The 64,566-nt window shown below is 39.8% G+C and overlaps 1 long non-coding RNA gene across 6 annotated transcripts; it reads left to right on the top strand.

The window, feature by feature from the left end:
- Positions 1 to 3,893: 3,893 nt before the first annotated feature.
- Positions 3,894 to 40,319, top strand: LOC115519292. Of its 6 annotated transcripts, XR_003970458.1 has the most exons (5): positions 3,894 to 3,981; positions 18,599 to 18,651; positions 38,580 to 38,668; positions 39,037 to 39,094; positions 39,865 to 40,319. It is a non-coding gene; the product is annotated as an uncharacterized LOC115519292 (long non-coding RNA). The 6 variants fall into 6 exon arrangements; XR_003970459.1 differs by lacking the exon at positions 18,599 to 18,651 and having other exon boundaries at positions 38,591 to 38,668; XR_003970462.1 differs by lacking the exon at positions 18,599 to 18,651.
- The last annotated feature ends 24,247 nt before the right edge of the window (positions 40,320 to 64,566 follow it).

The following is a 64,566-nucleotide window of genomic DNA, read 5'->3' as shown; positions in this document are numbered from 1 at the left end:
AAAACCTTTGAGTTGGGTTTTTTAATCTCTGCTTTTAGGGTAGGAAACAGATTGAGGGGGATTAAGTAAAAAATATGGGATCACAGTGTCAGTCCTGAGTCAAGGCCAGGTCTCTCTTTCTGAGGGGCTCTTGGTCTCCCCACCGGGCTATGCTGCTGTGGTAATAAAGACAGTGATGAGGTGATGAAGGGTGGTTTAAATGGGGGGAAACTACCAAAGGAAATTCTGGTGGTTGCTTTACCCAGATGAAAAAGAAAAAACAGGGTCCTACCCAAGTGTATATCAGGGGGAATAGATTATTTTGGCTTAAGGTAAATATATTTGAGAAAATAATTATTTAGTGGGATTCTGATAAAAAGTGGTAAAAGTCTGATAAAAGTTTAACAGCAGCAAAAGCAGTCTTCTGAGGGCATTTATCTCTCAGTGCCCTGCTCTAGCTGATCCTGTCTTTTTTCTTTTTAAATTATATCCTTTGCTTTTTTTAAAGACAGACTTTAACATCACCAATGTGCTTATACATTTCCTTCCTGCTTCTCAGTAGACCTCAGAACCACAACGTTTTTCACTAGAATCCCTTTCCCCTTCTAACTATCTCTATCTAAATTCTTCAGCGGCTTGTCATGTCCTTAATGCCTAAGAAAGCATGTCAAAGGATCATGTTAGCCAAGGGAGGGAAATTACATTTAAAATATATTTGGCCTGAAAAATTCTGTCTGCTTCACCAGCCTGCCTGAATGTGCCTGCATCTACCAAAGATGTGAGCCAGCCCAGCCTCCTCCCGCTTGCGATGACATAAGAATCATAAATACATAAACTTAAAAACAAGATGACACAATAATCTTTCTAGATAATTACACATTTATAATTGCTTCATAAAAGGAGACATCCTCAAAACAAACGAACGAACGAACAAACAATCAAACAAAAGGCAAAGAATAACTGACCAATAGCAAAGAGAAGAAAAGTATTTAAAATATCTTGGCTGCTATTGGGTATATTCCCAAAAGAATTCAAAGCAGGGACTAGAACAGATATTTATTATACCCATGTTCAAAGCAGCATTATTCGCAATGGCTGAGATGAAAACAAACCAAGTGTCCATCAATAGAAGAATGGATAAGCAAAATGTGGCGTATACATACAATGGAATATTATTCAACCTTAGAAAGGAAGGGAATTCTGACATTTGCTACAACATGGGTGAATCTTGAGGACAGTACACTAGGAGAAATAAGCTAGCCACAAAAGGAGAAATGCTGTGTGATTCCACATATATGGCTGCTCCCTAGAGACAGAAAGTAGCATGGTGGTTGCCAGGGGCTGGGATGTAATGGGGTGGTAGTTTTTAATGGGTACAGGGTTTCAGTGTGGGAAGATGAAATGTTTTGGAAATGGATGCTGGTGATGGCTGCGGAATAAGGTAACTGAACTTAATGCCACAAAACGGTACACTTAAAGGTGGTTAAATTGGCCAATTTGGGGTTACGTGTATTTTGCCATAATGCAAAAACGTGTCGGTGAAGAACTTGGGCTCTGAGTGAGAAAGCCTCGGTTTAAATTCTGACTCAGTACCTTATTAGCTGTGAGAACCTGCTCTATTTCCACATCTTAAGTTTGAGTTTCTTTACCTAAAAATTGGAATAAGAATAGAGACTTGTGAGAATTAAATAAAACAATCCATTTCAAAGCCTTTGCACGTCACCTTGCACATAGTCAGTACTCAATAAATGTTAGCCACTATGATTTTCTTATCGTTTAGTTACATCTGGACTCACTTTTAGAGGCTAGATTGGCAGATTTTTCTGATGAGTTTTTAGGAATTTTGCACAGATTTACATGTCTTAATGATGTGATTCCTGAGGGTGATGTCGCTCACTACCTACATCAGCAACAAAGGTAGCTGATCCAGAGACATTGATGGAAGGGATGAAGTTCCAATGAGCTTGTGAAGTTTGGTGGAAAGAACGAAGGTATTGGAATAATTATAAAAGTACCCCGTCGTGTTTGGGAGGTGCGATTTTCAGCCATTTTCTTTCAAAGGTTCGATAATAAGAAGCAAGGCAAATGATATTGATTTATGAATATTCTGAAACTTTAGCTAGGTTTTAATATTTTTTTTTTCAACGTTTATTTTTATTTTTGGGACAGAGAGAGACAGAGCATGAACGGGGGAGGGGCAGAGAGAGAGGGAGACACAGAATCGGAAACAGGCTCCAGGCTCCGAGCCATCAGCCCAGAGCCTGACGCGGGGCTCGAACTCACGGACCGCGAGATCGTGACCTGGCTGAAGTCGGACGCTTAACCGACTGCGCCACCCAGGCGCCCCTTTAGCTAGGTTTTAAAACTTGTCTGGTAATATCTGCAGCATAATCTGAGAGAAGCTCTCCAAGTTGCGACTATAGGAAACTTTCCTCTGGCCTAGATCGTGTCCTTCTTTCTGGCACTGAGTGTGCATCTACTGACTTGACGAATTATAGGACCATGATTGTGAAATGTCTCAATTCTACACTCAGAGGTATGATCCTTTCGTGTGTGTGTGTGTGTGTGTGTGTGTGTGTGAGAGAGAGAGAGAGAGAGAGAGAGAGAAACAATAGAGCTGTGGAGTCGCTGTTTTTGAAAAGGATAAACCTGAACGATATGGGGGAGACAGTGTTCCTGGTGTTTTACAAATCAATCCTCAACCCTCCAATGTTGCTACTGTCATCAACTGTATTTTAAAGAAGAGGAAACAGGTTCAGAACTTGCCTCTGTGTGTGTGTGTGTGTGTGTGTGTGTGTGTATTACTGAGCTGTAGTTTGAATACAGGTTGATTTGGCTCCAATGTCCATGCTCTTTATCTCAAACCATAGGCCCCAAGCCCCAACATCTTGTCATGTGTTGCTGTCACGAGGGCTGGCGTCACTTTGGGAGTTGCCGCTGCCGGTTGTGAAGTCACAACCACTATCACTGGTGGAATAGAGTGGTGGCTCTTTGCTCTCCAGCCTGCCCTCTGCGAAGAGGGAAGGAGCCACTGCCCAGGGAAAGCAGAGGGAGTGGGAACAGTACAGCCCCCGTTGCCCTCAAATATTGCTTCTCTTCCCTTTCCTGACCTCAAGCGGCCACGGCCACGATCAAAGCCACTCAGTTTGGAAAACAACGTGCCATTGTCTTCAGAAATCTCCTGTGACAGTAGCCACGGGCTACCTGGGAGTAGGAAGAAGGGACAGGGTTTCTTTCACACTCTCTCTCAGAGAAGCTATTTGTCTCCTGGAAAGCCTAGAAAGACTATCTCAGCCTCAACAAAGACACACTTGACAAGTGTCACTAGTGCTCAGGGAGGGCCCAGTGAGGCCAGCAGGCGTGGGCAGGGGTCATGAAACCCACGTAATGATGGGGCAGCCTGGGGACCCTGGACAGACATGGCTGCCTGTAGTAGTGACTGTCTGTTGGTTGCAAGTAACAGAAAACAACCTGAGCTACCTTAAGCAGAAAGGGGACAGTATTAGAAGAATACAGAGGTATCTCAGGGAACTATGGAATTATAGAACAGCCAGGCCTCAGGAAGGGAAGAGTCAAGGAAAGTCCTGGGACTGCAGCGGCAGTTGATGGAGGTCCCGGCCCATAGCAATCCAGTGACTTGACGTGGCTCTCAGTTTCAATATTTCTTCAGGCTCAAGAGAGTGAGAGTAGGATATGCTAGGCTCAGATTATTCTTTGCAGTTGGCTTAATCAGCAATGGCTGAACATGGGGAGGGGAAGGGATTGGTGCAGCGGGAAGTTCACACAACAGAAACAGGAACCCTCTGTGGGCAGAGATGAGGGGCGGGGATGACACCAGATTAGACACCCACCCCCCCACCCCCCCCAGACCGATTTTACGTGGAGAGTCATTCTGCAGGGAAGTTGCTCACAGGCAGTATGGTATAGCAGTTGGGAGTTCAGGCTTTGGAGCTAGATTGCCTGACCTCAAAGCCCAGCTCGGCCACCTCCCAGGCAACTTACGTAAGTATCCTGTGTGTCTGTTTCTTCCCCTCTAGAGTGGGAATAGTAACAGTACTTACTACATGAAAGCGTTAGGATTCAATGAGTTAATAATACCAGCAAAGTGCTTAAAACAGTGCCTGGCACACAGTAAGCCCTTGATAAATTACTATTATTATCTGGCTTTTGAGGCATCATCATATTTATTGAAATTGTCAGATGGGTCCACCTCACTTTAAAAATACCCACTGGGGCGCTTTTTAACATGCAATTTTATGAAAGAAAGAGGAGAGCGATCAGATAAAGGCTCTGTTATGAAAACAAGCACGACAACTTATGTTTAACTTAGACATAAATACAGATGCAACAAATTAAAAAAATATATGGATACCAAAACATTAAGAAAAGAAGTAAAACAAAGAAAATAAAAAAGAAAAATACAGATGCAACACCAAAAGCACAGTCTATAAAAGAAAAAAAATTGATAAGCCAGACTTTATCAAAATTAAAAAAAATTGCTCTTCCAAAAGTGCCATTAAGAGAATGAACAGATAAGCCACAGACTAGGAGATAATATTTGTAAATCATATATCTGATGAAGGGCTTGTGTCCAGAAAAACAACCCTGCTTACAGTTCAATTAAAACTACCTAACTAAAAAATGGGCAGAAGATTTGAAAGACATTTCACCAAGAAGCTACCTAAGTGGCTAATAAACACAGGGAAAGATGTTTGACATCCTGGGTTTGGGAAACGCAAATTAAAAATCACAATGAGTTTCCACTATAAGCTCACTAGAATGCCTCTGATCCAAAAGACTGATTTATCAGGGCTTCTGGGTGACTCAGTCGGTTAAGCATCTGACTTTGGCTTAGATCGTGATCTCACACTCTGTGAGTTCGAGCCCTGTGTCGGGCTCTGTGCTGACAGCTCAGAGCCTGGAGCCTGCTTTGGATTCTGTGTCTCTTTCCCTCTCTCTCTCAAAAATAAGTAAGCATTAAAAATATTTAAAAAACCCCAGAAGACTGGTTTATCAAGTATGGAGGACACAGAACATATTCTTTGCTGGTGAGACTGTAAAATGGTGCATCCACTTTGGCAAATTGTTTGGCAATGTCTTAAACATAAATTTAGCCTATGACCCACCAATTCTTTTCCTAGGTATATACCTAAGAGAAATAAATAACATATGTTTACAGAAAGACTTGTATAAAAATGCTCATAGAACCATTGTTTACAATTACTAAAAAAAGGCAAAATTCAAATGACCATTAAACAAAACGTAGCATTATACAATGAAATACTAACCAGTCATAAAACCCCTCAGATTATTGCTATATGGACAACATAGGTGAACCTCAAAATCATCATGCAAAGTGGAGAAGACAGAAACAAGACTGTATCTTGCATGTTTCTGTTTATATGACGTTTCTGAAAATGGCAAATCTTTAAAGACAGAAAAGCAGAACAGTAATTACCTGGGCTAGGCATGGGAGTGGCCATTGACTGCAAGCAGCAATGACAGAAATGTTGACGGTGATAGAAATGTTCTAAAACTAGATTGCAGTAATGTTCGTACAATTGCACGAACTTATTAAAATCGTTGGAATGTATACTTGTTAGCAGGTGAATTTTATGGTATGTAAATTATACCTCAATAAAGCAGATTCTGTCCCATACTCACAAATCCTGACTGAGTTACCAGTAAAAACCATAGCTGACAATAATTAAGAAAGAAGAAATCTTTTAGTCCAACACTACTTGCAGAGCCTCTTTGGGTTTCATAATGTTTTATGCCCAGTCCCGTCCCATCTCCCCACTGATCCACTGCAGAGTGGTGACGTTTTATGATCAGGATTGAGAAATCGTGTAGAGACAATGGAGTCTAAGAGTACCCTGCCCTGAATCTTTTAGGTGGGGGTTCTTTATGAACTGTACTTAAAAAGCTCTAGCTATTCCCATTCCTATTTGCTATTCAAGCTTTCCTGGAGTGTAGGAAACCATCCTCCAAGGAAAATTCTCCAATGCTGATTTCTGTAGCTTGTTTGCTATTACCCAGGAATTTCTTTTCTTTCTCATCAATGTATCATAGTGCCCTGACCTTGACAGGAAGAAAACAACTTTCAGGTTGACTGCTACATCATAAAGCCTTCTCCTGTTACTAAAAAAAACTTCATTTGCTTGGTAGTTATTTCCTGTGTCAAACTATCAAATGTTTCTCCTGACTGCAGCCATCTGGGGGTTTGTTTTTTTCACACCAACATGTTAACATAAGCCACCCAGAGGGAACAGTATTCATTCATTTATCCATCCATCCATCCATCCATCCATCTTTCCATCTTTCCATTCTTCCACCCATCATCTGTACATTCAACAATGATTTCTTGAGTCCCAGTTAGGGACCATACACTGTACTAGATATTAGGGATGGAAAAATGAGTAAGAAAGTCATTGTCTCCACGCTCTCAGAGCTCAGAGTCTTTCTTGGATGACAGTACAAGACTGGCACTGAAGCCATGTTTTTTCCACTTTCCAGGTTTTCTTGGGCTGGTCTTTGCCTCTCTAGAGGCTGCACTGGTGGCATCTCAGGTGATCTGGTGTCTATGTTGTAGCTGTAATGGTGGGGGCAAGGAGCTCCTGGCTCCTGGGGAAGGTTTTGATCCACAGGCAGTGGTCACTTTGGTAGGCTCCAGAGGGACAGGCTTTGAAGCAGCTCTCTCCCTCCTTTTTTAAGATTTTACTTTTAAGTAATCTCTACACCCAACATGGGGCTCAAACCTATAACCGCAGAATCAAGAGTAATATCCTCTACCAACTGAGCCAGCCAAGCGCCCTGAAGCAGCCCCTTCTTCAATGGCAAGTGCAAAAGTTGTAAGGGTAGCCACAAGAACTTTGGTGGTGGTAGCTGCAGCTTTGCCATTGTCTCAGGTGACTCCAGCACGTCTGCAAATTAAATAGACGTCAGACGCAAGGAATGGGTCCTGTTGCCTGGGAGCATATCAGATCTGTAAGGTAGAGATGAGAATTCATTTGTTTCTCAAATATTTCGTATTTCTGGGAATACACGGTAAATCAAGGTTGCTTTCCAACTCTTGCAGTATTTTCAGCTCAGTGGTATGTGGTAGCTAGGCAATAATATTAGACAACATTGTTTTAAGAAAAGAGGAATTAAAAATAATGTGTCTAGTTGGGACTCTACAGAGAAAAAAAGACAGTAAGTAATCAGTCAATTGATAGCTAGAACCAAAAGGTAGAGTTTTACACTTTATTTTTTCTTTAAGTTTACTTATTTATTTTTGAGAGAAGACAGATTGAGAGAGAGAGAGAGAGTGAGAGAGAGAGAATGCCAAACAGGCTTGGCCCGATGCGGGGATTGAACTCACGAACCGTGAGATCATGACCTGAGCTGAAATCAAGCGTCGGATACTTAACCAACTGAGTCACCCAGGTGCCCCCACACTTTACTTTTGAACAAAGCAATAAAAAGTGTGTACAAATGGAGCAGCGCTTTCGACAACCTGAGTTAAAAACTCATAAGAACATTGTATTTGCTGGATAGTGTTTCTGTTGTAAACTGACCCTGCATATGATAAAGTTTGAAGCTTCTTGAGTCAGATATTTTGCAGAATGTCCTAGAGTCTGATCTACTTAACTGTATCAGTCACGTCCATCAGCTGCGGCAGTCCCCTTCCTCCTGCCTCTCTGGAGATTCCGACCATTAAAAACACTTCCTGTGAGGTCAGGGAAGACAGATAGATACATGGCAGACATGCCCATGCCCAGAGCACCAACTCTATTTTAGCCCTCTTCACCACTGAGTCCAGAAATGGCTTCAGCATCCCTATCAGCTCAGCATCCCAGGCTCCACTACCGATCAATTGGAATTAACACATGGCGATGAAACTTACCTGTCATCCTTGGGTTAGAGAATGAAAACAAGGGCGTTAACTTTATAAGGCTGTAGTGAGATGAAAATATATTTCTTGGCAAGAAAGAAGTTGCCTTGACCAAGAGTAAGAACTCTTTTTCAAAGTTAACCCCTGGTTCTGAAGAATCAGGGGAGAGAGAAAGAGAGAGAGACAGAGAGACAGAGAGACAGAGAAGACAAGAATGTCACCCTGAGGGGCAGCAGGTAGGGCCAGGGAGATAGCACAGAGAAGTGTAGGCGAGGAGAGAAGAGCCAAAAGTGGCTTATTTCACAATTCCCTGGGGTTGGGATGCTCCAGCTTGGTCTTTTCTTAGCACTATCCTGAGGAATTTGGTGGAGAATGACTCAGAGTGTGGGCCACTAGAAGTGACTCACCTGCCGCTCCCTGCATTACCTGGACTTGGAAGCCATCCACCAAATACTGGTTGGGGCAGCCCAGCCCCATCCACTCTGTGACAACTGACATTTTGCTTTGAGGCAAATCTGAGTAAATAGACTTGAACGTCCCTGTGCTGATCATTCCAGTGAAAATGGAGATAAAGCTTTTAGTGACCTCAAAGGCTGTGAGGTTTGTGGCTTTACAAAGAATGGCCTGAAGTCATGTGAGGGTGGCCAAGCAAGTCTGGGAACTTCCATTTCAAGTTGTCTGATACAATAACTTAGTGACGGGGATAATTTTACTGGCCCATTTAATAGAATGATAAAGACCACAAAGCCATCTCTGAGACTCTGGGCAAGTCTTGGTATTTCTCCATTTCCGTATCTATAAAGTAGGGTAATTCCTCCTGTAGAAAGAAAAAAATGATAGCAAAATATATTGAGTTTATACCGTCTGCAAGACACTGAGATCGGTCCTGGGGAGTAATAAAAGAGGAATAAGCATAGACAGCGCTCTCAAGGAATTCAAGACATAAGAAAGGAGAATACAGACATCTAGAACAATAACAACACAAGGCAGACAAGGAGATGGGTCTGAAGAGCAATGTAAGAATTGAAGTCTTGGAGGATGGCTCACTGACCACTTCTCGGCCATCTGACTTATTCTGGATGGAAAGGTGTTGGGCAAAGTCTGGTATAGATGTTTTTCATTTTTATTTTTGTTTTTGCTGGTGAAGAAATAAAAGGCTGATTCTATATGTTTTATTCTCTTCTGCATTATTCATGGAAGAAAAAAAAACAGTGAGCCATAAATAGTTTGAAATTAATATATATGAGGCTGTGCCTTATGTTTTAATATTATAAAGAGCTCAACTGTAATATATTAACACCGGGGAAGGTAAAACTTCCTTCCACGTAGACCAGAGGCTTGGGAGCTTGTTATGGTGCAGAATGAGGAACAAGACATAGGTCTGACGTCTTCAAAGCAAACTCCTGGTTCATGAGAAGGAAGCTGCCAGTGTCAAAGAAACTTGAACCTTTTGTTACCTTAAGACACTTTTACTCTTCTTTTGGCTCTGAGCTGAGAGAAGTGCTGAAGAATTTTGTAGCAACAAGCTAAAAATAAACTAATCTATGGCCCTCCTCCTTCTCTTTCTTTCAGCAGGAGGATTCTAACCCAATTAACAAACTGATTTAAATGAAAATAAAATTGTGATCAGTTTGGTTGCTTTCTCCTCCTCCCCGCTGTTGAATCCCACTGTAATTAGCATTTCAATTTTTTCATATCTAGCTTTAGTCAAGGAAACAAAATTGAGGATGTAGGCTGTGTAATTTGCTAGAACTTTTATTCATTCTTGCTTAATACACCCCCCATCCAACAGACTTTATGTTTCCACAATTTTACATACATTTTTTTCTAGAACATGAAGAATAGCCCCAAGAGAAGAGACCCATTAGCAAAAATTTTCTATCTACATCTCTTATCTGCCTCTAACATGGAGCAAACTATCATATGTGAAATATGCATGTTTAACCTCAAGTCACCTTAAATACATTGAAAACAAACTAAGTCAAATAGAAATGGGAAATTTTGTTACTGATATTTCATTCAAACTGCATTTCTAAATTAAGAGTTTCAAGCACACCATGGAGCCTAATTGTGATTGTACTATCATTTCTAATGCGTTAAAAGAGTTAAATAATTTATTGTAAACCACATAGTAACTTACATGAAAGAGAACCCAGAACTGGTGATTTCTAACCAGAAGGGGCACTTCTGCCCTACTACATATGATATCATGTCACATCACTTGTCTGTTGTCCATATCCCCAAGCTCATGGACTCTCTTCCCAATGATTACTTACTACTAAGTAAAACATTTTATTTCCAATGAAACTACTTTTCTCATTTGTAGGACTAGATTCATTCTCTTGTTATCAGAGCTACAGAATATATACCTGAATTTTTCTATACATAATAAATGTATGGACAATTGTGTTCTTGTCTCTGTAGGGTGTTTCATTTATTGTTATCTTTAAAGTACTTGATGGAAATTTACATTTCTTTATCTTTTTAATTTATTTTTGAAATATTTTCCTATTGACTTGGATGACTGTGGCTATATCCCTTTGCCTCAGCTTGAGGATTCCTTTCTTTCTTTCTTTCTTTCTTTCTTTCTTTCTTTCTTTCTTTCTTTCTTTCTTCTTTCTTTCTTTCTTTCTTCCTTCCTTCTTTTTTTCCTGTGTGGGATTTGTATGATTTGATTTAGAAATCAACTAACAAAAAATTAGAAATCTAATAAGGGTCTTAGATGTCTAAATATTTTCCTGTAAAGTGTGACTAATCTTGATTCATATTGTGTTCAAGCTCAAGGGTCAAGTTCAGACGAAACTATTTGGTATCAAACACAAAGACAATAGCAAAAGTCTACCAAATGTCAGAAGAACGTATCAGTGGGTGAGATGCCCTTTCTCTCTCTCTCTGTCTCTCTCTCTCTTTCTCTGTCACACGCACACACACACACATTGGTTCACTTGATAAATGGTTGGTAATTTTTTGTGGTGAATACTCTAGGGCGTGCTATTTAAAATAGACCTTAATTTAAAGCTGCTTTGCTTGAAGTAGGTCATTCTATACTTTCCAACAGTCAGATACAATATTCTCTATAAAATCTAGGACTTCTAAGGCTAGGAGTTAAATTCACTCCATCAAATAATGTGTTGACCAGTTCCTTACTATAAATCTCTTTAAATATTTACAGGGGTGAAAGAAACATATCTTTCCTGAGTTTCTCTTCTATGTCAGGCACCTTTCTTCAAGTCCGGGTCCTGAAGATAGACTTCTTTGATTGAAATCTGGGCCCTGCCACTCTCGACCTGCAGGACTTGGGCAAATTCTTTAATCTTGCTGTATCAGTTTTGTCATCTATCAAATGGGGATGACAGGACTCAGTTCATATATAGTTAAGAGGATTAATTAGATGGTACAACAAAATATTTATCACAGTACCTGGTCCTTAATCAGCAATTCCTTCTTGCTGTTGTAACTACCTTCACGTACATCAGCACCTTCTGTCCTTACTATTACTCTGGGAGGCAGGCATTACTGTATCTATTTCACAGATGAGCAACCTCATAACCAGTGAAGTTTAGTAATTGACCTCAAGTTACAGAGCTTTTCCTCAGCAGAGCTAGTATCGGAACTTCATCTAGTTAGTTCTAAAGCCTGTGTACTTCACTGCACTAAGTTCTCTGCATATAGATTATAAATCATTATAGGACATTTTCTACATGATTTTTGACTTTTGGCATGAGTCAGTCAATTTGCATTTATCAGTATTCCAACAACCAATTAATTCTGGTAATAGGCACACTTGTAGCCATTCTGCATTTTTATTTGATGAGAAAGACACTGATGATAAAAAGTCAATTTATAGGGAAATTTAGCTGAAGAAGAAGGAGGAGAAGGAGACAGGGGGATTGTGGGGGAGGAGGAAAAAAAAACCACACACACAAATTCCAAGGTGTATTTCAAATTTGGGACCAACTCAAACCAATCTCTTACCCCATTTACATTATGCAAAATTATTTTGGAGGCATCACGTTGTGGCTTGAAGAACACAGATTTTGGAATCTTATAGAGCCCAATTATGTGAATTCCAGCTCTGCTGACTTTGGGATCCTGAGCCTCAGGCTTCTTACCTCTAAAATAAGGTCAACAGTATGTACTTCACAGGTTTGTTAAGAAGATTAAATGAACCACTGTGTGGGAAATGCCTGGGACAGTGCCCAGGACAGATATAATGCTCGGTGAATGGCAGGATATCACAACATATATCTTCTATAAGAAATGTTTCAGGCTGCACAAGGTTCTAAAAAGTCTCCTTAATAATGTTAAAGGATGTTCAATATTAGTATAATCACAACACTGTGGAATTTTAGAGATGGATGGTAAATTAGAGAGCTTTCTAGTTCAATTACTTCATTTGATGGTTGAGGAAATTGAGACTCAAAGAGACTAAGGGAATTGCCCAAAATCACACAGCTAATTATAATCAGAGTTGGGACTAAAACCTGGCCTCTTAATTAATAGTTCTCCTAATATTTTTAAAGTCATGAGTCAATGATCATACCACTTGAGCAATAAAGTGTGAAATATAAGTATTTGTGAACAGAGTTTAGAATTCCAATCAAATAACACTTATAATGATGTTAGACATATATTTAATGATAGCCATAATAATTATTGTGCTGCACAATAACAAGGAAAAAACTATAGGTTCATTTTAATGTGTCATTGTAATTATTTTGTACAACCAAGCCAAGAAAGGGAAAAATGAAAAGAAGAGCAAGAAACTCCTCTGAGGGCCTCTTCGAAGGCTCTTGAGTCTGTTACTCAAGGGCCTTCATAGCTGTGTTTTTCTGCTGAAAGACAAGGGGCTGAGAAGTGGTTTTGAAAGGAGGGGAGACAAGAGGTTCCATTGAATTCTTCTCTGGGGAGGAGGGATAAGGGCTCACATCTTTCCCTGCTGATGGAGAAATCAGCTGGTATCTCCTTCTCTTTCTCCATCAGCTACTTGCTTGGATCTGGACATTTCAGCTACCCCAGAATCCAATTCGTAGTAAATAATGCCAGAGTCAACACCCAAAGCAGAGTGTTGGAATAGTTTTGCTTTTAGCAAAACTATGGCTTGTTTTCTATTCTCACTGCGTTCTGATTCCCAGCACTTTGTTGTCATTGCACAGATCCATTTGAGGGCCTCAAAGATCACCTTGGTCATGGAGCACTCCCCACCCCAGATGAGTGGGAAGGCTTGGCTGCATAATTACCCTGTGGTCATTGGAGAAAACTCTAGGTTTTCTAATTCCTTCTTACTCCCAAGAGGAGCGGGTGAGACCTCCCTTTTCCCACTCTTCTACTAGGACTCTCTCAAAGATGTGCTTGAGGAAAAGTCTTTCGGCTCAAAGACATTTTCTCTACGGTGCTCACATGGTTCCTATCAGACATTCATCTACAGGGTTCCCCAAAGCAGGATATCTTTCATTTACACTTGGGATTGTTGAGTTTGATCAGATTGCTTCTCTATTACTGAAACTGAGAGAAAGGGACTATTGAAGAGAGAGGAGAAGGGAGGGAGGGGAAGAATAGAGATACATTTTGAGTAGTGGGAGTTTTAGGGGAGAAGAAGCCTTTATTAGGGATCCTTGAGGGGGAATCTTTCATCAGCCTGATCGCAGGGATGAAAGGGAAATTGCGCCAAGAGATCCTGGAGGTGCAAATGCAGAGAAGGAGGTGAGGTTCTAAAGACAAGTTTCATGTGCACCACAAAATCCCCTGAGAACCTCCCCTTTCCTCACTTCTGTCTCTCTCCCTACTCTATCTCAAAAAAAAAAAAAAGATGATAATTTAAATCTGATGAAGTCCCTGATGCACCTTATTCCTGGGGACTGGCGGGGCAAGATGGGGAATTGCTTACTCAGGGATGATTCGTACAAAGACTTTGCAGAGACAAGCCCAGGACAGCCTTTGGGCAGTGGGTGAGTATATTTCTTAAAAAGTGTAAGAAGGTATTCTCTGCCTGGGTCTGGGTGCAGCTTGGCTGGCTCTGTCACCTAGTGACATTTCCCTCACACCTTGCTCCTCGGGTCTAACTGGTGCTTCTGCTCATGGATGTCTGCCTTCTTTATTCGGGTCGTGCAGTCAGTGTGTGTGTGTCTAAGAGGGGCACTGGGAGGGCCGAGGCTTGGACAAATCATTAAAACATTGGCACTTTGTTTTCTTGCTTCTAAATTGGAGACAATAATGACTTCTTCACAGGATTATTATGAGAAATAACGGTATTTTATGAAGATACTTGGTATATACTGGGCACTTAGTTAATGGTGACTGAGGCCATTGTTTAAATGGGTACAGTTCCTTCAGCCAGTGTGAGATAGTTCAGAATTTATGAGGTGGACATGGAAACTAGGACACTTCTCATGGTCTTGTCATAACTGGTTGGTGATTTATAGATGGTTCTGGATTAGTTTCTGTTCCCAGGGAATATAGGTGAGTTCAAAATGTTATTTCTAGACATTCAGGACAATGGGGTTCTATGGAATTTTTTTTCACTACTAACAAATGAATAAATCATTAGACTATTGAATATTTTCTTTTCTTTAAATTTTTATTTTTGAGAGAGAACAAGTATGGGAGAGGCAGAGAGAGAGGGGGACAGAGGATCCGAAGCGGGCTCTGCTCTGACAGCAGAGAGTCCGATGAGGGACTTGAACTCACAAACTGTGAGATCATCACCTGAGCCAAAGTCAGACACTCAACCAACTGAGCCACCCAGGTGCCCCTTGAATATTTTCTTCACAAACCCAGTTTAAGCACAGAAATAGCCGGCCTTTTCAGAGCTGGGCCAGTGGCTGCAGGACCAAAGGCAACCATGTTTCACGATAACAGTGAGCTCTTTGCTGGATGTTACCGAAAGAGAGTGAGCTATATTAGTACTATTAATATTGCATGGCCCCATTGCCTGAACCCAAAGATAATGGCACTGAGCGTGTAGCCATCATTGAACGTAGCCACATGGCCACGGAATTGTTGGTTTGGAATCCATTTCTAGGATATGCCCAAAGAAAGATGGTGGGACCCAGTCCTCATCTTTTTTAAGATAAGGCAGAAAGGGAAGTCCTTAGAGCAACAGCATCTTGAGGAAGGGTTCCTCATCCTTGCATGAATTCCAGGTTTACATCATACTATGTACTGATATATATCCAAACCAATATCAATGCCCATCCTAATAGCAAGAATCTATTACTCTAATACCAATACTAATTTCAATATTATTAAATGCCAATACCAGAACTTTTATTTCAATTTCTGATACAAACTATCGTCTCTTAAGTGTTAAGTATATATTAGACACTGTGCCAAGAACTGTGTAGGTAATATCACAATTAACCCTCACAAGAATTTTTTGATGATAAAATGTATATTGCTTAGTATATTCGAGGCACAGGTCTAGGTGTTTGCTTACTTACTTCTCACAACTGCCCAGACAGGTACAATTGTTACTCTGGTGAATAAGGAAATTGAAGATCAGAGAGGCTAAGTAACTTGCCCAAGCTCACACTGTTAAATATACAGCAGAGCAAAGATACAAAACAGTTTTCTCTGACTCTAGATCTGTAACTGTATGGTGAACCTGTGTGTTTAGAGTTGCCAAGATGCATTTATAAATTTTCTGTATGCTTTCTGCACTTATTAAGAACTTCCTAATCTAAAATGGGCTCCACAGAAGCACCTTTTTTGTTAAAGGTAATTTTACCCTCAAATTTTGCTCCCCTGAAAACTCTTTTTTTTAAATCAGAAATATTTTCTCTTGACTTTCTTTAACTCCACAGAACTGATTTGAATGTAGGCTTCAAAAATTGCTTCAACGCTGCATCATAGTCCATTTTTATGAACACTGAGGATGTCTTTTAAAATCTCCTACAGTTTAGGGGCGCCTGGGTGGCGCAGTCGGTTAAGCGTCCGACTTCAGCCAGGTCACGATCTCGCGGTCCGTGAGCTCGAGCCCCGTGTCAGGCTCTGGGCTGATGGCTCAGAGCCTGGAGCCTGTTTCCGATTCTGTGTCTCCCTCTCTCTCTGCCCCTCCCCCGTTCATGCTCTGTCTCTCTCTGTCCCAAAAAAAAATAAATAAACGTTGAAAAAAAAAAAGATAAAATCTCCTACAGTTTAAAAGAATTGCAAAACATATTCTTCATCATATTTTCCATGTGTATGTCTCTTTAATAGTAGACAAAGACACCAGAACTATTTCCTTAAATTGTTCTTGTCAAGCACCATTTTATCGTAGACATTTCTTTCGCTAAATTGGATTTTGGGGAGAGCTTGGAGCTTAATGTTTATGAGGAGTTTTCAGAGGAATTTGATTTTCATTATTTTTCTTAGTTTCGTATTTGGTTTTAGTGTTCAGAAGGATGTCCCAAATAAGGCCTTTGAGACTGAGGTCTTTTATTTGCAGTTTGACCAAAACAGAATCTGCACAGAATAAACACATAACCAATTTCCTGGGTCTCAGTCCTCCGATAGGAGATCCTCAAGGGGCTAACTGGTAGTTCATTTTTCCTATAATCCATGCATTGGCCCATAACTGCAATCCGATGTCATTTGTCACTGGCAGTGGAATTAACGTTTTACAACACCGGCCTTTCTGGATGACCGTGACTGGAGTCAGACATCCACGAATTACAGCTTTCACAAGTTTCTTGAACTGCAAAAGGTGCTAAAATCCAGGGCTAATCCGGTCAGGCATTAGTCATATCACAAACCAGACCTCTTCAGTGGTCTCTAGTGGAATGCAGAAATCACAAGGATTCTTTCATGGTTTAAAGTAGGGTTCTTGGGGTGCCTGGGTGACTCAGCTGATTAAGCCCCTGACTCTTGATTTCAGCTCAGGTCATGATCTCATGGTTTGTGAGATTGAGCCCTGTGTGGGGCTCTGCGTTGATGTTGCAGAACCTGTTTGGGATACTCTCTCTCCCTCTCTCTGCCTTTTCCCTGCTCACCCATGTGTACATGCATGCTGTCTCTCTCACTCTCTCAAAATAAATAAATAAACTTAAAAAATAATAAAGTAGGGTTCTTAACTTAGAATTCATAGACTCCCAAGACATCTGTGTTTGTGTATTTAACTTAATTTAATTTTTTAAGTTTAACATTTATTTATTTTTGAGAGACAGAGAGAGAGCATGATCAGGGGAGAGACAGAGGGAGAGGGAGACACAGAATCCAAAGCAGGCTCCAGGCTCTGAGCTGTCAGCGCGGAGCCTGACCCGGGGCTCGAACTCACAGACTGTGAGATCATGACCTGAGCTGAAGTTGGACGCTTAACTGATTGAACCACCTGATTAAGCACAGGTGCTTAAACTTTAAGCACCCCCTAAAGTTTAGGGGGCTTTAGAGCCCCCCTAAAGCATCTGTGTTTAGAATTGAGGGGTCCATGTACCTGATGGGAAAAAAATCCACATACTTATTTTCACTAATCTCTAGCTGAAATGTAGTATTTCCTTCCCTTAAGAATGTAGGCCACAAACCACAATAGTATTACATATTGCTAATACCTGTGATTCTGTTTCTAATAGAAATCACAGGTATTTTCCTTTTATATTACAGTTGCTCCTGATGTCACAAAATATCATTTATCCTCTTCTCAACTTTAAAGTCCTGGTAATTCTTAGACGTACTGTGACATCTTCAAATTTAATGCACAAAATTGGGTTCCTTAAAGAAGCACATATATTATGATATCAAATTCAGAAAATATGTTGATAATTATAAGGAGTGCATTTGTTGTGACGCGCACTGGGTGATGCATGGCATGGTTGATTCGCTATACTGTACATCTGAAACTAATATAACACTGTTTTTAACTATACTGGAATTAAAGAAGAAACAAGAAAACACCAAAATATGTTGCTAATGGTATTTCAATGTAATTGGCTTACCTACGTTGCTAAGTGCTCCTGTACCCAGATTGAGGGGGTACAGAATATGTAAAACACACTGACTCAGCTTAAGCCCTCATTCTTAAAGATGCATTCAGGAGAATCTAGCTTTTACTCTTCAAAATGTAATATAGATCTAACAGTATATCCAGATGTCAACTCTGTAACTTGGGACAGCTATTATCTTGAGATAATCACTCCATTCTCTGATTGCTCATTGGTGAAAGCATTTATTTAAAAGAACATAACCTTAAAATAGAAATAATTTGGGAAAATTATGTGTATCAGTTGGGATTAAGATCTGCTGCATATAATTGGAAACCCCAAATCACAGTAGCTTAAACAAGATAGATATTTATCCTCTCTCATCTAAAAACAAGTCCAGAGGTAAGAAGTCTAGGAGTAGTATATTCCTTTAAAGTCATTCATTGACCCAAGCTCCAATTTTTTTTTTTTTTTTGTTTTGCTACTTCAACCTTAGCATGTGACATCTAGTCTTATGATTCAACGTGGCTGATTTAGTTCTCATGATCACATCTACCTTTAAATGGCAGGAAGGATTTGGGGAGAAAGATGTTTGCCTGAGATCCCTGAATTTGAGGTGCCTGAAGACACTAAAGGGAAGGTGCCAGGGAAATGGTTGGAAATGTTGGCTCAGAGCTCAGAGGAAATGCCTGGTGGAAGGTACGGGACCAGGAGTCGACTGTGTGCAGAATGAAAGCCAAGGGTGTGCATGAGATGGCCCAGAAGAAGTGAATACCATTAGAAGAGGACCAAGAAGAGAATCTTGGAGACTTTAACAAAATTAAGGTTTTGTTTTGTTTTTTAAATACAGAAGGACAAAAAAGTTCTCCCAGCTGAGTTAGCTTCTTCTAAGCAGTCTTCTCAGTAAGTAAGCCATTTGACACTTCTGCTTATATTTCATTGACCAGAATTTAGTCACATGGCCCCATGTAGGTTTAAAGGAGACTGGGAAATGTAAACTCATAAGTAGATATATTGTTGCCTCCAATCAACCTGGGGTTCTACTTCTTTTTAAAAAATTTGTTTGTTTGGGTTTTTTGGGGTAATATTTATTTATTTTTGAGAGAGAGAAAAAGAGGGGGGGGGAGGGGCAGAGAAAGAGGGAGACACAAAATCTGAAAGAGGCTCCAGGCTCTGAGCCATTGGCACAGAGCCTGATGTGGGGCTGGAACCCACAAACTGTGAGATCATGACCTGAGCCAAAGTTGGATGCTTAACTGAGCCACCCAGGTGCCTGGGGTTCTACTTCTAAAGAAGACAAGGGAATGGATATTAGGTAGCAGCAATGGTCCCTATGACAGTATATAGACAGGGACTCAAGGATACACATGCTTCAGAGAAGAGCTCAAGGAAGAGCCCTGGACTAGCAGACAGATGCCCTGGGTCTTAGTCCTGCCTGCACTTTTTACCTACAACGCCTTAAACAAATTTCTTCGTTTCCTTGAAGGTTTAGTTCTTTCACTTTTAATGCTGATGTGACCATTGCTTTTTCTTTCTGCTTTCCTACTGTTGTTAACCGCAACTGAGGCAATGTATGTGAATGCGCGTTTACAACTATAAAAGCATTGCATAAATGCAAGGCAGGTTGTGCCCTCAGAATGCCTGGGAGTTGTAATCAGAGAAGGTTAGATTTAGCCGATCTCCCAATAAAATCACACCTAAAACCCTGAGCCAAGAAACAATCCCATCTTTATGTTGACTTCTCAACTCCTGATAATTCAATTTTCTAAGTTTAGATGGAAATTGAACTATTGTCTCATCAAGCCACTAAATGATGCCGGCTACATGTACTGTAATTGTGATATGGGCAAAGAAGCTAATTTTCAGTGATAGCATCATGTCTGATGAGCCATGTTTTAAGCAGAAGGCTTGGTCGCTGTTGAGCACGGAATCAATTCTAGCCAGTAGAAGCAGAATGGAATGTATGGCAGGATAAAAATGGCTTATAGAATTCTTGGGGACAGGGAGCTGAAGAAATAGGCTGAGCTTCCAGACAACTCCAAAGTCCCCATAGAATTGCCTGGCTTCTACTGCCATGATCAAGAAGCCATCGGTTAAGGCAGGAGTCTTTCTTGAGGTCCTGGGTCCACACTGCTGCAGCCTCAAGCAGATCCAACCTGATTCACACCAAAATGGTGCTTCACGCTATTTCTCATCCCACTTAACTCCATTCCAAAAACAGTTCCCTCATGATCTGACTGGTGGATCCCCGATTAACCCAGAACCCTAGTTTCAAGAGTCTAAGAAATACAGTTTTTGCCTGTAAAACCTCTGCTAGAAGTGCATTGGAATACATGTCATATGTGTCGATTGTCAACCCATAGTATTTGTCAGAATGGGTTTTATATGTACCTATGAAATGGAACTTACTATTTGAGGTCCCCAAACACTGGCTACCTATCTTAGAAATGAAATGACTTCAGTGCAACATAATATAATTAGAGTAGAAGGAATTCACTTAACTCAAGTGTGTATTCAATGAAGAGGCAGAAAACATAGGAAACATTCACATACATACATCTTTAGCACGTCATTCTTAAGTTAAAACATTTGTACTAGCATTAAACCTAAGTTAGGCATGTGGATGGTTCATTAAGAATATTCTTCACTCATAAATATAAATTTCTGTTTACTTGTATTGATTAGGATTGGAATAACTTACTCATTTGAATGTATTTACACATCATGATGAAACCACAATAATTAAAGTTCAAGATGTGCATAGAGATGATCTAATGAAATTTTATTGACTAAGAGAGTTCCCAATAATTATCTTTCTGCTTGAACAGCTTAGCCAATAAAACATAGGGCATTCAAGAATAAGAATGGACTAGAGTCATAGAAAAATGACCACAGTTTTTAATGAATCTAAAAATATTGTGAAAAAAATAGGTATTCATTAGAGTGAGAAAATAGTTTTGCTGTTGTAGGTCAGACCAGCTTCTGAGAAGGGCAGATTCTCAATTAGATAATGTAGAACTTCTGTAATAAAACCATGACCTGTCACTGAATGATGAATTGGAGAAATGAAGATAGTCAATGGATGAAAGAATTAGACTGAGCTTTTTTTTTTCTTTTTTGAAAGTTTATTTATTTATTTTGAGAGAGAGAGAGAGAACGCGAGAGCGCACATGTGAAAGTGGGGGAGGGACAGAGAGAGGAAAAGAGAGAATCTCAAGTAGGCTCCACACTGTCAGCATGGAGCCCAATTCCAGGCTCGATCTCATGAACCATGAGATCATGACTTGATCCGAAATCAAGAGTCAGATACTTAACCAACTGAGCTACCCAGGCACCTCTCCTTTTTTTTTTTTTAAGTTTACTTATTTATTTTGAGAGAGAGAGAGAGCATGAGCAGGGGAGGGGCAGAGAGGGAGAGAGAGAACCCCAAGCAGGTTCTAAGTTGTAAGTGCAGAGCCTACCAGTGGAGCTTGATCACACAAGTCTTTTGATCATGACTTGAGCTGAGACCAAGAGTCGATGATGGCTTAACCCCCTGAGCCACCCAGGCACCCCTACACTGACATTTCTAAAGACTGCTTAGGAGGGCTTGATGAGGAGGTAGGACAGAAGAGAAGTCTGGAGGGCAATGGAGCAATGAGAATATCCTTTTTTCTAAGCCTGTTTTGTTTTTCCCTAAGAGAGCAGTTCTCAAACTTTTTGGTCTCAAGTTCTTTTTAATTTTTTTTTTTTACATTTATTTATTTTTGAGAGACAGAGACAGACAGAGCACAAGTGGGGGAGGGGCAGAGATAGAAGGAGACACAGAATCCAAAGCAGGCTCCAGGCTCTGAATTGTCAACACAGAGCCCAATGTGGGACTCAAACTCACAAACTGTGAGATCATGACCTAAGCCGAAGCTGGACGCTTAACCGACTGAGCCACCCAGGCACCCCTCAAGTTCCTTTTAAAGTCTTAGAAATTATTGAGGCCACCAAAGAGCTTTTTGTTTACGTAAGCTATATCTGGTCAATATTTACCATATTCAAAATTAAAACTGAGAGATTTCAAACTATTTAAAATAACAATAATAACCCTATTACATGTTAGTATAAAGGTCAGTTACAATCTAAACCCTTATCAATGAACTTTTTGTACTCAGTTATATTAAAATCCATTGGTCTATCTTGTACTTTGAATGAATCTTTTATATGGTTTGATTTTGTAACATCATTCATCGGTCATTTGGAAAATATTAGTTCACTGAATAATGCAAATGTAGCAGAGTTGACACAACATATCATATATATCAAAAAATCACATTTGTTAATGTCATCATTGACATCATCAGAAAAGTCTTTGCGCATTGGGAAGCTGATTTTCACTTCCACGCTTCACATCCATAACTGATTTTCACTTTAACCTTGAATTCTATCAACGGCAACAAATACTGTTAGGTATTTTCCTTGAAGTGACAGGTTCGCTTCATTCATTTTTTTGAGAAAATGCCTGGTAAATACCCGGGTCAGAATCATCATGAATTTTCTGTCAGTTGCTCTTTTCTTTATTTACGTACTTTTTTTTTCCAGTTGTTCTTTTAAATAAAAATGGTGGTCCATGAAACAAAAAAGTGGCTTGTTCAGCCTTGAAACTCAAACAATTGTACAAGTGCTTTTTCTAGAGACACTCATTGTACTTTGGTGTACAAAAGCACTTTATGTGTATTTCCCAGTTTACCACATGAACTGTACCCAGAAATCTAGATGTAAGAAACTGCTTCATGAAGGACATTCTTAAGTGAAAGCAGCATTAATTTTTTGATGTGAATGCATGGTGGTGAAGAACACCATGACTGCTGGTACAATTACTGCCACTGCGTTGATTCGTGCTAAGGTGCTGAAAGTTTTGTTTAGTGTCATTGCAAATATCAATAGAGTGGAAAAGATAAATAATACCTTAGTGTTGTCATGGAAATAAATTTGATTTCATAGATTCCCCAAAATACTTCTGCACTGGTATTTTAATTGACGGTTCCTAGTTAGGTCCCATACTGGGATCTGTGGTAATCACCATTGACAGGGCCATTTGGGTTTGCATTGAGGAAGCCGCCATCTTGTGTTGGCCCCAGTGCATGAAATATTGAAAAAATCTTAGATTATCATTTGTGTATCATTAACATCAATCATGAATTGCTACCCAAGGAGCAGTGGTCCAAACAAAACTCATCATTTTGGAAAGATTTTGTTAGTGTTTCCAAGGTTCTGCCTTCGTCCTCTTCTAATGGTACCTACTTTTTTTGGGCCTTCTCATTCACACCCCGGCCTTCATGCTGTACACAGCTGACTTCTAGTCCTGTACTTCCCATCAGCTGGTTCTTCTGAGTTCTGAGTGAGCATTTCTGACCATTTCTCTGGCACTTTCCCTTGGGCATCTTCAAGTACCTCAAATCCAAAGTGCTCTGAAGTGAACATCTTTCTTCTCAAATCTATTGCCCCTTGTTTTTAGCTCCTCTCTTAGGTGCCTAAGCCAGAAACTTGCAAGTAAATCCTAGACTCTTCTTTTTCTCAGCTCTGTAACTAACCGATCCTTGGATCTTATTGACTGTATTTTCTGTCTTTGGAATCATCCTGCTAAGCTGCAGCTCCATTGTGAATCCCTGGATAATGCTTCTGGTGCCCTAACTGATCTCTCTGTTTTAGATTTCCCCTACTATAACCTATCTCTTCTTACAGGTAGTAATATTTTCTTTTCCTAAAGCCAAAAATGACTACGTAACTCTTCTGCTGAAAATCTTTCATTGGGCACCTTCAGGACAAAAGGAAAACTCACCATGGCATACAGGACCCTTTAGTATCTTGTTTTGTCTCCTTCCAGCCTTATTTTTCTGCCATGACCTCTGTGTTCCTAGTCACAACATTCTGGTTAAGTACTTCAAAATACTGTACTCTTTCCTACGTTGGTAGTTTTGCTCACGCGGGTCCTTTGCAAAGAAGTTCTTTCGCTTTCATTTGCCTGGCTGTGTCACACTTATTCTTCAGTATTCAGCAGACACATCCAGATCATTCAGTTTATGCCCTCCAGTATATTCCCACGACCCCTCGCACATATCTCCAGAATAGTGCTTGCTACACTATATAGTTATCATTGATTTTCTTGCCTGTCTCCTCTGGGACACATCTGTTAGTACAGAATTTGTCATGTAATGTTTATCTCTTTCCCTGGTACCTTTCAAGGTGTTGAGCACACAGAGAAATTAAAAAAAAAACTGAACTAATTAAATCTGGTAAAATAATTGTTTAAAAAAGAGTATAATTTTTACATCATATATTCTTAGAGGAGAGTTCTTTGTTTTTAATGTTTATTTATTTTTGAGAGACAGAGGGACAGAGTGCGAGCTGGGGAGGGGCAGAGAGAGAGGGAGACACAGAAGCTGAAGCAGGCTCCGGGCTCTGAACTGTCAGCACAGAGCCCGATGCAGGGCTCGAACTCGCAAACTGTGAGATCATGACCTGAGCTGAAGTCGGATGCTTAACGAACTGGGCCACCCAGGCACCCCAGAGGAGAGTTATCTATATGATTCTATATAAGCATGATTGAAGAATTGGCAGAATAATGCTACATATTTATACAGTTTTTTTTTTTTCTAAATTTGACTGGTTTTCAATTGATTTAATATACCTACTTCCTTTGTGGAAGCAACATCACGCAGTGGATAATAAGAGGTTCTTGATTTGAGATGGGGTCAGTAAGAAAATCACTTACCTTTGCACAAATATTCCCTCTTTCATGGGGATGTGCCAAAGCACTCCTGTGAAAAGTGATTTCCAGCTGCTTGAGGTAGGCTGGATACTGCAGGGTTTGGGTTGGGCAAATCTTACCATTAAGCTGAATCCTAGAGAGAGAGAGAGGGGAATCTAGAAGCTGAAGAGAGTTTTTTTTCTTTTGCATATTTGGGAGAGCTTGTTAAGTAGCATTCTCCTGGAGATCAAGGCACTCATGATTGCCACGAACCCAGCTTTGGATTGATTTTCATCCCAGACTTTCTGAATTATGACTGAACCGTAAGTGTCAAGAGGCAGAATTAGGAACCCCACCAGGGACCGGTTGATGTTGTGGCATCTTTGGGAAAGCTTCTTGGAGACTCATGAAATAAAGTAGGTATATGTCTTGAAACAGTCTCATTAGAAAATCTCATAATCCAATGTTTTCTCCTGTGAATTCTTAGAAACACACAAATTGTTTCTTGAATGTGAAGAGTCTCCAACATTTCACAGCTCGACGGTTAGAATTTACGTTAGCCAAGTTAGATTTATCTACTGCAGACTCTTACTCAAAATTAAAGGCCTTTCATGTGAAGCAGAGGAGGATTTGGTCTCCACATACAATCTTTCTGACTTATCACAGGGAGGGCCCTGGTTGTGTTGACTATGGAAATCTTTTGATATTTCAGAAAACTTCTTATCAAAATCTTTTCTTTGGCCTATCCTTCTTCCTTCCTCTCTCTTTAAAAAAAGTTCTTATTCAGGTTGGTCCTTCTTTTCTTTATGCTTAGGGTCACAAGATGACTGAAATGTGTTTTACTCACACCTTTATTTAGTTGAACACACTATCTTACTTAAAGCTACATCTTTTCCACAGCAAATGTTCAATTTTACTCCAGGATTTTGAAAACAACGTTCCTCTCATTTTCAAAATTAATAAAACTTACTCTTTCACCTTATGGTTTTCCATGCAATACTGTACGTTCATTTCTGTTTAGGTCTGGGTGTAGTTCCATACTCTACTTTCTCTACAGGAGAATCTCTAGTGTATATTCATTTTATCAGATGTGTTTCCTATGGTATTTCTGTGGTCGGTGTGATCGCTAAATGCAGAATAATGCTTCACCTGCCAGTACCTCTGTTAAATCATATTTCAACATCATTTTTGTGATTTTACCAAAATAGTTTTTACCTTACTCCCTAAACACAGATTTTGATTGCCGCATACATTTTGTTTTCTACGCTTACGCATCTAAATTTGTATAGTTTCTGTATATCGTGTGGTTTGTATAACTATCTGAAACAGTGGGATCATAGAATTGTATCCAACAATGTGTCAAATAGTGTCACAAGAGAGAAATGCATGGAACTAGAGTCTCCCTGCATTTTACTGGGGTTATTGATTTAACAGTAATCTCATTAACTGTGCTGCTTTCCACAGTGATCACAAACATTACCTCATATTGCTAAGCACAGAAATTCTCCTTTGGAAATTAGTACAGATAATTTTCCAAAAGGACACAGTCACTGCAAAGTATGCTTTAGCTAGAAGCTAACCAAATAAAAACTACAAATGAACCAATATAAAAGAAAAAGAAAAGCATTTGCACAATAAGTCTTATGATGCACTTAGAGAAGAGCTGTATGACATCTCCTTTTGCTGTTATAACAGTATACTATTTGGTTGACCAGCTGGCCGGCCAGCCAGCCCCTAAAGACTTCATATCCTGTTTTCCAATTATAGGACTACAAATTAATACATCTCCAGTGTTGAGCAATGACATTTCGGATCATTTAACTAACTCCTTTGCACGAGTTACCTTCCTTTATCACCACCATAAAAAGGAGACTGACGGCAGCATGTATAGTCACTGAGACGTGTGGCCTAATAAGCTGATGAGTCATGAACTCAATTCTTTCCTGTTGCCCAGCATTTCTAGCAAAGCTGAAAGGTTGACAAAAAAAAAAAATAAAATAAAATAAACCATATATTTTGTAAACAAAGAAATGTGATAGGTTAACCCTGACAATATTAAAGCTAGGATGAGAAATCACTTGTTCACCTTATTTCACAATCAAGAACCACTGCCTAATAATGAGGGTCAAATTTATGTAATCAGGTAGATTCATGACGTGCATTCACTGGCAAATACACTGAAAATTATCTGGAGCCATAAAAATTTGTGAAATTTTTTTCCTTAAAAAATTGCTGGGGCATCTGGGCAGCTCAGCTGATTAATGTCCGACTTCAGCTCAGGTCATGATCTCATGGTTGGGTTCGTGAATTCAAGCCCTGTATCCGGCTGGGAAGTTATGTTGGAGGGAATAGAACAAATTGATCACGTAAGTGATCAAGTATATGAGGACATATAAGGGTTTCACATAGACCCTGCAAAGTCCAATTTGATAGTTATTTGATTGGACTTTTACCTACTTCTGAAAAGCGTCTTCAGAATTCAAGAGCAGTCTGAAGAGTATGAGAACAGTGAGACTAAGTGTCCCAGAAGCTGGCGAGGAAGTGACCGTGGCTCTGTGGTTTCTTTCAGTATCTCATGGAGCTCTAACCTGGCAGCTTCACATAAGGGTTCAAAGTTACCAACGTGTGGGTGACTTAGAGCAGTCAAACCTGTCCAAGTTTATGTCTGATCTATCCCATCCATCCTGTGACATAGGATGGGTTTTTTTTTTTTTTTTAAATCTAGGATTTTCCTTCTCCTTCTCTCAAAGCGCCATGCAAATATTTATTGATCTCCCCAACATCTGACAGAAAGAATACCCCCCAAAATTTAAACATAAATAAATAGGGCGCCTGGGTGACTCAGTCAGTTGAGCGTCTGACTTCGGCTCAGGTCATGATCTCACAGTTCTTGAGTTCTAGCCCTGCGCAGGGCTTGGTGCTGACAGCTCAGAGCCTGGAGCCTGCTTCAGATTCTGTGTCTCCCTCTCTCTCTCTCTGCCCCTCCCCTGCTCATGCTCTGTCCCCATTTCTATCTCTCTCAAAAATAAATAAACATTAAAAAAAATGGAAAAAAGAGCTTTTCACCTTTTCATTTTCCAAGCACTGACTAGGACACACCTACATATTTTACTCTCCCTTGTTTAGCTTGGGGATACCGGCGTTCAGCAAAGTGTTGAGGCAGTTAGTGTTTGGGCCCCAAACAGTGTTTGTATTCTCAAGCTTAACACTGGGGAAGCTATTTTCCTTCTCATAAACTGCTTTTATCAAACATCCAAATGGTAAATTGTAAGAGGTGATATTCACCCTCCCGGCAATCCCAGTGCACGATAAAAAGCGAACGTTTATGTTTGAATTGGGGGCAATATCCTCATCCAAAGAAAGGCATTTTTGGGTAGTGGCATTCACGTTATCAAGGACAAAGGAGAGTTATTCCACTGTCTTCAATTATAGCACAAAGAAACTCTACTTGTGCATAAAATGGGTGTTGCTTTGGGTCCAAATGTTAAAATAAATCATTTAAAGATGCAAAAAATTGGAAGGTAGGCAAGTAAGTGCGGATATAGTTGCATAGAACTGGGTTGGAAAGGCTTGGTTTCAGTTTGTTGAAATAGGGAAAAGATTGAAAGAAAATTTGCCACTTTTTGCAATCACAGACAAGCTTTGTTCTTTTTTGCTCTATCTTTTTGCATTCGACCTTGAATGATTACAAGAATGGCTACAAAGCTTCTAAAAATTAAAGCTCATTTCACTACAAAGGAAGTTTTCTGCAGTAGCTTTAATGTCGAACTTGAACTAGATTCCAGACTGCAGACTGTGATTAACTTTCTTGGTGGTTTTATGTAAGTGAATTAATTTTGTTCCTCAATTTCTCTTCCAATTGTAGATATTTTCAATCTGTGGGTATAGTATGGAAGTAGAGACTGCTAATAAAAACTATTCCAAAATGTTTTCATAAAATTTTACTCGTTATAAAATATGATAATTAATATCACTGTGCATACTATATTGACATCGCTAAAGCATGCTTTCTCTTTTGTGTTTTTACACAGCTACCATTTGTTAACCAAAGTAAAATTATTTAGATTACCTAGGCAACCCTAAGCGATTGTAGGAATTATGTGCTAGTCAAACTATCACTGTGGTGGGGAGTTTAGACACTATTTTCAGCCCTGGTTGTGTATCGCCAGATATGTAGCTGAAAAATGTGTACATGCACCATTTTGTCAATAAGAACAAAATGTATAGGTAACAGCGCGGGCTGAGTGTGACATAAATGTGAGTGACATTTAGCTCTGGGAAGGTATGTTGGAGAGAACAGAAGAAATTGATCACGTAAGTGATCAAGTATATGAGGACATATAAGGGTTTCACATAGACCCTGCAAAGTCCAATTTGATAGTTATTTGATTGGACTTTTACCTACTTCTGAAAAGCGTCTTCAGAATTCAAGAGCAGTCTGAAGAGTATGAGAACAGTGAGACTAAGTGTCCCAGAAGCTGGCGAGGAAGTGACCGTGGCTCTGTGGTTTCTTTCAGTATCTCATGGAGCTCTAACCTGGCAGCTTCACATAAGGGTTCAAAGTTACCAACGTGTGGGTGACTTAGAGCAGTCAAACCTGTCCAAGTTTATGTCTGATCTATCCCATCCATCCTGTGACATAGGATGTGTTTTTTTTTTTTTTTAAATCTAGGATTTTCCTTCTCCTTCTCTCAAAGCGCCATGCAAATATTTATTGATCTCCCCAACATCTGACAGAAAGGGTACCCCAAAAGATGTATTTTATAAATTGCTAGTGAGTAGACAGGTGCGCTGGAAAGGAAGTGCGTGGTTCCTTGTATAGTAAGTCCTCAGTTCTGAGTGTCTTATGCTGCTGTCGATGTGATAACACAGGCCTTAGTGTGACAGCAGAGAGAGCCTGATTTCCCAGTCAGGGAGGTCTGGGTCTGCATTTCAGACCAACAACCCCTTAACTAACCCTGTGGCATCAGACACGTTAACCACAGTTTCTTCGTGTGTAAAAAAGGCATAGCAACACTAGTTTGTTGTAAACATTAAACATGCTGTATGCAAAGTGTCGGGTGCTCAACAAACTCTCAACACTTAATAAAAGTTATAATAATTCTTTTATCTTTAATTTTATCTCTAATGTCACACGAAGAGAAAATGCCCACAAATTCTGGCCTGGGGCATTTGCTGTTTTCAGTAGACTTTCTCAGCTGCGTTCGGATCACAGCCTTAAGTCAACTTGTTAAAAAGCCCTATGACAAGACATGACCATGAAAAAACTCTCCTTGTGTCTGGGATGTACTTGTTCGTCTGTGGCCAAGCTCTTAGCCAGATCTGCTTTTGCAAGATTTCTTTGAAAGTCCTGAAAGAAAGAATTCATTCAGTGTTTTTCACTTGGTCACTTACATTTCATGTATTTCAGGAGTGAGCAGCATCTGGGATTAACATCTATTTATTTATACGGTTTAGTTTTCTTTAAAAGCCAACTGATGACTCCCGCTGGCACTCTTCTGATGTGACTTGGTCTAGCCTGCCCGCTGATACCCCTGGGACCAGCCACTCCCTTTCACTGCTTTCTCTGGGGAAGCTGGCCCAGCTGGCCTCTGCTGGGCTCCCTGGGGTCAGGCCACCGTCGGGTGCTCTCCTGCTCTCTCTGGCTTGTCCCTTCCGCCCGGCTCACTCCAGCTGCTTCCCATTCACTTCCTGGCTTCATAGCTTGGAGGGCTTGGGAATTCTTCCCTAGCGAGGCAGTGATCCACATTCTCCACAGCTGGCAGCTTTCCTGCCAAATGTGAGTCTTCCTCTTGTAGCATCCGCACCTGTCTGCAGCTGAATCGCTTCTGGATGTGTCCACGGCAGACAGGGCTCAGAGTGCGCAGAACAAAGATGTGAGCCGAATTCCTGCCCTGGGCTGCAGGGGAGGCCACCAACTGCACACTTCATTCAGGGACGTGGAAATCGCCCCCTGCCCTGCTCCCACCCCCAGCCTGAGGGGGAGCACGCGCTGAGCAGATTTCCACTGTTCCTGTTCTGCCCACTCCCATTTCCCCAAATGAGAGCACTAGGAAGATCAGCAGAGCATGGAATCAACTAACCAGGGTTAAATCATGGAAAACCCCAGAGGTTCAGACAGGAAATAGGGGCCAAGAGTAGTTTCAGATAGTTGACAAAAAACCGGATTGGCTGCACATTCACCCCTGTGGATAAGTGGGCCTGGCCACTGCCTGATAGGATTGTTGTCCCTCTGTAGGTGTCCTCCGATGGCTTTACACAGCGCCTAAAGTGCTAGTTCCTAGCCCAACTTCCTCTTTCCAGTAAAAGCAGGGTGTGGTGCAGCATTTTCCAGAGTGTTCTGTGGAACAATAATCCCCTGAGATGCTCCTTGAGGAAAGGTTTCCATGGTTGAATAACATTGTGCAACATCGTGCGCTGCAGCTTGCTCGAGAAGATTCGCGGAGCACATTTGTGTATTAGAGGCTCTCAGAAGTTCTGCTTTACCCAGAGGCTCGGAAAGTTACTGGACCACAGAATGCTTCTTTCAACTAACACCTAATAACAACCAGTAAAATTAATGTGCAATGGACATACTGTTCCTTAAACCGGCCAAGACACACCCGCCTCAGGACCTTTGTCCTTGCTGTTCCCTCTGCCCGGAAAGCTGTTTCTGTGGGTATTCACATAACTAATCCCCCACTCTGTTCAGGTCTCTGCTTAAGAGATGTCCTTCAGGGGGTGCCTGGGTGGCCCAGTCGGTTAAACGTCCAGCTTCAGCTCAGGTCATGATCTTACAGTTCATGAGTTCAAGCCCCGCATCGGGCTCTCTGCTGTCAGCAAGGAGCCTGCTTTGGATCCTCTTTCCCGCTCTCTCTCTGCCCCTCCCCCACTTACATGCTCTGTCTCAAAAATAAATTCACATAAAAAAAAAGAGATGTCTTTCAGGACTATCCTATCTAAAGGAGCCTCTTCTTTCCCCCATCCATCTTTCTATTTATCCTCTTATCCCGCTTTATTACTTTTACTTAGCACTTACAACTCTCTGACATTGCAAATCATTTGTGTTATTGTATAAAAAGTTATTTATTTTCAATAAGTCCATCGTAACTAAAACGGAAGGTCCATGAGGCAGAGACATTGCCTTGCTCTCTGATTTATGTTCAGCTCTTCTCTTTATGTTCAGCATTCCTTCTCTTTTCTCTTGATGCGACCTTGAGCAAATCCCTTCATCGCTTAGACCTTTGATTTTTTTTAACATAAAACAAGGAGAAATAATACCCATCCTTCCTCTGCTATAGAAACATAAGGAGGCACAAATGAGAGCTTGGCTATGATGTTGCTTTGTAAACGGTCAGGGGCTGCTGAGCCCCTTCAGGCTGCTATAACAAAAATACCACGGACTGGAGGACTTATAAAAACATCAGAAATTTATCTCTCACGGTTTTGGAAGCTGGGAAGTCCAAGATCAGGGCACCGACAGATCCTGGGTCTGGGGAGAGTCGCTTCCTGGTTCACTGATGGCTTTTTGCCATGTCCTCACATAACAGAAGTGTAGATGGCACATCTTTGGGGTCCCTTCTACAAGGGCACTGATCTCGTTCATGAAGGCTCCACCCTTAAGACCTAATCCCTTCCCATGGCCCCCACCTCCAAATACCATTCCACGGGGGTTAGGATTCAACATATGAATTTTGGAGGGACACATACATTCACACCATAGCAGAGGCTTAGCACATGCAGGTTGTCGTTATCAAAGACGAAATGCAGAAAAGGAAAGGGAAGTAAACCCCATGGTGGAGATTCTCTGGGAATGTGAGGATAGGTCCACTCTCTAGGGAGGGACAGAGTAGGACAAATGCAGAAGAGGTAGTATGATTTAGGGGGGAAAGACCCCCGAATATAGTCCAAATTGCAGGGAACTGGAGGAATCCTTAAGAAGGTGGAAAGAAAGATGAACGAGTAGAGGCTGGTGAGCATTACTGCGCCTCTGACACTTAGTTGTTTTTTTTTTTTTTTAAACAGTTTATTTAATCGGCATGAAAGCTCTACGGGGTAAGCGTTGTCTTGGTTTTATTCGTGAGGACACTCAGGCCGGGGAAGTTTCAGTACTGTACCCAAGGTCATGTAGGTAGTGAGAGCCCGGATCTCAATGCTGATCTGAGGCTGTGTGAGGATACAGTCTTGGCTCCCACAGAGCCTGACAGGGTCGCTCCTCGCTCTGTTGGGACGTGGCCCCGTGAGAGCGAGGGCAAGGTTAACTAGGGAACACCTGTTAGCCTCTTCCTCCACATACACCTGCAAACACTGTGGAGACATCGGACCACCCACAGGAGGCAAGGGAAGGAAAAGGAAGGTAGGAAGTTGTTAAGATGTAGCACCAGTTCTGACTTCGTTGTGGCAGAAACGTGCATCTGTGCAGTAAAGGAAACTGTTGGGGCTGGGGAGCATGGAGACTACTGCGAGCCTTGTTTACTTGTGTTATTTTCTGTTGCTAGGGCTGATTTCTTCTCATATCATGTTTCTCTTTATTTTTAAGTCATGTGTTGATATTACTGTTTGCATTAACTAGTTATCTGTTTATCTCCATCTGAGTCAAACTAAAAACCATAAATGACTTCGGTAACAAATCTGGAAATTCAATCAATTGAACGAGATCTAATTTTCTTCTCTGCGTTACCAATGTTTGCCTGATGAGGATTTAAATCAACTTTGAAAAACCTTAATTTATTTGGGTGTTAAATTCAATCAAGGCAGCCCACCAATCCAACTGTTAGACTGACTGTATATAAGTCACTTGGACTGAAGATACTGGGAATTTTGCCCGTAAAATAGGGGACCATGGTGAGAAATCAAATCTTGACAAGCTTAGAATATAGGATAGTTGAACAGTCTGGGATAAAATGAGCAAGATGAATGTGATTTCTAGCTCATAGAACTCACTTTCCTTATAAAAGTCTGGAGGGAAGTTTTGGCTACATGTATGAAGTGGTAAATCTAAGCAATGATCAGGATAATTCAGCCCTAAAACCCTTTTCTCAAATTGATAAATGATGTCGAGAGGCGAGAAAGGGGATGGGGCAATGTTTTTCTCTCACGTTTTCTTTGAATAATGCTTTCAGTTTTCTCAGTTCACGTGAAAGGACACTGTGTGTGTGTGTGTGTGTGTGTGTGTGTGTGTGCTGAATGTATGTGTGAGAGGAAGACAGAGAGCATTCCAAGCTTTTCAAAGTTTCCCTCCTAGCTCTCTCTACTCGTCTGCACCCTGCTGTCTGTCAGGCCCTGTGAACCTCTCTGTTCTAGTCTGATGGTGCCGGGCACAGTGCAGTGAATGACTAGGGAGGGAAATGCTGACAGCAGACTCAGCGTTTGAATCTTGGCCTCACCACCTTCTTCTGGCCTTAGCACGTTTTTTTCTAACCTCTCTGTCTCGGTTTCTTCATTTGCAAACAAAGATAGTAACAGTCCTTACATCTTAAGGTTGTGTTGAAATAAATTTCTAGGCCCAAGATGGAGCCGCTCCTGCCCAAGGTGCCACATCAGGAAACAGAAGCTTAGACAACTTTTGTGTCCCTGTGAATGGCTGTGCTTGACCAGAAACAGTATATTCAGTCAGCCAGCTCCAAATGTAGAGCCAGCTCTGGGCCTTCTCACCCCAAACAAGGTGGACTGTGGGGACCAAGACAATCAGATATTTTCTATTTTTCTCTTTCTTGTTCTTTATTCTTTATCTCATAGAAGTTTCTTGCCCTCCGCCCCATTTTGCAGGCCCAAAAGGAGACTGTCCACGGCATGTTAAATAATTTGTTTCACCTAAATGGTCTTTACTCATTTTTCTAAACAGTTTCATGAAGATTCTATAAGACAATGCATGTGGAGCATCTGGTAACATGGTAAACACTCAGTAAATACCTGTCAGGTCATTTTTACTATGAACACGCTCTCCATTCTCCGTGAGGATATATGACTTTCTTGAGGAAAATAATTATTTTACTCATCTTGTGATCCTCATGATACCTTGTATATAGTAGGTGCATAATAACTGTCTACCTAAGGGAACAGAATCCACATTTTAACAATACTCAGTGTGTTTCAATTGGCCCTTGGGCTTCTAGAAAATACGCCTGTTGGGATCAGCACCCTCACCTTGCAGGTGTTGTCAGGAGGCAGGTTGAGGGTTTGAATGCTTCACCGCTCTAAAAATAAACTCGCAGTATATTTCTCAATATCCTAGCTGCCTAAACGTCATTTTATTTTTTGAACATGCATTAGTTAGGTTGGAACCTACTGTTCTGTGGTCTTTCCCAGGGGCCTGATTGTTACGGAGCTGGTAGGGGCCCCGGGTACATGGAGAATTACGGTTGTGGAAACCAGACGACTGAAGTTTTCTGCACAGCTTTGCTGAGAAAATAGTCATTTCTGTTTCCTCCCCATTACATTCTTGCACTTGCTTTTACGTGAGGTGGTCAAACAGAGGCAGAGGGAACATTGATTAGGGGAGCCATCTCTATTATTATTAAGACCTTTCAAAGTCCTGTTGGGCATTTGCTAAGGAGAACTGCTTTAGAAACAGTATAATCACTCACTGTCCACGTGGGGCAAACAAATCTGTGGTTCTGCAGAGATCAGTTAGGTCCCGCAGATCAAGCTAATGAACAGCATTTCATTGCAGAGGGATGACAAAAATGGACTCTTACTAAGAAGCACTGTGAGGGGGGATCCTGGGTGGCTCAGTCTGTTAAGCGTGAACTTTGGCTCAGGTCATGATCTCCAGGTTCATAGGTTCCAGCCCCATGTTGGGCTTTCTGCTGTTAGCACAGAGCCTGCTTTGAATCCTCTGTCTCCTTCTCTCTCTGACCCTCCCCCGCTGTTCTCTCTCTCTTTCTCCCTCTCTGTCTCTCTCGTTCCCTCAAAATAAATAAACTTAAAAAAAAAAAGCAAGGTGAGGATAAAGCGTGATTAAAGTGAGTCGGAAGTTACCAAGCAGGGGTCAAGAAAGGATGGGGGTGTGGGCTTGATCATGGAAATACCGGCCCAGATGAATTAATTCTATGGGCGTTTGTTTATAATAATTGTGCTTAAATGTTTGAGTAATAACCACACCCCCAAATTATGTGAAAATTATGCTCCTTTCAATTGCATAAAACAGTTTACATGCCCATTATCAGCTGAGCCAAGGAAAACGTAATGATGTAAAAGCTAAGATCGTCATGAAACGTTTCCGTAAAAAAAATGACTTTGGTTTTTCCTTGTTTGCTTGTCAATTTCAAAGGAATCACATTTCATTATATCATATAAATAAAGTATCCCAGAGGCACTAGCCCTTACTATTTCAGTAAGCTACCCTCTATTTGGAAATTTTCTGTGGCTTTCAGATAAATGCATTTCCTTCAGAAAAGCAATCCTCACAAAGGAACCTAAGTAGATAGAGTAGAGGCTGTTTCTAATGACACTCAGGAATTCTTGATGTTCTCCTGTGTGTGGCGATCCCTCCCTTATGAGAGGAGGATCAGAAGATGCAAAACCCTATGGTGTACGGAGCAACTTAAAAGAAATATGTCAAAAGCTCATTTTGCGCGGTCCCACTTTGCAGCAGAATCCGATCCCATAGAAAGTGAAAAGGCCTGCTCTTCTGTGCTTGTAACTTGTCTTTGGAAGCCAGCCTTGACAAACCTCACAGATCAACACCCTCCCCCCCTCCCCCTGAGCAAATGTGGAAAACCACTTGTTAGTTCCTCCCCTCTAAACACTCCTCCCTGTGGCTCCACTTTTTAAAACTCTTTTATTTTTGGTAGAAGTGAGGCTCACCAAGATCTAAAATAACACGAAACCTCCTGAGGTCTATTCCAGCACGAAGTGGGCCCAATATGAGAACTGGTGCATCATGTGTTTTAAGGCAGAGGAACGCTATTTTTTTTTAACACCAGAATTTCTCTCAGAAAGGGGTCTGCTTTCGCTTTGAAAAATACCCTGATAAGAGCGGGGAGAGGAGAAGAGAGCCCGGGAGGGGCTGGGGTGTGGGCGGAATGTTTCTGAGACAAAGGGAGCAAATGGGCAGGGACTTCCCAGCCGAGCGCAAGGGCTGCAGCCAATGGGAGGGCGGAAGTGGCTTGCATCTGTCCTGACGCTTTCTCTCCTCCCTCCCGCGCGAGAATCTTAGCTGAAATTAACGAACTGGTTACACATTCAGTGTTAAGTCTTATTATTATTATTATTGTTATTTTTGTAAACGCGTAAGAGCTGGGCGTGTATCCAGATCAGCAGAGTAGGTCAGAGTGAACTTGTGTGGACCCAAGGAGAGAAAAACCTCTGAGAATAAGTATTTAGGGATTTTTAAAGAAATTGTGGCGAGGCCTCTAGACACAGATCTAGATAGGTTTACTGAAATCTTTGAGGGGGTTACGAGGGGAGTAAGGGAGCCTTTTATGGTGTCTTGGTCACACCAGCTTCTTTACGTGCAGAGTCACTACTTTGTGATACTGTCTTCATTGGTGGGAGGCTGCTGTGTGTCTTAAGCTACTTCATGGGCAGGCACTTGGAAACAGGATTCTATAAACACCGGGCGTTATAGTTGATTCTGCCGTCTTTGAACTGGCTAGACTTCAAAATGATGTTAATTTAAGAGGCTGGCTGATGGAAAATAAAGATTCTTTCATAGAATAACAAAGCACTGTAAGATCCTAGTCTTACAATTGATAAATATCCAACACCACCAGTTTTTCCAACAGCAATTCAAATCCTTAAAATCAGGGCCAGATAAGTTGGATACCTAATATTCCCATTACCCCAGGTTGTTAAGGTACAGGTGAAGAGGGGTCAATATATTTGACCCTCTGCCTATGTTCATCATATCTGTGCTAGGATCAAACCTAGAGTACCACTGTGTACATCAGAAACAAAAACACATTTGACAGTGTTTCACAGGGTATCTCAGAATTTGGGGGGCATACTAATTAGTGGCACATCACCTGAAGAAACGATTCAATCTCATCAGATACTTCCTCCGACTGGAATGCTCTGATCCAGAGTTTCAGATTGCATCACTTCCTGAGAGATGCCTTCCCTGACCACCCCTTACAAAGTACCCCTCTCCCCCGCCCCCCAATATCACTCTGGCTTTTCTTCACAACACTTATTACCATCTGAAACAATCCATTCATTTTTTTTTTTTTTAACCTGGTTTTGGTCTGTCTGCCAACTATTCCAATATGAAGACCATGAAAGCAAGGAATTGACACTCTTGTTCATTGTTTCTCAAGCTCTAGGATGATGTCTGGCATCTTAGCAGAGCTCAGTAAATATTTGTTGAATCATCTGATGAATTTCACTCAGCCTTTAATCTGTACAGATTATCAAAATCCTCATAGGCCACTACAAATATAGTGTGGTTATTATTATAAAGGAAATACATACCGAAGGATTCTTTAGCTGGTGTTTTGATCTAATTCCTTTTTATTATCATCCTAATCTTGGATCATGTAAATGATGATCACATTATACCCATCAGGATACTTTGCAAGAAAAAAATTCAGAATTATAGCAGTAATTTGGCAGTAACTTCCCAGTGCAATTGGGAACTGATGCACTGAAAGTGAATCTAAAGATTCAATTAAATGATATAACAGTAGGGTTCAGTTTTCATATGGAGGGATGTTTTGATGTTCAATTTTAGCTTTAGGTTAATAGCATTGTTAGATTACATTCTTGGGTCATTAAAAGGATGAGTTCCCTTTTTTTTTTAATATAAGAAAACATGCAGTGGTGGAAGCTAGATAGCAATACCTATTGATAAGATTTTTAATATTACTTTTGATTTCAAATTTATTCAAAAATATAATTATGACTAGGGGATGTATAAATGTCTTCAAAATGAGAACAAATAACAAGAATGTTCTTTAGCTCTATATTATGGATAATTAAAAAAAGACAATTCAGGGTATATAAATGCACTGTTTTGAGAGAATGGAACTATTTTTCTCCTTTGTACCTTATTGCTTTGATTTTTTTTTTTTTTGGAGGATCTTATTTATCATAAGTTGCCATAGGAGCCTTGTTTTATGATGTAACTAGACTTGTTAAACATAAAATTATTAATTTTATTCTATGTATATTATTTTCTCCATCCTCATATGAGAATAACAACAGAAGCACTGCTGAATTAACCTGAGTGCAGAAAAGAAAGTTCCAGAGAATTTTTCAAAATTTCATTTCCAGAATTGATGGGTGTGTATGCACTACTGGTAGAGTAAAGAAAGAAGTATTTTCAGGTGTTTACGTATGCAAAAATTGCTTTGGCTTTACCTCCAAAAAGCATTTTATCTATTTTTTGCATAACAAATTACCACAAAATTTAGTGGCTTGAAGCAACAATAGGCATTTATCTCTCACAATTTCTGGGAGGAATTAGGGAGAAGCTAAGGTTCTGCTGGGGAGTCTTTCATGAAGTTGCAGTCAAGATGTTGCCCAGGTTGCAGAAAGCTTGACTGGGGCTAGAGAGTCTGCTTCCAAGATGGCGGACTCCCATGGCTGGGGAATACGTGCTGCTTGTTGACAGGAAACCTTGTTTTCTCATAATGTATACTTCTCCATAGGATTGCTTGAGTGTCTTTACAACATGATGGGTGAATTCTCCTGGAGCAAATGATTCAAGTAAGCAATGTGGAAGTTGCTATGTTTTCTGTGACCTAACCTCAGAAGTCACACTATCACTTCCATCATGTTCTACTAGTCACACAAACTGACCTTCATACAATGTGGGAAGTGACTGACTACGTGAGGGCATAAATACCAGAAGATAAGAATCATTGGGATCATCTTGGATGCTAAGGATAACAGTGAGAAATCACAAGGTTATTTTAAAATCTACCACTGTTATGAATTTTGAATTGATTACCAATGTTCACTAAAAACTGCTCTGAAAATTATGGAGTGGTGGTGCAGAAATGGAAATAGCATTTAACAAGAAGGCTTGATAAGTGTATAAATAACATTTCCCCCCCTATATTATGAATAGTGCATATCATCACATTGGATAAAGCAAATAAGTAAATACTGTCAAATCTGCTTCATAAGATCATAAACCTTTTGGTGGGAAATGAGATCAGATAATTGAAAAGAAAAAGAAAACGGAGAAGGGAAAGATTGGAAAACAAGGATCTACAGAAAGAAAAAAAGTAGTGGCAAAACAAAAGAGAAGGGAAAGGGGATAACAGGGATGAGAAAAGAAACAGGAGAGATAATAACATAAGATATAGAAGACAAAGATATGGAAATAAGAAGCAAAAGGAGTGTAGGAAAAAGAGATGATTTGCACAACAGAGAGAAGAAGGGAGAAAAGATCATGAGAACAGGAGAGAGTTTAAAAAGAAAAAAAAAAGTAGAGATGAGCCTCTTCATTCCTTTCCTCTACCTGTGTTTAGATCCTCCACCACCTCACAACAGGACCAGGGACTTGCAGCCTCTGACTTGGTTTGCTCCCTGTGTTTCCGAGCTCTTCTGGGAAGGACCTGGTTTTCAGCTTGTTGTCCAGACTGGATTGGCTAAGCGCTTCTGGAGAGAAGAGTTGAATGAATATTTTATTTAATATCCAACTTGTTCTTCTTAAGCACACACTATCTTGCTGGATAACATTTTCCAAAAGTATTGAAAAATGTAATTTATCTGGAAAAAAAGCAGACTTAAGCAAATAATTTTCTGGGAGATTTTGGTTCTGTAAAAAGCTATACCATTCTTCTTTTGGTTCCCTTTGTGTTTCTGCAGATTAATATAGTTCACTTTTTTTTTCATTTTGGGTTTTTGATTTGGGGTTTACTTTAGTTCAGTTTCCTGATTCAGTTCATGTTTCTGTGATTAAAGTAAAATGGTGGTTAAAAAAGTATTCAAATGGCTGGTTTCCTTAGCTAAGACTTTTTTTTTTTTTTAAACAAGACTACATAATTTGTCTTTCAATAATGTTTAACTTACAGATTTAAGGGAAATTTGGATAAGCAATTTTCATATATTGAAATATAAGATGAGCACACTGATATCTGCTTTTTTCATACATTCTAGTGTACTTTCTCACGTACAAGTTAACTCACGAAGGTAAAGGCTTATACACGAATTCAAAGTGTGGGGTTTTTTCCTCTACCTTTTCCATTTCACTGATTTTTGTTTGTTTGTTTGTTTTGCTTGAGTCTGTGTTTGTAGGTGAATATAAGTGAGCTGAGGACAGTTAATTAACAAGCATTTATTGGATAGCCATTATGTACATAATGAATAAAAAAATGTACAGCATCTGGGGTGAAAAAAGAGAGAAAACAAGATATAGTCATGGTTCCTGGGAAACAGAATGTAAATAGGTAGAAACAAAGTGAGTGAGAAGAAACACAAAATGATATAAGAAGTGTGCAATAATTTAGAACATATTAAATGTGGGGTGCCTGGGTGGCTCAGTCGGTTAAGCGTCCGATTTCGGCTCAGGTCATGATCTCACAGTTCGTGGTTTTGAGTCCCACGTGGGGCTCTGTGCTGACAGCTCAGAGCCTGGAGTCTGCTTCAGATTCTGTGTCTGTCTCTCTGCCCCTCCCCCACTCACGCTCTGTCTCTCTCTCTCTCAAAAATAAACATTAAAAACAAAAACAAAAAACAACAAAAACCCCAGAAACAAAGAAAAAGAACATATTAAATGTGTCACCAATAGGAGAATACAGAGTGAATGATCCAAGCAGAACTGGGCCAGTCTTAGAAAACTGCCTTCAGTTGGTGAATGTTGAACCAAAATTTGAAATTGGGTTTAGACGAGGATTCATGGAGAGGAGTGAGATTGATTTCTTTGGGGTTGTGCGAAGTATGGGTGCCGGGGTGAGTACAAGGGGATTCCCAGTAAAGGTGAACACATATCTCTAGTGACTTGGGAAAGGTTTTAAAGAAGTGAATCTGGAAAGATAAATTTAAATGCACAATCTGTGACCCAAATTTTTTCAACGAATCCTTTCAAAATGTTACAGAAGGCTTGTTGTTTGAGAAGAACTGTGTATTTGTTCTGTATGAAACAGCTTGAAATGATGATAATGGATAGCAGAGCTTAAATATATGATAAGTAGCAAATGTATACATATTTATTATCATATACTTAACAAATGAGTGTAAAATATGAATGTCTTATTTCTCTAAGCTGAAAAGTAATTGAAATAACATGGACACTTTCGGATGATATGTATTTCTCAGATGTGCAGATGTACATATAAAAGGCTGCTGTGATGAGTTCTTGACTAGGAGTCTGTAGACTGGATTTCAGATCTCCGCTTTATTTATTAATACTTCTGTAACTTGGATAAGTTGCTTAAATATGTTGAAAGTCAATGTTACAGTGTTCTGTGAGGATCAAATTAGATAATGTATGTGAAATTACCTGGCATATGGTAGGCACTCAATGTGTTTTTATTTCTTTACTGTTTTCTTTAAGAAGCAATGGGTCTTTTCGGAGAAAGTTGCTTACAGCTTTCCCAACCCTTGCAGGGTGGGAACATAGATGAATGTGGAACATGCTTTGATTCATATTTTAAGTAAAGGGTGAAGCATGTCTTTTATATTTTTAATGGAAGGAGTCAGGAAACTCTATACCTCTAAACTTCAGCCAGTTTTCTGGAAATGGGTCTGGGTGAAAATAGACCCACTCGTAGCCAATCAAAAGGACTGGCCTTTATTGCACAGAGCAAACATTTACAAAAGTAGTTTTTTGCCTCCTCATTGAGCTTAATTTATTGCAGAAAATTTGGAAAATCCAGAATGTAAAGAGCATCTGTAATCTCATTAGTTACAGAGAACCATTGGCGTATTTCCTTCAATTTCTTTTATACAACATAAACCTCAATTGGAATCAACTGTATGTATCTTTTGTAGCCTGATTTTTTTCATCTTACGCTGTATAGAAAGCATATTCTTAGGTCACTACACAGAAGATTTTTCTGAAAACATACTTTTGCATGGTTATGTAGTATAACCTACAGTATGGTTCTACCGATAATTTATCTAATTATTCCCTATTTTTAAGGCTGTTTAGGATATCTACCATAATACATATCACTGCAATGATTATCAGTATACCTAAATCTCTGATTATTTCTTTGAAATAGATTTCAAGAAATGGAATTATTACATCACAAAGTATAAACACCTTTAAGCCTCTTAACTCACAATGAGCATCGTCCTATGGAAAGGTTGTACCAATTTTATGCTCCTCTTACCAGTGTGTGACACTCAGCATTTCCCAGAACCCTTGCTGCAGAGCATTTCTACAAAGACTTCCTTCACAAGTGGTTGCCATGTCCATCTGTGCTGATTAATTTCTGGAAACCTTTGTTAATGGTTTTTTATTAACAATCATTGCCATTGTACCCGAGGCTTTTCATTTCTTCTTTATCTTCATTATAACCTACATGTTTCCTTTTACAGTGTTTTCTGAAAAACAGCAAAGCAGTACACGTGCTAATAAAACTAAAATCGAGATTTAATTTCTTAGATAAATTCGAGGCAGGCTGACAAACTCAGACTTGTGGGAAGACTGGATGGATGGTTGCCTGGCAAATACTTCATGAGTCATTGTTTTTAAAACCTCCAGAGCCAGGAAGAAAGGGCTGATTAGCTGGGATGAGTTATCATATTCCCATTTCATATATTTCTGGAAATAGTACAGTTTTGTGAATGTGTTAAATGATCCCAAATTAATACAAGATGATAGAAGCAAAAGATGAGCTGATTTAGGCAAATGTGGCCCCATGACCTAGTCATGAACTTTTCTCAAGTGGGGGGAACAGTCCTTTTCCAGCAGTCCCTTAGGCATTTCTATTTATATGTGTACATGTCTGCTCCCTCACTGGCTGGTAGAGTTCCCTGAGATGGAGAATAAGTGTTTTCATCTTTATTTTACGGCTCAGACTAAAGAATATTAGCCATAATAGAATCATGTAGATGAACAATTCCCTGGTGGCTGGCTAGAAAAGGAATTTTTGAGCATAGTAGTAATGAAAGAAATCTCAAAGGACATTATTAAAATATTTGAATATATAAAAATTTAAAATGTCTCCACACTACTCCCTGCTCCATAAATGCCTAAGCTCATAAATGAACTTAAATGTCAAAACAAGTAGGGGAAAATATTTTTAGTAAAATTGACAGCAAGGGATTTAATGCCTTTAATATATAAAGAACTCATAAACATCAATAAGAAAAAATATTAAGAGCACAATAGTTAAATGGGTAAAGGACATAAATACGTAAAAAAGAAAAGAAAGAAAAGAAAATAGAAATGACTAATAAATATTAAAAATGCCCAACTTCACTTTTTTTTCCAAAAAAATTTTTTATTGTGGTAAAATACACATAACATAAAATTTACCATCTTAACCATTTTTAAGTGTATAGTTCAGTGTCCAGCTTCACTTTTAATTGAAGAAATACAGAATAAAAAAATCAGATATCGTTTTTGATCATTAGATAAAAGATTCTTTTTCAGTCTTAAGAATGATAAGCCTGGCAAAGGCAGAATGAATAGCAATGTATTTTGGTGCAACCTATCTGGAAAGCGATTTGGGAATATGTATCAAAAACTTTAAAGATGTTCATACTCTTTGACGTAAGAATCCCAATTTTAGAAATCTATCTGAAGGAAACAATCTGAAATGTGAGTAAAAGCGTTTATAGTACATAATGCTACTTACCTTGACAAAAATAGTAGAAAAATTTAAAAGTGCAATAGTAAGATTTAATCAAATAAATTTCGGTATAGCCAGACAATAGATTATTTACACATCATTTAAAATGTCAATGGAATTTTTTTTAAAACATGGAAAATGCTTGTAGTTTGAAGTGAAAAGTATAAAATACTCATTTATGCATGCAGGCATATCTGCATAGAAAAATTACTAGAAAGAAATATACCAGCCTATCAGCAAGAACTACTTCTGGATAGTAGAATTCCATGTAACTTCGTTTCCATCTCCTTCATATGTATTTTTGAGCTTTTCACAACAAAAATGTACTACAAGTAGAAAGCCAGTTGTTAAAGAAAAGCAAGGAATGAGCAACACGTGGAAGAAGGTTCTTTTTAATTCAGGAGACGTTTGAAAGCTATATGCTGTGGAGAAGAGTGGAGAGGGACAGGTTAAAGGTCTAAGAAGAGGCTTTACTGTGGGTGAGGTCCTGGGGCACAGGGTTGGAGGAGACCTGGGGAGGAACCTCCTCTACCAAGGACTGAAGGAGAAGGATGCAGACAGGTTAGTCACCGGCAATAAGGAGGTGGAGAGATTCTTGCTTGATGACTATGACTTTCCCTGAAGGAGAAAACAAGTGAGATTCTCTGCTGGGCATCTTTGGTGAAGCTTGAGAAAAGTGAGCAGATTTCAAATTGCCACTGAGCACAAAGGAAGGACCTCACGTGTTATTTATCCTCAAAACCTGCTCGTATTCTTATCTTCTGATCAGTGATTGGCATCAATGATCCAAGACAGAAACCTGGAAATCATCCTACCCATTCCTATTGATTAATAAAGTTCTCATAGTTCAATCCCCTAATTATCTCTCGAACCAATCTTCTCTCCACCTCCTCTCCATCTTCTTGCTTGATCTATTGCAGATTCTAAACTGGTCTCTCTAGGCTCCTTTGTATCCCCATCTTTCAAAAATCCAATTAGGGATGTTGTCATACTTCCATTTAAAATACTTCCTGGTCTTCAATTGCCTTTAGGATAAAATCCAAATTCTGTTCCAGGATATACAGGGCACTTTGACCTGGTTCTTGTACCTTTTCAACTTTATTTTTTTCCCCATCACTTGTCTGTCCATCCATCCATCTATGTGTCCATCTATTCCATTCCATTCCAATCCATCCATCCTTCTATTCGCAAGTGCCAACAGCATGCTGGAAACCATGTAGGCTAAGTGCTAGGGAAGCAATACAAAGAAGTCTAGACATGGTGTCTGCACAAGAGCAACTTACAGTCTGGGGAGGTAAATAGACATAAATATGTGTGACACATGTTATACTTATCACAATATGCTAAGGATGCAGTGAAGGCACAAGGGAATGACTGTCAGGTCTCTGAGGCAGGGATTGGCAGGGAGATGGAATCAGAAAAAGTTTCACAGAGGATAAGACCCTTGAACAGAATCTTGACAGGTAAGTAGATTTTTGGTTCCTCCCTTTCTCCTCCACCTTCTCCTCCTCCTTCTTTTGTGAAAATGGAGAAAGGTGCTTCAGGTAGAGGCATTAATATGAACAAAGACATGGAAGTATGACACAGTTAGTGGCATTGGTGGACCTGCATGTTTGGTATCTCTGTAGCACGGAGTGCAAGACCCTGTGTGTGTGGGGGGGGGGGGGAGGCAAGCAGTGGAGGAGGATGTGTAGTAAGAAAAAGAGACTGGAGAAGAAGGAGGCAGAGGTCAGATGGTGGAGTTCTAGGCTCTGTCCTGAGGCAATGGAAAATAATTGACAGGGTTTAGATGGAAGGGTAACAAAATTAGATTTGGGATTTTAAAAGATCTGATTGGCTATAATGTGGACAATGGATTGGAGGGGTGTAAGATACTGGAGGCAGTGAGGCCTTTTTGAGGTTGCTATTTAGAAGGGAGATGATGAAGGTCTCAGGGCTGAACTAAGGAAAGAAAGTGGAATGTTTCAGAAATGCTAAGGAGGTATTATGTTCTCTAGCAATGCTTCTCCAACTCTGAGTTCCTGAACTGGTGGCGGTCTGTGTACTGTTTGTTACCAGTCTTCTGGGAGAGAAATACAGAAAGTGACAGTAAGCATGTAGAAATTTTTGTGGCAGGTTAAAGGAGTAATTTTGTATCTGTTAAATGTAATAATGAAAAAATTGGACTTGTATTTTGTAGATCTTTGCTTTTTATTTCATTTGTCTGCTAATTAATTTTTATTGTATTTTATAAAAGTATTGGGCCCATATATGGGCAAGCGATACAAAGTGGACCTCATCACGGTTGGTTGAGAGGTACTCATCTGCAGGACTTGGTAACTGAGTGAATGTGGGAATAGGTGGAAGGAGGGCAATAAGATGACTCTCGTGTTCTGACAACTGGATGTGATAGTTATAGAAAGTTAAAGAAGTGCCATTTTGGGGGAAAGAGGGTAAACCCCCACTTCCCTATTATTTTGGGTTACAGTGATATTTTTAAAAATGCATTTGGGGAAACATAATCTTTCATGCATCTTGGGTTTTGCATGCACTTTTTCTCTATCAATAACATTCCTTACTCCCTTCTTCACTTGACTAATTTAAAGACAAATGTTTCAGAAGCATTTTCGTATCATCAGCATCGGGCTAAATGCCCAACTCATTCATTATTTCATTTAATCTTCACAATAGCCCTGTGAAGGAGGGATCTCATTTTGTAGATGAGAAAACAGGTTTGGAGAGGCTACGTAACTTGCTCAAGGTCACCCAGCTGGTAAACTGGTAGAGCTGGGCTAAGAACTCAAGAAATCCAATTCAAGAACACATATGCATATTGTCTAGTCAAGACTCAGTGTAACTGTTGCTTCTTCTAGGAAGCCTTCCCTGCTGTCTTTACTTATGGGTACATCTTCTGCATTTCCACAAGACACATGCACGCATCTGTCTCCATCCTGGCACTTGTCATGCTCAATTAGAAGCTTTCATTCATTTGTTGTTGTTTCCCTTTCTTTCCTAAACTGGGCACTACTTGAGGGAAGGAAGGATTCCTTACATCTCTGATTACTCAATCCACAGCCTAGCGGCCAGTATTAAGTAGGAGCTTGGTAAATGTCTGTTGAATAAATGGAGGTGTGAGAAAACGTGGTATTTTATTGGGGGATGTTTGAGGAGGACCGAAAATAGAGAGTATGGGCTAAATGTAAACAAGTAAACTGGGGCAGATCATGAAGATTGCTATATTTTGGGTTTAGGAATTTGCAAACAGCAGTCACAGAATCCTTTATCCTTTTCACCTCCATAGATACCATACTTTTCAATGTTGTAGCTCTGTACTGGGGACACTAATCAGTGATGTGTCAGTACATGTTTAACAGCTACCTCCTCCCTCCCTTTCCCTACAAAAATCCCTGATTTGTTGTGCTTTTTGATTTCCATGGTGTACATGCTCCTGTAATGGCCAATTTCAAGCTACCAATGTGATGCTAGTCAACATGAAAGTGGGAAGAGATTCACAGTTTTGATGCCAAGATAAAATATTCCACCACACGGTTACAATAGACACAAAGCACCTCAATACCACAGCTAATAGTAAAATGTAGTGAATTAGGAAGGGAGGAGTTTGGAGAGTTTATTACCTGTTTTTAATACGTCTTTAATGATACCTTTATATAATTGAATTTTTAATAGCGGCCGTGTTTAACCTCTGGCTTACAAAATTCCTTGAGTTTTAACAGTTGGCTCTCATGAGCTGATGTGAGGTGACACCACTGTCACTAATCTCTTTATCTATAGATTCATTCAAGCCCAATTCGTGGGCCTAATTTTATTCCTAAGGAGGTCCCTATAAGAGGTTCTGGGTCAGTAGCTTTTTGAGGTAGTATTAGCTCCCTTGTAATCTGCTCTAATCTTTGTGATCCGGTTCCTGAGTACCCGAGTTTTGACCTTGTTTTGCAACAAGCAACATGCCCTACAGATACCACCATCCTTGTAGAGACTGCTTCTTGTCCCGAATGCTAGTTTCCCTCTGATGCCTTCTCCAGGTAGAGTTGATCAAGGTGTACAAGTTACATGTGGACTGCTTGCTTGGACTGTCACTTGCTACATTTTATTCTATTGCTTACCTGCCCCACTACTGCTTAAATACGTGCCCTGGTTTGCAAGGAAGTTTGGACTTGCTTTGAATTCTAGTACATGGTTCTTCTATCCTGCTCATCCTCTTAGTTTTGGATCTACCTTTGGGCTCAAGATTCTGTATTCCTTTGGCTTCAGTAACTGACACGTGGCCTTACTCCATGATCTGATTACAGGGATGTCTGGCTTCCTGACTTTGGCCTAGCCAACCACAGCTCAAATTCAAATGCTGATAAATAGCAACATGAGAAAATGAGCTAATTGAAGGAGGTCTTACAATTTTGTTGTTATCAATATCTGTCAATAGTTGCCAAAACCCTGGTTGCCTTACTTGCAAACAGTTCCTGGAGAGTCAAGACCCTGGGAATTTTTGAAGAGTGCTTAAGTTAACATAATGGAGCCAAGGAAACAATCAAAAGGCAGCTCTCCACCAGCTATCAATTCCAAGAAGGTTCAGAGGAGATTGAGTGAACATGTGGGTCTTTTACAGATTGAGTTTCTCCTTGCTATAGCCCATAGGAAAGGCATATGGGATAAATCTAGACTAAGCACTAGACGTTTTTGAAATAAAAGACACTATACTCATGCATAGTCTTATACTTATTTGCTATTTGAACCTAATAAAATCAAGGCTCTTCATTAAGAAGGGGTTTGGTATTTCTCTTAATGTTCAATAGATATTAACACTGGTAACCTAATATTGATACAGAACTAATTTTAATAGATTTCAGTCTTAAATACCATTGAATGATCTGGGGATCGACTTGAGAAAAACCACAAGGAGAAAAGCATGTTAAAAATTTCAGCTGGTTCTCTCAGTGGGAATAAACACCTTTAGTTGGTAGTTTAGGACTCATGCTGTTGGTCAGAGGTGAAGAACTGCCCCTGTGCCTCAGGCTTCATTGATGCTTTGCACCTGCTTAGGGGTAGCTGGGGCAGTTCCCAGTCTAGGAAAAGGTCTCCGAGCTTATCACTGAACAAAATAAATCCTTACTAATTCCAAAAGTGTTTGGTTTTTCCACACTCTAGGAGAGTAGCTGTGTTTAATGACATAGTAAAAATCTGCCCTGGAACAGGAAGTTGGTTTTCTGGAGAATATTTTCATTCTCAGACTTTTTCCATAGAAAGAGAATTACCTTACATCTTTTCCCGGATAAGGTAGGGTTAGAAACAAATATTCCAAGAAATACATCAACAACAGAGTGAATTTGGAGAGCTTGGTGTCTTACCTTTTCATCAAAGAAAGTGATGCCAAGCAGGCCAGGCTTCATGGGCATGTGGCCCATGAAGTTGCATAGAGTCCTGTGCTGAGAAAGGCTCCAACTTAGCCTAACACTGCTGCCATTTTGGATTTCTATATTTCTGAACAAGGCCCCCCGCATTTTCATTTTTCACTGGGCCCTGCAAGTGAGGTAGCTGGTCCTATTGACAAAAGAGGTGGAATTAGGCTTTCAAAGAGGATTTTTTTTTTTTTCTGCAAGGGTTCCCCAGGATAACACTGAAAACATGCCTTGAAAAAAAGAATGATAATTTTTATTTATCCAGCTAGGCAAGACTTCACTGAGAATGCCACAAATGGTGTTATAAACATCCAAGTGTGTCTAACAGCCTACATTTATATACCACATCGCCTCATCCTTCATTCCCCATTTTGCAGTTCAGGATACGAGACACGGATAGGATAAGAAAATCATCAACGGTCCTTTCTACTAAATGGAGTAATGACATTGGTGTTAAAAGATGCTTCATAGTATCTCTGGTTATTCTAGTTATTACTCTTGAATTCAGAGAAAACTAATGAGCTAGGGCCCTTCGTAGGCCTAAGCCAATGTGCATTTGGAAGATAATAGTGAATTGCACTATAGAACAAAATACATTCTCTCCTTTGGAACATCAACTACTGACAATTTTATTAAGGGGAAAGTACTAAATACAACACAGTTTAGTGTCTCATAACTGACATTCGATTTTGACTCAAACATTTTTAACTACACTACTGAGCTTATGTGTTAGAGGCAACACTTTCATCCTTAGAAATTTATCCTATACTTTATTCCTTCCAGGGAATTGAAGATTTGGCTTATACTTGTTGGATACATTATGTGATCCTATAAAGCCATTTTCAAATTACCTCGACTTTATTTTCAAAAATCTTTGTAGGTACCAAGGGCGCCTGGGTGGCTCAGTTGATTGGGTGTCCACCTTCGGGTCAGGTCATGATCTGGTGGTTTGTGGGTTCGAGCCCCACATCAGGCTCTGTGCTGACAGCTTGGAGCCTGGAGCCTGCTTCGGATTCTGTGTCTCCCCCTCTCTCTGCCCTTCCCATGCTCATGCTCTGTCTCCTGTGTCTCTCAATAATAAGTAAAGGTCAAAAAAAATAAAAAAAAATCTTTGTAGGTATCAGACCATATTGGTTCGAGGATGGGCTCTATCATCTCATTTTCTGGTCTTTAGGTTTGCATCTATACTAAAGATAATAAAAACAGACACCTCCCATAGTTGCCACAAGAGTAGGAAGTACCCAGCACTTTTTAGAACATAGTTTAGAACATAGTTAGAACTCTGTATATATGAATAATTATTTCATTTATGAAAACTCGTACAGAATAGTACAGTAGGTGGATCTTGGGGGTATAACATCTCTAAGCTTCAGTTTCTTCAGCATAAAATAAAGTTAATAACAACCATCTCACAGGGTGTTATAAGGATTAAATAGGATAATGTGTAAGAAGTGCTTAGCACAGGGCCTGGCATATCATCCTAAGTCTTACTAAGTAGTATCTTCTATTATTCTATTTGAATTTTCTCTCTGTAATGTAGGTCTAGGTAATTTTCCAGTGAAATTTGGGACACGGTATAAACTACTTTATTTTTAATAATATTTTTCATCTTTTTCTTCTCCATAGGTTGCATTCTGTTAGGAGAAGGAGGTAAATGTTGGCTTTCACTATACAGTAATACTTTTCTGTATGAATTATGCATTTTAAAAATAAACTCTGGAAAGATATGTTGGTCTTTTTCCAGTGATCCTTTTATAAAGGGCTATTAAAATAACACATAAAAGAAATAACATTCATTCATTATTAATACCTTGTAGCAGTGATTACATCAGCTCAGTCTGGCCATCGATCGGTCCTCAAAGCCCTCAATTCACCCGGAGCTCAAGGAGCAGACAACAGAGGGAAACCAAACAGCACATCTTCTCCCATGTCCTCCAGAACCTGTTCCATCAGTGAGGGCCTCCTTCTCCTGCCCCTTCAGCCCTTCTTCTCCATTGGTTCCTTTTCCTCTACCCCCCGGTGTGGTCAGGCCTTCTTAAACAAGAAACAAAATAATTTTTCTCTCAAACTTGTTCTTCCCTTGAAGTACCTTGCCCTTTTCTTTGATTGCTAAACTTATGATAAAAATGGTCTTTACTTCCTTAACATCTGTCACTTTTCACTCTCTTCTTTCACCCCTATGACTTTCTGGAAACAGTTACCTTGAAAACGTTAAGAACTTCCTAATCATCAAGGCTTTTGACCCTTTCTTTGTCTTCATTCTTCTTGACCTGTTTGAAACATGTGATACTGTTGAAATTTTGACCATCTCTTAGAGTCTGGGACACTGTTCATACTTTTCTGGACATTTGTGTCTTGGTTTATTCATAGGAAACAGCAATGATGCCAACTTTGCAGAATGTTGTGAGGATAACATGAGGTGTTATTGTTAACATGTACAGCAGTCAGTAGGTTTCACTTGACAATCTCATTTACCCCCAGGATTCTAAGTCTTATACTACATAGATGACTCCTATATCTATATTTGTGTTTTGATCTTTCTCTAGATATTCATTCTTCCTTTTTAACCTCTATTTTTACCTATAATAATAACATCCTGGGTGATTAGAGCTGGGAGAGTTCTTAGAGAGACTATTCTCAACTTACAGTGGAAGAAATAGTGTGCAGAGGAAATGGTTTGGGCTGCAGGGTCAGTAAGGATGGCTTTAGCTTCAAATGTCAGAAATCCCAATGTAATTGGTTTAAATGTGTGATCTACCATAACAAGAAATACAAGAGTATGGCATGTGAGGGTTGGTTAGTGTAGAATTTCAATGATAGCATCACAGGCCCAATTTCTCTCTCTACTGGCTCTGCCATCCTCAGCACGTTGGTCTGTTCATAGGCCAGTTCCTTGTGGTGAGATGGGTGTGGTGGTTCCTAGTGTCCCATTCATACCTGACAATGGCCATTGAAAGGACAGACCATCTTATCCAGTATAGCTCTTCTTAAGAGTGAGTGTTCACTAATCTGAAGCACACGGCCGATTTTCCTTTATACTTCATTGGCCAGACTTGTGACATGCCCTGGGAATGGAAGATGTAATTGACTTAGACCAATTAGAATTTGCCCTCTGAGACTGAGTCCAGCCTCCTCCAAAGCACATGGACTACGATGTTGGGTTAATACAGAAACTAAATCTGGTTTCTTTGAGATTAGAAAGGAAGAAGGTACAGTGGAAAATGAATGTTGGGCCAGCTCCCACAGTGTCTGTCACCATCTCCCAGGAAGTCAGTGGCAAGTGCCACAACCCAAACTCAGGTTTCCTGATCTGTACCCAACTCTCTTCCAGTAATTCTTACTGCCTCTCAACACTGGAGCCAGACTCAACATGTCCACCATCTAACTGTTCACCTTTCTACTCAGACTTGCCCCTTATCACATTTTCTTATGTACTGACCATTTTCTTCTAAAGGTGGGCTACCATTTTCTCCCGTTAGCCATTTTTGACTTGTCTCCTTATTCTCCATAGTTCATTTCCTAAATCTTATTTAATCTCTCTATTAAAAAAATCTCATACATTCACTGTTTTCTTTCCATCATTACTATTATCTCTGAGTGACATCTTTATTATATATGACTTGGATTATTATAATAGTCTGGTAACTGATCTTCCTGAACTGCCTCTCTTTCCACCTCTCATTTACTCTTCAAATCATTGCTATATCCATCTTCCTAAAATATTCTTCCTACCTTTGAAAAAACTTCTTTAGAAGGGTGCCCAATGAGACCAAGCTTTAATAGTTTTTTAAAATTAGAATAAGTTGTTATTTAAAAGTTGTCAGTAGCTTCTATTTCTAGTGTTAGAATTTATAAATTTCCTTGGGAAATTTATATCCTTTTACCTGAGAACAATCTCTAGAATGGTTTCTTTTAGATAGATGTAAGGCAAATAAGATGCCATTGTTTATTTTATTTTATTTTATTTTATTTTATTTTATTTTATTTATTATTTTTTATGTTTATTCATTTCCTGAGAGAGGGAGACAGAGTGTGAGCAGAGGAGGGGCAGAGCTCCAGGCTCTGAACTGTCAGGACAGAGCCCAATGTAGGGTTCGAATCGTGAGATCATGACCTGAGGTAAAGTCGGATGAGCCACACAGGCGCCCCTAGATACCGCTGTTTACAGGAAAGTGTGTAACAGAACCTTTGTTTTATGTTGACAAATACTGCCTTCTGGGAGGTTCCAAAAAAAAAAAAAAAAAAAAAAAGATGGGTATATTTGCATAAGGTGCAAGAAGCCTTCTGGGAAGTAGTGGATAAAGCTATGATACTCTCCTTTTTGAAGTTTAATATTATTAGAAAAGTATCAGATGAATTAAAATGGACCCAACTTAGGTCATTTGGCAAAAACATCAAATTACTTTGAAAAGTAACTTATCATAATAGGAAGGATAATCCAGAGTGATGACCAAAGCCATATGCAAAAGCTTAGAATAAGTTTGGGGAGGCCTGGTTCTAGAAGGGGCTGTCTGAGCTTAGTGGGGAGGCTTTAAAAATTGCTGCATGCATACATAAGCGTGTACACACACACACACACACACACACACACACACACACGAAGCCAAAGTCATAGAAGGGCAAATTTAAGGTCTAGTACTGAAGTGGCTTGGGGGGCGGTGTGAGGAGTTTCTAAGCTGTCCTAATACTGATGGAGAGCCATCTCCACTCGTACTTGAGGAATTCTACCACTGCAGTGCTAGCAGCTATAAATCAGTACCTCATGTTTTTTGGGGGGATTCTGGGATTTTGGAGTCACAGTTGTCTTGAAATCAGGCAAGAAAAGATATGAAGCTATCTGGATTGGGAAGAAAGAAGTAAAACTCTCTTTATTCAGAGACAACATGATCATTTACACAGGACATCCTATGTAACCTACAAAAGAGCTCCCAGAATTATTAAGTGACTTTAGCAAGACTGTAGGATACAAAATTATATACAAAACTTCATTGGATTTCAATATATAGTACTAGCTATGAATAACCAGACATTGAAATATAAAAGTAACATAAAAATATAAAATATTTGGAGATTAATTTGAGAAAAAGTGTGAAAGGTTGGTACATGGAAAATGATAAAACATTGGTGAGAGAAATGAAAGAAGATCAAAATACAGAGATACATTGTGTTTACAGATTGGAAGACTCAATATGGTTAGGAGAGCAGTTCTCTAAATTATTATATAGATTCAAAGCAATCCCAATCAAAAATCCCAGTGGTTTTTTTTGGTAGAAATTAATAAGCTGACTCTAAAATTTATATGGAAATGCAAAAGATCTAGAATAGCTTAAATAATTCGAAATAAGAGAACCAATTTGGAGGACTTAAGCTACCTTACTTCAAAGCTTTTTATAACACTTTAGTAACTAAGACAATGTGGTATTGGCATCAAGGTAGACAAATAGATCAATGGAACAGAATAGAATCCAGAAATAGACCTACACATATATGTCAATTGATTTTTGACAAGCGTATTTAGATGAAAAGGATAGTTTTTTCAACAAATGATGCTACAACAATTAGATATTTATCTGCCAAAAAACCACATTTCCCCCCCAAACCTCTTCAATTCATATCTTGCACCAATACAAAAAAATGAACTCAACATGGATCATAGAGTTAAATATAAAACTATAAAACAAGAAGAGAACACAGAAAATCTTTGTGACTTGGCAAAGATTCCTTAAAGGCAAAAGCACAATGCATTAAAAAAAAAAAAAGATACATGGGACTTCAGCAAAATTAAGAACTTCTACTCTTTAAAGCTAAAGACTGGGGAAAATATTTGTACATCATATATCTGATAAAGGGCTTATACACAGAATGCGTAAAGAACTCTGAAATCTCAGTGATAATAATAATTTTAAAATGGACAAAAGTTTTGAGCAGATACTTCATCAAAGAAGCTATAAAAGTGGCAAATAAAAAAACATGAAAGGTTTTTACTCATTGGGGAAATGCAAATTAAAACCATAATAAGATATCACTACACACCTATTCGACTGTCCAAAATTAAAAAGTGGTGACCATGCCGACCTTTCTCAAGGACGTGGAACAACTGAAATTCTCATATACTGCTGGCAGGAATGCAAAGTGATATACCATTTTGGCAAATAGTATGGCAGTTAATTAAAAAGCAACATAAACATACTAGGTGACTCAGCCACTTCATGGCTAGGCATTAATCTAGGAGAAATGAAGGCATATGTTCCTACAAAGACTTGTATATGAATATTGAAAGTAGCTTTATTTGTAATAACCCCAAACTAAAAACAATGCAAATGTCCATCAACATGGTGAATGAAAAAACAAATATGGCATAACCATATTATGGAATACCACTTACTAGCAAAAAGGAACAAACTATTGATACACCCAACAATATGGATGAATCTCAAAAAATTGTGTTGAGTGAAAGAAGTCAGACTAAAGAGTCAATAGTGTATAATTCCATTTATACAAAGTTCTTGAAAGTGCCAATTAACCTACAGTGGCAGAAAGCAGATCAACAATTGCCTAGCGATGGGGCAGGAGGAAGAGATTACAAAGGGGCACAAGGAAACTTTTGGGGGTGATTGATATGTTCATTATGTTGATTGTGGTGATGGTTTCATGGGTGTATACACATGTCAAAATTTACCAAATTATATGCTTTAAACATGCACAGTTAATTATATGTCAGTTATACTTCAATAAAGCTGTTAAAAAAGAGATATTTTAAATAGGTAAAAATAGGTAATGTTTGAAATACTAGTTGTACCTAGTGAGTGTATATTTCTCCAACTGACTAACCTCCAAACCCTTGGATCTGGCATTTGCTTTCTGTGGTCCAATCTCAGGCTAATACTCCTGCTGCATTTCCCACTGACATTTTGAATTTCAAAGGGGACTGTTTTCTAAAACGGTATTATCTTTTCTCATGCATTTCATTATCCTGGAATGGGCGGCTTACCATCTTCTGATCTCACATAGAGATAATCCCTCCTTCTTCTGAACCCCCATAATTCTTTGTACTCTTTGGCACTCATCATATTCATCTTTATATTATAGCTTATAAATACATTTCTTACCTCCCCTATAACAGTCAAAGATTCTTGAAGTTAGTGACCCGTGTATCTATTATTCGTCCTAATACCATAATGGTGTCTTAGAGAATATCTTATAAATAGTAACTGTATATATGTATTTGTTTAACTGAGGATTTTTTAATACTGCTCAAAGACTAAACAACATTTTATCGTGTTTAAAAAATATGAAACTTTTCCTAATTGTGATGTATGCAATCTTTGTTCACATAAGATTGGGGAATATTTTTCCTTTGTTTAGGTTGTTTAATCTCTCAATCTATTGTGAATACCTTGTATTTATCATCTTTAAGACATTTCTCATTACTTGAGTACCAGAAACTATTGTTTGTAGTAGATTTGTAATTGTTCAAGGATCTCCCACATAATGTACAAGGGTTGGGCAAAATGGCATATAGATTCAATGATTATAAAGAAAATAACAAAAGTCTGTTTCTGGAACATCTTTTTCTATTTTTGACCCCATGTTGAAATAATGAAACCCAAGTCCTATCTAAGAAATAGGCCAGTGATAAAACCTAAGAATAATTTTGTTGCGGAGTTAAAGTGAACAAGAAACTGGGCTAAGAGGAAAGCTTTATTTCAGTTTCAAATATCGGAAAAAACCGGGAAATTGGATAAAAGGAGTTCAGGAAATTGTACTGGATGAAAATGATGTTTTGTATTTGTTCTAACGTGAAAATATCTATTTCCCTCACACAGAGATGGATACGTAATGGTCTCAAATCTAATGGAAGTGCTCATTTCCAGGGGTATTGTAGTTCTGAAATGGGTTTGTTTGAGGATTCTAGGTCTAATTTCATATCATTAAACTCTGAAATTACAGAAGCCTTTCCAAAGTAATCCTTGAGCCTCAAAACGGCCTCATGGTGCACCACGAGCGTGTTGTGTACAAAGTCTGAAGGGCTTGTAATACAATCCTCCTTCTGGTAGCGACCAGTGCTGTGCTCGGTTCTTGCCTTTCCCATGGGCTGCATTTCTCAGTGTCAGAGCTCAGCCCGGGTGCTGGAGTGGCAGCCGCTAAAGGTTTCTAAAGCCGATAACAGGGCAGAGGTGACAATGTCAGGGTTTGGATGAGACCTGGGTTTGAATACTAGTTCCACTACATATGAGCTCTGTGGCCCGGATCCAGCCTGCTCGCTTCCTGAGCCTAAATGTCCCCATCTGCCGAAAGGGTACCATGAATGTCAAGACCTAGCATGGTGCCTCGACACGTGTGCGTGTGGTTAGTTTTATTAGCAACGAGAAATTGTCTTAGTTTTACTTCAAGAAAATAGTCTTAGCCTCGTGCTAAGGATAATTTTAGAAAACGAGAGTGTGAATGTGGGCATTTTTCTTAGAAACAGTTCTAGAGGAAATTTGGTGGCTGTGTATCTAGTGTTAAAAGGCCTACCCAACCTTGTCTAAGAGTCACAATGTCAATGCCTTCAAACAGATACACAAATGGTGTTATGGAACCCCAGATATTGTCCACTCCATTCACTGTGGGCAGGAAGAGGGTCTATTTTTAAGGGGACAGAAGAAGACCATAACTGGCTAAAAATAGGGTTCTCCTGTCTTCCGTCTGTCACTTTCACCCTTCATTTTTCTGTCCACCCCCATGTTTCGTAAAGTCTCCTTATCATCTCTGTTCACTTTTCCCTCCTCTTTCTCTACTCTAGAAATGGTACATGTTATGAAAGAGAAAATTCTTGACACCATCCCCAGAAAGTCAGTGGTGGGGGTAATGCATTTTTAATCCTGAACACCTGGCCTCCTTTTATTTGGCTGCCAGAATGAGGAGGTTTTTTGATTATTCAAAGAAGTCCTTTTGCTGGTGTTCACAAATGACTAAAAAGGTTAATAAATTTCAGAATCTGCCTGGTAATCCAGGGAGATAGAACTCTGCAAACACAGACTTTTCCTTTTAGGTTGAATCTGACATTATGAAAAGCTCCCCGTCTCTTTCCACACTCGAAGTATTTATCCAGGCGTTAAACACTGAGCAGCAAAAGCGTAGCAAGGGAGCTAACATTAATTGTGGGTCCACTTTGCAGAAGGTTTCTCACATTATCTCACGTAGTCTTTGTGACGATCCCGGGGGGCAAGCATCACCATTTCCATATTTCATAGGTGCGGGCGCCAGGGGGCTTCAACATGCCCTGCCGGGGAGGGACTTGCTCCAGTGCAGTTTCCCTAAGCACTGATGACCCCTTGCAAGATTTAGCCATCGTCTGCAGCTGATCCCCTCACCCCAGTCGTGGTATCCTGCTGTAACACCTTGATACAAGTGCTCTTCGCACACCATGCAGTGCCAATTACGGCAACACGTAGCTCCCAATTTCAACCACCGTGTGTGGCCAGTCAACTCTTGGGGTGTCAAGGGCAGAGTCCATCTTTCTAGGGAAGAGGGCTTTGAAATTGACATCCCCTCCCTCAGCAGTGCAAGCGCAGCATCTGTGTCCCCGAATCTCTTTCATCTGCTCTGATTACACAGAGGCAGGTCTGCAAGTCCCTTATGTTGGCTGGGGTGGTGAGGTAGTGTGTGTGGGATGATGGCGGGTGGTAACGCCAGTTACCTGTCAGTGGTGCCTCTCAGTAAAGGCGGCAGGGCAGCGGCAGGAGTACTTGGTGGTTTTGGTCTTCAGTTATGATTCTGAGAAAACGAGAACATCATTTACACATAGATTATCAAACTGAATCCTTTTAACGACTCTGTGAGGAAGGTTCAATTATGATCCCGGGGTAATGTAGTGATTACGAATAAATACGGGCTTGGGTTTGAATCACTGCTCTGATACTGTCAGTGGTAAGTTCAGGACTTGACATCTGTGTGACTTTCACCTTCCTGTGCTTTGGCTTCCTCTCTGTATGACAGGAAGAATAACACCACCTACCTTATACTGTTGTGAAAAGCAAATGAGGCAACCTATATGGTAGTAAGTGCTCTATAGGTGGTCACTCTTGTTATCTCCATTTTCCGGATGAGGAAACCAATACCCAGATGGGTTAGATAACTGCCCAAAGTCACAGAGCTAATAAGTGCTTTCAAAACCCATGCTGTCAGCCATTACTCCATGGCAGTGCTTCTTAGCCTTTTTCACATCCCGGCACACATGGAAAATAACATTACCCATACGACATTGCGGGGAGTGAGTGGGACAACTCAAGGCTTGAGGCGACTGGTCTGGCGGGCTCTGGCCATCCCCAGTTCCTTCTGGTCAGCTGGTACTCTGCTGTACTGAAACAGGTGCCAAGGATGTCAGGTAAGTCTTCCTAGAGAAAATCCTGTGTTCAGTATAGCTTGAACAGTTAGTAAAGTTTGGTAGTGAAAGCGGGGCGGCGAAGTTGGGTGAGAGGGACTGCTTAATTTTCTCTTCTGGAAAATGGAGATCACAATACTACCTATTATACAGAAAAACTAAATGAAGGAATGTATATGGAAAGACTTTGCAAAATGTGATATCAATTTTAGCTGTTACTATTTCTAAGGAAAATGCACAAAATATTTGAAATCATAAGAGTGATTTAGGCATAGTGGTTACAGAAATGGAACATTTCTACCAAACAGTCACTTGAGGGAAGTTAGAGTTTTGAGACGACCTTCCTCTTGCCCTCCTTCCCTCCCTTACTTCCTTTACTTATCTTTAACCAAATAAAAATGGATGTTAGCTTCCTCCAAGGTTTGTTATGAGGCTTAACCTATTTTCATCCAGTAACTAAAGCAAGTAGGAATAAGTTCAAGAATCCTGTAAACCTAAGTCAAGTGATCTCTGAAAGTCAGACTCATTAGCTTTATCTGAGGTAATGGCATGGCAGACCATCTCCATGATGTCGTCCCAGCACTTCTTTGGTGAGGACTTGTTCTGACAGGCAAGGCAGCCAGGTATAAGCTGGACCCAGAAACAAAGCTTTAATCATTAGAGGGGGAGATTTGGAGCCGTCAGTCAGCTTGTCTCCTGCCCAGGGCCTGATGTCACCTGAGTCCCATGGAAAGGTTGTGAGTAAAGCTTGAAAGGGCCACCACACTGACTATATTGTCCATCTGTGGGGCCCAAGGATGTCTGCCTTGGTCCTGTCTCTCTGAGAGAGGAGGTCAGGAAAGGAAGAGAGACATTCTTCCCAACTGTTCAATGTAACACCAAAATAGCCTTGTCATCCTGACATCAGCTCCATGGCATCAGCTGTGGAGGCAGATGGCAATGCCTGCTGGACATGGTGAACAGTGAAAGAATTTAGGCAATGGGAAGAGAGTAGAGGGTACCATGTGAATGGCTACTAGACTTATTTGTCAGCATATGGGAAATGTTCATAGGAAGAATGATTGGAGGCAAAAAGTAGGAAAACATGGGTTACACATAGAACAAGGCAGTAACAAATCTTGGAGCATTACCACAAGTCTTCATTGCTATTTCATTCCTGCACCCTTGAGCTACTTATACTTTGAGATCCAGGATGAGATCTGGAGCCTAATTCATCTCCAAATATTACCCGTTTTAAGAAGTATTCTTTTAAAGGGTTCATGTAAAATTTGTTCAACTTTGACATTTTCTTTCCAGAGTTTACTGAAAAATTCAGTCAAGTCACTTGCACAAATGCATCAATATTTTAAAAGCTACCAATCTTACACATAAAAAAGAAGACTCACAATTCTCCATAATCTTTAATGTAACACGCATTCATTATATATGAGCCCTCAAAGGGGAAACTCGCGTTGTTCAGAATCCTAAGTGCTACAGAATGGTGGCTTTGGGATAGTTAAATACCACATATTTGCTTTGTAAAACCACCATCAAATGACTTTAGCAGATTAACCCTGAAAGTCATCACGACTCTTTTGTCTTTAATAACGAGGATCAAGCAAAAGGAGAGTGTTTCCTCTGATGTGACATTCTTGTGGTCATAGCTTAACAAGATACCCTCCTTGAAATTTGACTCTGATGATGTTCCTCGGGCCTTGGAGAAGCTGACTCATTCTTTGTGGCTGATCCCAAATGTCACCTCCACTGTGAGCTAGGCCCTAACACCTCAAAAAGGATTAATTGCTCCCATGGAACTTGGTATATGTCTCTGTTATGGCACCATTATCACATGGTATCCTAGCTATTTTTGTGCTTGTTTACCCAATAAACTATGAGCTCCTTGGGAGTGGGGATGGTTTTTGGCACAGGAGGCACTTAACAGATAATTGTGGAATTAAAGAGAGTATCTATCATCATTGATGCTATGTTTAAGATATAGATAAATTTATGCACTTGTACAAACAAAGTGAGAAAAAAATGTTCAAGGGGCTGTTGCCATCCAGATATAGAATTAAAAAAAAAAATTTAGGAAGCTGTCATCTTAAAATCTCCTGAACTAGAGAGATTCAAGAAAGGTAAGCAATGTTCTGAGGTAAATGACTGAGTTAACAAATGAAAGAAGAATTTTCTGTTATCTAGTATGTGCTTGATTTACACCTATATTTAAAGCTAGAACTCAGGGGAAGGGAAGGAGTTGGGTTTGATATTTATTGAGTGACTTCTGTCTCCTAGGTTCTGTAATTGGAGGTTTCTGGTACATTTCACTTTATGTGCAACCACCCTAGTGGTTGAGTCCTATCAGCTCCTTTTGTCAAATGGGGAAAACTGAGGGGTGCCTGGGTGGCTCAATCGGTTAAGCGTCTGACTTCAGCTCAGGTCATGATCTCACGGTTCGTGGGTTCGAGCCTCACGTGGGGCTCTGTGCTGACAGCTCGGAGCCTGGAGCCTGCTTCAGATTCTGTGTCTCCCTCTCTCTCTGACCCTCCCCCGTTCATGCTCTGTCTCTCTCTGTCTCAAAAATAAATAAATGTTAAAAAAAAAATTGAGAAAAACGGGGAAAACTGAATTTTGGAGGTTCAGCAATGTGAGCACAGTTGTTCCGTCTACTAAATGGCTGAATCAGAATTTGAACCCAAATCTGAAAAAAAATTCTTAGTATGTGTCTATATGTGTTTTAAAAAAAGGGAAGAATTGAATGGTTATTAAGATAATTCAGGGCAATCCTTACCTGTAGCCTACAATTTCCCCTCTTAAATAAATATCCAAGGAAGAGATTTGGGGGAGGGGCTTGAAGTAGGTAATAGATGTGGTGGGTAAGCTGGTGGACTCAGAGTCAGAAACTGGGTAAAGAGCCTGGTTCTGTCACATCCTACTGGTGTGACCTTGGGCCAATTATTTAACCTCCTTGAGCCTCAGTTTCTTTAACTGTAAGATGTGGAAATGGGTGGAGGGAAATAACCATTGTTTGTATGCTACAGGATGTTTTAAGAATAAAATGAGAGAACGTACTGAGCACCTAGACAAGCACTTGCCACTTGGCATTAGGGCTCAACACATTCTTATTGTAATTAGCCATATGTTCTATGTTTATTGCCCAAAGTCAACAGACAGTTGCTCATCTCTCTACTTAATGTTCAGTAGATGCAATCTTAGACTAAGTGAAGAGAAGCCCACTGAATAATCTTTTCCCCTGTAATCTGCAGCCAGAGTATGGGGTTTGGAGTCATTTGATTGGAGTTTGATTCCTGGTTCTGCTTTGTGATCTTGGTGAGATAGCTTACTCAGTTTCTCTGAACGCGGTTTTCTTATCTGTAAAATGGCAATCAAAACTACACCTATCTAACAGAATTCTTGCCAGGCTCACCTGATAAGTACCAAGGTAAGGAGTACATGAAAGGGCACATAACCTGGTCTAAGAAGAACCAACAGAGTCTTCTCAAAGGCAGTGAAGTCCAAGTGGACACCTAAAAAGGAAAAGAGCCTTGAAAACCATGATACACACTTATGCCAATAATAATTATGTTATCATTTTATTAATATATATACAGGTCTCCCTCAACTTATGACAGGCTGATGTCTCAATAAATCCACCACAAGTTGAAAATATCTTAAGTCAAAAAGCATTTAATACATCTAACACATCCAACCTACTGAACATCACAGCTTAGTGTAGACTATCTTAAATGTGCTTAGAGCACTTATATTAGCCTACAGTTGGGCAAAATCATCTAACACAGAGCCTATTTTATAATAAAGTGTTGAATGTCTCATGTAACTTATTGAATACTGTACTGAAAACCAGAATGGTCGTATGGGTACAGAAGGATTGCAAGTGTATCAGTTGTTGACCCTGGCCATGAGCTGCCACGTGCTGGTGCCCACAATCATGAGGGAGTGTTGCACCACATATCGCTTGCCTAGGAAAATATCAAAATTCAAAATTTAAAGTACAGTTTCTACTAAATGTGTATTGCTTTCACACCATCATAAAGTAAAAAAAATCATAAGTTGAACAATCATAAGTTGGGGAACATCTGACATTTAACTTTTTTCAGACTATATTTTCCATGCAACTGGTTTCACTTTCTGACATAACCTTAGAATTTCATTAAGTTTTTAAGGGAGGAATGCTGTGATTTTTCTTTTAGTGGATTTTAATTATCTCCAAAATTTGGTCTATCATTTTCCTAAAGGTATTTTTGGTAGAACTTCAGTATTTTGCTATGTCCTCAATCATCAGCTCTACAATGTGAGAATCAAAAGGAATATAGACCATGTAATTCTTTCTGGCTTTCATAATAATTGGGATAAGTCCATGAGCTCTGTGTGTGTGTGTGTGTGTGTGTGTGTGTGTGTGTAAATGCATATACATCTTGGATTTGATGCTGAGTTATTCTTGGGGTATAAATAAGACACTGAAAGGCACATTAACTTTTCCAGGTCACTAGGGTTTTCATTAGAATGCTGGACTATTAATAGTTACCTAGTGGTAGAGAGGAAATGATGTTCCAGTCCTTCTCCTCTCTAGAGGGCTTAGCATACCAGAGAGCAACAGTGATTTGCAAGTGTCTGGTTCATAGTGTGCTGGTATTGTTTACAAGGTCAAATTTTGGATTAACCTTTTTTGATGAA

Source organism: Lynx canadensis, chromosome B4 (assembly GCF_007474595.2).
Source record: "Lynx canadensis isolate LIC74 chromosome B4, mLynCan4.pri.v2, whole genome shotgun sequence".
In the NCBI taxonomy this organism is placed as follows: domain Eukaryota; kingdom Metazoa; phylum Chordata; class Mammalia; order Carnivora; family Felidae; genus Lynx; species Lynx canadensis.
The sequence above is the reverse complement of the archived record's forward strand: the minus strand, read 5'-3'. Positions and strand labels throughout refer to the sequence as shown.